General features: G+C 38.5%; 1 protein-coding gene across 1 annotated transcript; it reads right to left on the bottom strand.

Moving 5' to 3' along the window:
* Positions 1-22,256: 22,256 nt before the first annotated feature.
* Positions 22,257-63,835, bottom strand: MMP9 (matrix metallopeptidase 9). The gene is made up of 13 exons (XM_044090242.1): positions 63,581-63,835; positions 59,112-59,341; positions 56,162-56,310; positions 54,398-54,526; positions 47,188-47,361; positions 44,606-44,779; positions 43,735-43,908; positions 42,976-43,131; positions 41,296-41,497; positions 31,689-31,828; positions 28,290-28,440; positions 23,891-23,994; positions 22,257-23,485 (listed from the first exon to the last, which is right to left on the bottom strand). Exons 1-13 carry the CDS (start codon positions 63,713-63,715, stop codon positions 23,376-23,378), a joined length of 2,028 nt encoding a protein of 675 aa, XP_043946177.1. The 5' UTR covers positions 63,716-63,835; the 3' UTR covers positions 22,257-23,375.
* Positions 63,836-72,089: the final 8,254 nt, after the last annotated feature.

The raw sequence follows: 72,089 nt of genomic DNA, 5'->3' as shown, positions 1-72,089 counted from the left end.
ATAAAAATACACATTACACATTTACTAGTACATTCTCCTGTTTCATAATTCTGCATTATCTGTCTTACCAAATGGAGGCTTTCTTTCAAGTATCAGGCCTGTATTTTAACAGTCAAAAATATATATAACACTTCTTGCGGGGATTGATCCTTGACAACAGTCGATTTTTCTTGGAGTAGTATCTGGTATAGAAATGTTAGAAATTTTCTTTCAGCTGCAGCAAACGTTATATTTTTTCTGGGATATGTCTGCCTCACACAGCCTGAATGCTGAAAGATTCAACATTCCTTTCTGTTGTCTTCCTCTCTTCCCCTAGTTTATGATAATTGATGAAATCAAGGTTGGAGCAAAAGGTTGTTATAATGATTCGCCTCTGGAATTTAAAAATGGATGTTCTTCATACTGATCACTGTTGCAATAGCCTTAGCTATATTGGGTTACATCTGCCAAGGATATAACAGTCAGCCAGCTTCCAATGCTTCAGGGCACCTTCCACGCACCAAAACTGTCAAGTAGCTTGAGATGAGCTAACTAAAAAGACAAGTTTGGGTGTGAAGTCCTTTAACGCTTTACTGCCACCAAAGACTGTGCTCCTCTGAGGCTTTTGAGGATCAAGGGTCGGCATGTGCTTCCCTTTTGGGAAAAAAACCTTCCATTTTCTTTTATTTACTGATTTTTTTTCACTTTCCTCTTCGGGAAAGTTATTTTAATGGTAGGTGTATTGTGTTTTAACAGACTGTCTTGAGACTGTAATGTACTTTTAAATGGAGCATTTGTTTTTTTTTTATCCTGTCAGTTTAAAAGTAGTGTATACTAACTGTTAACATGTTTTCTGTGGAGAATTTTTATTTAATTTTCCACTGTGGGGTTGCCATAGTGCTTGAAAGCTTTTTACTGTTTTTTTTCCTGTCGAAAAAGTAACTTTTGTCTACTGTAGTTTTACTGGCATTTGCTGCTTGTTTTCTCCCAGGAAAGAGACACCATTTTCAGCTTGACAATGGCACAAATTGTCAGTCCCACAGTCGGTCTTTCTTTCAGTCACAAAAAGAAAAAAATAGCAAACAGCCTTTGCCACCACAGCAGGCTAGCAATTTGCCTCAGCAACAGGTGGGTGACTCTGCTTCTGCTGTGGCCATTTGTTGCACCTCAGACCACCCATCTTATACCCCAAATCCCTCTGGTGTAGCACATACAGCCACTGTGGACCAGAGTTTAGCTACATCTTCCATGGCTATTGGAGTCCTTCATTGAGCAAAGGAGAACCACACTTGTGGGTTCCAGAAAAGGGAACAGGGAAGGTTTCCCTGTTGTGTCAGAATGCTGTGTCCATCCCTGGGAAAAAAAAATGTCTGCCATTAGCAGCATGGTAGGCCCCATATTTCTTGACAAAAAAGGAAACAGAAATCTAAAAAGTAGTTTACTGGGACTGGCTGAGGGATTAATTCAGGCTATTGATCATTCTTGTAGAGTAGTTTCTGTTAAAAGTAAAAGGGATACCTCTATACTGAAGAAATTCAAGACTCTGAAAGTTAACAGGAAGATGCAAGGAAGGATTCAGGATTTTGTCCACAGATTTCTGATTCAGACTCAAAGGAGTGCTCAGTTTCTGATTCTTCCTGTGGAGGGATCTCTTTCTCTGAAATTATTGGTAGAATGTCCCATTGTTTTCAGTGAGAGAACACTTAGGTTTCTCAGCCCCCGCAGAAAATACTATGAATTGTTACAGAATGATTTTCCAGAATGTACATCCATTCCTCCTATCCTGTCTGCTTTAGAGGATGTGTGCCTTACTGCCTGCAGTTTTCCTGATAGTCACCCAGCTGTCCCTAAAATGGCAGTTAGGATGTATAAAGTTCCTCAGGCTTTTAAATTTATATACACTATTCCCAAACCTGACCCTGCAGATATAGCCTTAGTTGGCTCCACTGCTGCTAAGCACTTAGTTAATTCCTATTATATTATTTCTAATAAGGACAGGAAAATTATTGATAAGTATGGGAAAAGTGTATACTTCTGCAACTTTGATTTTCAGAATTTTAAATATTCAGGCTCATATGTTAAAGTTTGTTCTAACATATTGTGAAAGCATGAGGCATGTTTTATCTACAGTTTCTTCTTTTGAAAAAAAAAACTGCTTTATTATACAGATCACTATGCTAGCAGTATGTATATGACTCTGTCAATACTTCCTCCAGGGCTATGGCCACTGGTGCTGTTGTAAGGAGGTTTGGTTGGCTGCATTCTCAGAACCTCTCAGATTATATAAAAATGAGATTTTAAATTCTCCCTTGAATATGGTTTAGTGTTTGGCCTCTCTGCTATAGAGGTGATCAAAAAGTGTGATGAAAAGGGCAATATGATCCAGGGATTTTCTAAGGGTTTTCAGCCCTCCTTCCCCAAATTGCCCAAGGGATTTTTTTCTCCTCATCCAATTCAACAGAATTCAGGTAAATAGACATTTAAGAAGATGTGTCAATGTGATTCCAGAAAGAAGTCTCAAACCTCTCAAAACCAAGGACATTGAACAAGTCTGAATGATTGTTCAAGAGACCTTGTGACCCTCAATCCACCCTGGACCTTTCTCTCTTCCAGAAAGCTTGAATCTCTACTTTTCTCATTGGCAACAGATTGTTTCAGACACCCGGGTTCTGAAAATCATTCATTAGGGTTACAGATGACAGTGGGTAGAAATTCTTCCTTTCAGGGGAAGGGAAGGGGGCATCATTCCTCATCTTGCAGATCAGACTATTTTGGTTCCACCTGTTCTTCATCACATTTTGTCTCATGGAGTGATAAATCCAGTTCTTCCTTCCCTAGTGAAGAAGGGGTTTTATTCAAGGATTTTCCTAGTGACAAAGTAAGAAAATGCTTGCAGACAAGTTCTGGGTCTTTCTTTCCTCCAAACTGTTTGTGGAAGTGCCAAATTCAAAATGGTGTCAGTTCACAACCTATTACATATTCTGCCTCTTTCAAGTTTCCTGGTAACACTAGACTCAAAAGAAGCTTATTACCACATCCCTATTCATCCAGACTTCAAGCATTTTTTAAGGTTTTGTGTGTCTGGATCACACTATCAGTTATCTGCCTTATGCTTTGGACTATCCACAGAACCAAGAGTGTTCACAAAATGTCTAGCTCCAGTTATAGCTCATTGCAGGCTGCAGGGTATCCACATTTTTCCATTTTATACAATTTACTTATCTTTGTAGTGTCTTTTTTCAAAATGTCAAGAATCTCTCTCTCTGTTGGGTGAGAGATCTCTTGAACAAGCTGGGATTCCAAGAGAACATTCAAAAGTCTTTCTTGACTTTATCATATAGGCTTGAGTTCCTGGGATGTCAACTAGACACTTCAGTTGAAAGAACTTTTCTTCCAAGAAAAAAATATAGATCTTTATTAGATTTATTTCTAAGGTTTTCCAGTCAAACATTGGTCACTGTGAGGGAATACCTCAGGATTTTGGCTCTCACTGTATCTATGCCTCTTATTATACCCCTGACAAAACCCCACATGTGAAAGATATAGTGGTATCTGAAATATCTTTGGTGTCAGCATCAACACCCTTTATCTTTTCAGATCCTTGTACTAGGGTTTGTCAGAAATTATTTTTTTTGATTGAGACAACAGATATCCTAAAATACAAGATCCTTCATCCTCCCTCCCTGCTCCAAGGCAGTCATTCACCACAGACACTTTGGACTTTGCTTGGGGAGCAGGTTCAGGAGAGACAAAAGTTCAGGGGGTGTGGGACACAAACGACACATGCAAACATAAATATCAAGGAGATGCTTGTCCTGATCAAGGCTCTCAACTCTCTGAACCATCTTTGGTCCTCGGGATTTCTTAAAGTGGTTGCAGGCAACACCACAATCATGTGGTATATCAACAAGCAAGGGGGAAACAGGCTGTACCCCCCCCCTTTACAGGCTAGCCATGTTAGCTTGGGATATAGCTTCACAACACAATCTCACTATGCAGGCAACCTACATTCTGTCAGAGCAAAACTGTGGCAGACAAGCTGACCAGGATCAAGACAGACCCTCACAAATGGAAACTAGATTGAGGAGGGTCTTCCAAGATTTGATCCATCTGTAGAGAGGCCTTCAAGTAGACCTGTTTGCCTCCTCTCTGAATAATCAACTGGAAAACTTCTGCTCTAGGACATCATGCAAGAAGTTCTTGAAGACATATGGCTTTTCTTTTATTTTATTTTAGTTACTTTGGGCAGGAATGTTCCTGCATGCCTTTCCACCCATTCTACTAATATCCAGGGTACTTCTAAAGATTCAGAAGGAATTTGCCGAGGATCATTGAGGTGACTCCCTTCTGGCCCAGGCAACCATGGTTCTCTCTTCTTTTGGAAATGGCCAAGGGTAATTACCATAAGCTTTCTCACAGAATGGATCTACTCAAATGAAAACAGCAGTGTTTTATACAGCCCATCAATCATCTTCAATTGACTGCCTGGATAATAGATTCTTAATTCCTTTCAGGCACCTGTTTTCTGAGGGCATCCAGTAGGAACTAATGGAGACAAAAAAGTCTGCTACTAGAAAATCATATATTAGCAAATGAAAAACATTTTCTAATTGGTGCCATCAGCATAACCAGCACCCATTCATGGATAGTTTTTTTTTCCTGGTTTTACAATATTTGTGTGAGTTACTGTCCTACGGCTTTTCTTATTCCTGTATACAGGATAATTTATCATCCATCTCATTGTGTCAGCCCATTGATCCTCCTCTTTCAAGGCAGTCTCATGTCAACATTTTTTGAATGGACTTTTTTCATAAGAAACCTCCAAATAAACTGCCCTTCCTTGGGATCTTAATTATCTGTTAGAGAAGCTAAAAGTTGTACTGTCTGAAGTAGCTGATCTGGATTACTCCAGGTTCTTAACATGGAAAACAGTTTTACTGATTGGTCTGACCTCTGCAAGAAGTGTATCTGAGTTGCAAGTTTTTATGGTGAGTCAGCCTTACCTCATTTTCAATAGGATCAGGGTTTCTTTATGAACTAACCCTTCTTTTATGCCTAAAGTGATATCCAAGTTTACTTTAAGCCAAACTATCCATCTCCCCATTTCCTTTCCTGAACCTAAAAATGAGGGAGAAAGGATACTCTCTACCTTGGATGTCCACAGTATCTTGACAGAACAAAATCTTTCATGTTTTCAGATCAATTCTTCATTTTTTGTGAAGGAAAGAAGAAGGGACAACCTGTATCAAAGCAGACTATTTCCAAATGGTTGTCTAAGGCTATTACCTTTTATTATACTCACCATGATAAATTTATTCCAAGCAGGGTCAATGCCACTCTACCAGGGCCTTGGCTTCAAGTATGACTTTTTGGAAAGGGTTAGATTCTAGAAGTATTCTTGGAACTACAGCTTGGTCTTCTTTACATATGTTTATAAAGCACTATAAGTGTGATTCTTGCCTAGATCTAGATCATGATTAGCTAGGACCATTCTCCAGGGGATCCTGGACCCTTCTGTTTACTCATCCCAAATATAGTACCTGTGGTAATCTACCTATATAGTTAAGGGTACTGCAGCAGTGATCAGTATAAAGAACATATACAGTTGTATAGGTTGAACTGGCCATAACAGTAGCTGTTTGAATGATCACTGCTGCAGTAGCCATTCCCTCGCTCCATCCCCCTTGTTTTTTTGTTGAGTATTTTTATACCAGGGTGTGGACGTTAATTTTTTTGTTTATTCCTAGCATTGTCCTTTCAGAACTTAGCATCCTTTCACTGCTGGGAGGAAAGGTCTGAAGGGCATAATGCCCAAACTTGTCTTTTAGTCAGCTCATCTTGCGCTGCTTGACATATTGTTTAGATGTGTGGAAGGTGCCCTGAAGCTTTGAAAGCTTGCTACCTTTTATATCCTTGGCAGAATATAACCCAAATAGTTAAAGCTTCTGCCACAGTGATCATTTGACCACCTGCTGTTATGATAAGTTCAACTTACACAGTTATACTTTCTTCATATTGAACTTGATGCTATCCTGACATAATTTATTTTTTTTATGTGACTGTGAGTGAACATCTGGAAAACAGGCAATTATCAAAAGTCATAAACTGAAAAAGCTGGTCTGGGATCATAAAGATTTAAAAGACAGCCAGGTAGAAGCTACTAATAACTATAATAACTTTAATAACATTACAAAGCCTGGTGTAAGATTTAAACAGAAAATTGTACATAGACTAAGGAATAACAAAGTTGAAACAATATAAGTGTATGCTATTTACAATTAGAAATGCAAGTGATATTATTTGCAGTATGTACAGTTAAGGTAGTCATTCAAATAGTGGTCATTTGTTAAATGTATGTCTTGAGAAAAAGATGTGACTTCAGCTCCAAAGACTAACTGTTGTCATGGAAGCATCCTTAAAGAGTTATTCTTTTTCTTTGTTTCTAAATAATTGAAGTGTTTCTTGCTTCCTCACTTTCACAGGTTTGTGATTTCAAACAGCCGGACCTAGCCTATAAATTAAGAACAAGACTTTTAAAGGACTCATGTCTACCTAAAATCAGAATTTAAATTGCCATGAGCTGATTGATATTGAATTTAGTGGAATAACCACAGGCTTTCTTTTAATTTCCAGTAGGTGTGCAGGCATGAGTTGAGAATGTTTCTCATTTAAGCTGCTTGTTAATAATGTGAATTTAAAAAGTCTTTTTGCTAATAATAATTTAAGAGATATATGTACTGCCATTCACAAGTGTATTAATTTTATTCCCAACCTTTTGTTTCACTCTTCATGCTTTTTAAAAAATATGTGTACATGAAACATGAGCCTCCGTTTCAGGTGCTTTTCAGTTTCATAACCTGGGCAGTGATAAGCATAAAACTTCATTTTCCTTGGTTAATGAAAACATGTTTAGGATTACATTTGCTAGCTAAGGGGTCTTACTTGTGATTTTGGTCACACAAAGTTATAGTATGTTGGAGCCATTATCAGATTTTGACAGGTACAAGAAAGCTGACGTTGCATATAGTAACAGAGCTTAAAAACAGATTAATATTTTGCACAAAGAATTAGTTAATCAATTACTATCCCATTTATTCCTTTGTACCAGGGGAGTGTTTGATTTTGTAACTATGAAACAGTGTAACAACTTCACTATGATGTGGTCGGGATTCGTAAGGTTCATGAAAACTTTAAGAATCTGCCATTTAACCCTATTTTGAAAGCCAGTCTTGACAAAATGAAAAGCCTGACAGCATTTGCTGAACATTCCTAAAACCCAAATGTGAAGCACATCTGTCATCTCTTAAAGGATACTATTAACTTTGTTGCTAATATCAGAATAACTGCTATTGAAAGAGATACAATTCTGATAGCATTAATAATGGTTTCTTATATACTATGATACTGTAAGACTTGGGAGTTGAAATATATAAGATTTACTTCACACATTTCTGTGTTTCACATGACTAAGATGGAGATTCATTAAATACCTTATTAGAAGATGTACTTGTAGGGTTACCACCTGTCCCACTTTGTGAGGGACAGTTCCTCTTTGGGCAGTTCTGTCCTATCCAAAAATATTAAAAATGGCAAATGTCCTGCGATTGTAGGACATAATTATGTCCCATGTTTTATGTAATAGTTGCATAAAATAGTTATTTCTATATCTAAAATACCTAAATGTTACAAGAAACAGAATAAGCAACTAAACTGCTACAAGAATAAGCTTTTATTTAGGCAAAAAAGTAAAGTTCTATCCTTTGTATTGACCGTGGGTATGTGTTGGCCTGTAAAATCTGATGTGTGTCCTGAAAATATCCCACTTTGAAAAGGTGGCAACCCTATGTACTTAATGTTTTTTTATGTTTAGTAAAGATATAGGTCCATAGGTCCATAGATTAGTACTAGGCTAGCTGTCCTTGTGAGTCATTTTAAGCCTAGCTAATTATCCCCCGTGAGACTCAAACCCTGCACGTTGTGTTTGTAAGGCAAACACCTTAACCATTAGGCCACCCCTTCCAACCTTATTTTTCAATAAGTCAGAGTGATGGAGATGGATGCTGCAATGGAAACATGCTTGCTATTATACTGATGCCTTTATGTGAGGAATCATATGTTTTAAAGTCTGTTTTTGCGCTCAACCTTTGTTTTATGGTAATTTTATGGTAAGTTTATAAAAACTTAAAGTGTAACATCTATTAACACAACAAAGTTAGTGGCAATAAATTTTTATTATATGGTAATATGCACCCTTTTCATGTGGAACAGAATGGAGTATAACAGTATGCTAGAGTTTCTTACCTTACAACTGGCCAGATGTTTTGTATAGAAATGGGCAGAACTCACCACACTACTTCAAAAAGATGTTACCTAGTATTATAAAAGAACAGATAAGAGATAAACAGGTAAATTAGTATATTAACAGAACATATAAGATATAATATTTATTCATTTATTTTGATAATCACGATACTCTGACTGGATAAACAAGCCCTTTTTCAGCAGAGGCTTGGGAAGAAAATCTCCACAATAGTAGAAGTTAGTAAATACGTTGTAAATTCATAAACTACAAGAAATATGCATTTACATTAAATAAAATTTTGAATATACATTTAAAGGATAACAGTACATGCAATGTGGGATAGACATTGTAAAAACTAACACATTATAAAAAGAAACTCATTGAAGTCAACAGTAAGTTAATGCCTTACAATGCTGCATCTCTTGTCTGTTACATCAAAATATTAAGTACTCTTTTTATTGATAAAAATATTATCTATTATTTTAGTAGAACAGAGACATGATAAAGAGGTTACCTAGTATTTTAATGGAACAGATAAATGATAAGAGGTTATTTATTGTTTTTATAGAAGAGACAAAGAGGCTACCTGTATTTTATTAGAACACTTAATCGATAAAGAGTGAACCCTATATTCTAAATAGGACAGATAAGAGATGCAGATGTTAATTCATATTATAAAAATGGAGATAAGAAATAAAGATGTTACTTAGTATTTTAATAGAACAGATAGGAGTTAAAGATATTCTAGTATTATAATAGAGCATATAAGAGATAAAGAGGTTAATTAGTATTTTAACAGAATATATAAGAGATAAAATGTTACCTAGTATTTAATAGAACAGATAAGAGATAAAGAGGTAACTTACCATTTTAATAGAATTTATAAAATATAAAGAACTTACCTAGTATTTAATATAATGGATAAAAGATAAACCAGTTACCTAGTATTTTAACAGAATGAATAAAAGATGAAAAGGTAACTGGTATTTCAATAGAACGAATGAGAAATAAAGCAGTTACCTACTATTTCAATTAACCAAATAAGAGATAAAGAGGTTATCTAGTATGTTAATAGAATGGATAAGAGATAAAGAGGTTACTTAATATTTTATTATAACATATAAGAGATAAAGAGGTCCTCTAGTAGTTTAACAGAATGGATAAGAGATACAGAGGTTATTTAGTATTATAACAGAGCAGATAAGAGCTAAAGATATTACTTAGCATTTTAATCAAATGCATAAAATATAAAGAAGTTGCATAGTATTTTAATAGAACTGATAAGCGATAAAGAGGTTACCTTGTATTTTAATAGAATGGATAAGAGTTAAAGAGGTTACTTAGTATTTTAATGGAACATATAAAAATAAAGTTACCTAGTATTTAATCTAATAGATAAGAGATAAAGATGTTACCTAATATTTTAATGGAACTGATAAGAGATAAATAAGTTGCCTAGTAGTTTAATAGAACAGAAAAGAGGAGGTTGTTTTAAAGAGCGATAGTAGGGTTTCTTCCAATTTCAGAAAATGGTAAGGCTGGTGAAGTTAAAGTTTCTGTTATCAGAGCAGTGCATTTCAAGTTGCTAAGGGAATAATCTTTACTTTATATTCAAAGATGAGTAAAATCATTATCATAAAAAAATTGGAATACATTGAGAAGCAATATATCTGTTAGTAAAACAATTAGATCCACCCAACTGTTTTGACAAGAGAGCAAGGGAACATTAAAGAATATATTCAACATATCAAAGCTAAAACAGTATACGATTCTTCTAAGCAGAAAGGTGCATTTAGTTCTGATATTTGTAAACAGTGCTAGCTTGTCACTAATAGTCCTTACAGTGTAAATCTAGTTTCTGGCACAGTCTTAGGATGAACAGGATGCATTTTTTTGTTCTACCACTAATGTGGTTCAGTGTGCTCCGTATACTGCCTGCCAGTGTTTTAATACTGGCAAAATACCAACCGCACTTTGATTGATCCACTAGCACAAACAATCCCAGAGAACAAAAGGTGATACAGAGTTCTTTCAGACAGCAAATTGTGCTGTGGTTTTAGAAAATGAGAATTGCATATTCTGGAAAGTGTGCAGTTAGATGAGATGGGAGGGGAGTCTCATACTATACTAAACACACTGGAATTATCTGGTTACTCAGGTTTAAAGCTTTTAAATGTACATGTCTGAATGACTCTTTAAATTTGAAATGTGTGATAAAATGTGATCCTTTACGATATAAAGTTGCTTATGGGAATAAGTAGATTACATGTTTTATTTCTAGTTATCCCCCTGTATTTGTGGTTTTGTTAGATAGTAGTTCTATCCAGCGAGGACTTGCTTTTGTGGTAACATGTTTGATGTATTCATTAGTTGAATCACCTGTTATTTTTCATCATTGTCTGATAAAAGCACTGAGTAGTCTGAATGAGCTAAACATTGTTGGTCCTTTTTTGTCTCTGGTATTGAATTTTTTTAATGTGTATTTTTCAAAAGTAATAATTTATACATTTTTTTCTAGCTTTGTAAACTGTATCTTTAATTTGTTTAGTATTAATACCTTTTTTAGTTAGAGTTTGAGAGTTATAGTTTCATTGTTAAGACGTTATTACTTTTAATAATGAACATTATGTGCAGTAATTTTGCATATATGTGTATATGTGTGCGTGTGTGTATATGTATGTGTGTGTGCATGTGTGTGTGTGTGTGTGTGTGTGTGTGTGTGTGTGTGTGTGTGTGTGTGTGTGTGTGTGTGTGTGTGTGTACAACCTGGCCCATGGGCAAAGTATGCAGTATTAGAGCAAGTACAATGATCCCCTACTTAGGCTAAAACATTTATCATCTCATCCATGCAAGTGATTAAAATTACTAAAATGCCACATATTTTTCATGTGGTTAGAAACCTACCAATAAAGTTGGACCATCCTAGTATATGAAGAATACAACAAATGACTAAAGACACAGTCTTGGGAAAAGTGGGGAGAAGGGTGGCAACATGGAAGGTTAAGGCCTGGGATGTTATAATGGATGGGGGCTACCAGATATTCCCATATATGCAAAGCGCTAAGTCCTGGATGCTTAATTAGGAAAGAGAGGTTATCAGACTAGGAGACAGTGAATTGGGATTGGAACCAATACAAGTAATGTAGAACAACCCAGAAGTAAATCAAGTTATACTTCCCTCAATTCAGTGGAGGTGGTGGATGGTGGGAGTAATTAGATGGGGCCTCCTTAGAGAGAGAGAGAGAGAGAAGTCTGGAGGGAATTGCTTGCAGTCATGTGACATTCCTCAATTTAATGTTAACAAATTAAAGCAGTATGGGGACAGGTTCAGGTGTCATGGAGAAAGAAAAAGCACAAGATACCTTGGGAAAGGTATAGACCAGTATTCAAAGGTAGAGCCAGCACCATCTATAAAGAACTATGGGAAAGTAAAAAAAGAAAGCAATTAAAGAAAGACCTGAACTCGCACTGGTAGAAAGTGGAGAGGCTAGTAATGGAAGCCATGGAATGGGAAAAGGTAAAGAAGGCCATGAATGACATCAGTAGTTGGTAAAGGTATAATTATCAGTAGTTATGATGGATTTTCAATTTGTATTTTACACCCAGCAAATTATTTGATAAAAATAAAAATGATAGATAAGAACTGCTGGAGATGTGAAGAACAAAATGTGGGTATTGTACATACGTTCTCAAAATGTAAATGCGCAAGGAGGTACTGGGAGTAAAAGGCATTAATCAGAAAAATTAAGGGAACAGAACACCAGACCCTTTGGGACTATTGGCTACTAGTTAATAAATCAGAATGATGAGAACAGGGAAGGAGGACACAAACCCATCAAGAATAGGTGTTTGCAAGCATGATAAACCTGCTAGTGCAGAAGAACCCCTGTAATACAAATATGTTAAGTTGAAACAGTATTTATCCAGGCATGTCAATACAACTTACTTATGTTTTAAACATATTAAAAATAGACATTGCTTGCCACTTTATTGTATAGAAATTTTTTTTCAAAAATTTGGACTACTTTAAAGGCTATCTCGGATTGAATGATAGATAATTAGAATTTCTAGATGTTGAATTTCCTTCTCCTTAGCATAGAATTCATTGGAAAAACTGTACAGTATGCTCAAACTTGTATATTGTGCTCACAATTTGCTGTTTGTTTTGGTTATGATGTAAGCAGTTTTGTGTGTTTGTAAAATTAAAATAAAATTCAATTAAAAACAAAATGCGTGCATTGTGGTATCAGATCCTGTCAGACATAAATGTAATACCAAGTTCAGGAATACACCCTGATGGTGGAACCCTAATATAAATAAAATATACAATAATAAGAAGAATCTCATGAACTTAGAAAGATCAACAAAGAAATCAGAAGCAAAATCAAATGCTCCAAAAGTAAATATGAATTGAAAATTACCACCTATGCTGTGTTCAACTCCAAAGCCTTCTTCAGCTATGTTGGAAACCTTGAGAGCAATGCCCAGCAATGCACTGAGCTAACACTTAGCATCAATGTATATTTATCCCCTGAGGAAATAGCTAACACTTTTGTGGACAAAATCAGTAGTTCCCTGTCTGTCCCTAACTTTCCGTCATATATTAACAATTCCTAAGGACTCTCTCTAAGGACAAAACAGGGGTTCAAATAATGTACCAGTCTGTCTTCTTGTCAGCATGAAACACTGTCTTGTAGACTTGCTACTAAATCTATTCAATCTCAAGCTATCCACATGATTCATACAGTAGGTCTGGACAACTACTGTAATTATACCACTCCACAAGGGTTATACACTACTAAATCTGGAAACCAAAGACCTAAAAGCCTTACTGGTTTTATCTGTAATGCATTGGAGCTCATCATTATGAAGTTTATTAACAAGGACATTGGCAATCTAAAGTCCCTTGACTCAAGTCAGTTTAGGTTTGTTAGAGTTAAATATGGACTTCTTTTGAACAAGTCACTAACACATCGGATGCAGCTAAATTGGTTCACAATGCCTATTTGAACCTGGACCAAGTCTTTGATAAAATTTTAAATTCTGGTATTATCAACAAGCTAATCAAACCAAACAAATATAAATATAGCAAACTAGCTTACTGACAGAACCTAATCTATTAGTGATAAGATCATGATCTCATCAAAATGATCTGATAAATTGTGGTGTCCCCCAAGGTTTGATCTTATGGCTGCTTCTCTTCAATATTTACTTCTGTGATGCTGAAGCTGACATTAAGGGCCTGTGGTTGACTTGGTTTGTTTATGACTGCAAACTTGTAGTTCTCATAAACTCCCCATATGAGATCCAGATTCTCCATCAGGGCCTAACACATATAACAAATGGTGCCTGAACCATGACTTTAAACTAAATCCTAGAAATGCAGTGTTGTATCCACTGGCAAACATGAGCACCCATGCAACTACTACAAAGAGGTGACACCCCCTTGAAAACTTACACAGTTATTAATGACTTAGACACCTTCACTGACAATGAATTATCATTTGATCAGAATGTATCCACTATCATTAGAAAAGCCTTTCATTTAGCCAAACTGATACACACCAGTATATTTTCCAGGTCTAAGGAAGTTATCTTCCTTCTCCACTCCTCCCTTGTCAGGCTCTTTCAGTATGTACTTATTTAAACATATGTCTCAGTTTGACAGATCAGCATTTCCTGACTAAGAAAATCAGGGGCATATCTTCCTTGTTCTATGCAAACTGTCTTAAAGATTTGTCTCGTCTCTTTTTCCAGTCTACTTTTGAATGGGACCTCTGTCTGGCCTTGTGAACCTCAAAGGATACAATCCTATGTGACCTCCTGCACAACCAGAAAACAAACAATGCTCTAAACACCTGCTCAAGGGAGCTAAACTTCCACCTTAGCATAAATAGGACTTGTTGACAAGACAGATATTTCTCTCAGAGAATTCTTGTTTTTAGGAAATAGGCTTTCCTTAGATGTACGGCAAAGCAGCTTCTGTAATGGTATTGCCAGCTATGTCAGGAGACATGAGGCAATGGATGTGTAACATATGCCAGCACAGCTAGCTGGAATTTTGTAAAGAATTATATGTCATTTGTATATCAAACTGATGTATACAGATGCTTGTGTTGAAAAAAATGTATTTGTAAAGTTACTTATGTTAAACATGTATCAACAGTGTGTCCTGCTGAACAGAAAAAACATATATACATTTATATCACACCATACTGTTGTAACTGAGGAAATGTTTATATGTTAACAAAGAATACTGGAGGAGAAGAGGTTAATCTTCATCCAGTTATCTTTGAAAATAGTGTGAAATTAAATTACTTAATTTAGGCCATAAAGATTGTATCTTGCAGTTATGACTGTAGCCAAAGACAAAATGTCTGGGAAAACAAGCACTAGGAAGTATTTTGTATTGTCCTTAGCAGTGAACTAATTGCTACTCTGGAAAGGTAGAAGTTTAAAATTGTTTTATGGCTTCCAAATTCTGAAACAGATCTTAGCAAAGCTCTATATGTATGTATTATTGACACACATGTGCGAGATTTTGGGTCAGTTGCTAGGAAAGGAGGTAGTATGGGTACCAGAAGTCAGATGACCAGATGTATGTGATGTCATTCTGTAATCCAGGGCAAAAATTATGTTTTAATACTAGACAAGACTGAAGTCTCAGGGCACTCTGTTTTTGAAACCTGACAGAGAAGGCTCCCTCACCTACTTCATCTTGCCTTGCTCTAGTAAGTGACCAGGGAATAGTAATTCTTTAAATCACTCAGGAAAATATAGTGAGATTAGTTAAGTACCATTTTTCTGTATCTATGTGAATATATTCATCTGTGTTATTTTAATATCTCCTGTGATTAAAATTTTGGTTCTTATTGTAAATAGATATTTAGTATTTTCATGTTATTTTATTATTTATTATTAAGTTTATTTAAACTTTTCATTGTGGCTGGTCCTTTAGAGAATATTTTAACCTTTGAGAGTACTTATATCTATTTGGTGACTCTGTGGCCACTCCTGAAAGCCTTACTGCATTGGTCAAACACTATCATTTGTATTAATATTAGTTTCAGTCGGTATAATTGGGTACTCTTGTAACAGCCTTAGAGTAGCTGGATTTGGAGTGTCTGGTGGCAATAACTACCTTATAGGCTGGGCAAAAGGGGCCATAGCTAGTAAATCTGTGCCAGCATTTGCCAGGTGTGTGTGTGTGTGTGTGTGTGTGTGTGTGTGTGTGTGTGTGTGTGTGTGTGTGTGTGCGCGTGTGTGTGTGCATATAAATCAAATCTCAAAGATTGTGTGCATCAGCTGTTTGGAGCAGGGACACAAAGCACTGGTTTCACAGAGAGGGTGCTGGAGGACTTGGCTTGGACACAGCTGAGGAATTAACTCTATAGCTGTGCCACTGGGGAGTCTTAGTGAGGACCTGGAGGGAGACAGAGAGAGAAATCCAGACCATGGACTGAGTGTGTTCCCTGTATGCTCTTAAGGGAAATTGTGCTTGATGCAGAGAGCTGCATCTGGAAATACTGTGTGTATCTATTTTTGTTCCAAGTGAACATCCCTCTCCAGTGTCAGTCGTGAGGATTCAGGCTCCTTGATTACTGGCCCGGAGAGGGGATGTCACAGCTTCAGCTTTAGACCATTTGACAAAGAAGATTCAAAGAACTGAAACTCAGCATCCATAAGCAGCTTTCTACTATGTATCTTGATACATGTTAGGAGGAGGCCCTTTATTAAACTCTTTAAATGTATGCAAGGAAACAAAGTTATTCATTCGCATGGATTTCTGGAAAAAGATGCATTTTCAATAAGTACCCACTAAATAGTATTTTCTGGAGGAGGAAAAACTCCTACACTTCATGAAGAGGTTGTACTCCAATCCCATTAACACAATAAATACTGAGATCATCATATGTCGTGTGAAGAAAAACTCAACATAGTTGCAAAGCTCTTGGGAATTAAATAAGTTTCTTTATATCTGCCTTTGACAATGAAGACTTTTCTGTGGTTTTAAAAAGCTCTGCCTGACAATTCTATACCTGAATTCATTAATATGCAAAATTGTATACTCTCCATTAAACATTAACAGAATGATAATAAAGAATGCACAAAGAGACCAGATAGCTTAGTGGTTAAGGTCTTCGCCTCCAATGCACAAGGTACAAGGTTTGATCCTGACCTCCGACTAATGCCTGTTGGAGTTTGCATGTTCTCTTTGTGTCTCCGTGGGGTTTCTCCCATGTTTGAAAAACATGCTGAGTGTTTCCATCTCAAACTCACCAATGAATGGAGATGTCTACATGGTGCCCAATGGGGGGAAGAGTTGTAAAAAGACCAACCGCTTTGGGCATCTATTGTGGTGCGCAGTATCCTCAAGATAGGAGAACATGGATCACAAACTGCACACTGTGGCAGGGCTAGCCACTCGACGGTGTAAAATATGGCTCTAGGTGATTCGGTCATGTTGACTGTCGCCAAAAAATGGGCATGGGTAGTTACCGGTGATAAGTGGGTTGAGGACCCGGCCTACTCTCTGACCCACGCCAGGGACCCATGCTAATGGTGGGAGGGGCATATGTGCCCCTATTGGCCAGTGTGTGCCCACCATAAAAGCCCAGCAGCCCTGGGTCAATAGGCTACTGGCTGGCCAGTGTCTAGTTGCCCAGCCTGGGTTACCTGGGATAGCTGTGTTGAGTGAAAGCTGGACATAAAACCAACCAACCTGCCAAACATGAACTAAGAATTGCTACGCTTAATGTAGGTTCACTGACAGGATGCAGCTTAGAAGTGGATGACATGATGATACAGAGGAGGCTGGACATCCTATGTATCCAAGAGACAAGATGGAAGGGCAGTGCAACAAGGCCACTTGGCTTGGGATCCAGACTTTACTACTCAGATGGTGGACAGGCTAGAAATGGTGTAGGAATTGTGGTGAGACAGAGGCTTCAGAAGTCAGTGAGGGATATCATCAGAATTAATGACAGACTCATGGCAATCAGACTCCAGTGTAATGATAGGACAGTATTCATAATCTCAGCCTATGCCCCACAGCAGGGTTGCGATAGTGAGGAAAAGAGTGCATTCAGACTGCAGTTGCAGGACCTACTAGATAAAGCAGGACAACATGAATTGGTGTTGATAATGAGTGACTTAAATGCACATATTGGGACAGACAGAACAGGATATGAGGACTGCCTGGGTCCACATGGGTGGAGCAATAGGAATAAAGAAGGAGAAGCCATTCTAGACTTCTGTCTGGCAAATGGCTTGATAGTAGCCAACACATGGTTCAGAAAGAGAGACAGTCACAAGATCACATACAAGAGTAGCCAACATGCAACTCAGGTAGACTTTGTCCTAGTAAGGAAAAGGCACTGGGGTAGAATCCATGATTGCAAAGTCATCCCCAGTGAAACAGTTGGTTCACAGCATAAACCAGTAGTTGCCACAATCAGCTGCAAGCAGTGGTCAGAGAAGGCTCTAAGGTCAACAGAGACCAGGCTGAAGACCTGGAAGTTGACTGGAGAGAAAGTACAGCAGTTCAAGGAATTACTCAGGGCTCTAGCACCCCAAGAAGAGGAGGAAATAGGTGGAGTTGAAGAAGAGTGGCAGCGCCTAAAAACAGCATGTGTTAGGACTACAGAAAAGATATGTGGCAAGCCAGGTATGGAAATAAGGTACATAAGGAAAGCTGGTGGTGGAATGCAGAAGTGCAGGAAGTAATCAAAAGAAAGAAGGAGTGCAGGAAGAAGTGGGAGATTGAAGACTGACCAAGCTAGGAAGGACTACTGGTTGGCTAACAAAGAAACTAAGAAAGAAGTTGCAATAGCAAAGAATAGGGCATCAGAGGCACTCTATCAGCTTCTGGAAAGTGACTCAGTAAGGGGCACAAAGAAACTATACCAGGTTGCAAGGCAAAGACAGAAAGATAAAGAAGATAGTCAGACACCCTTCATAAGGGATTCCAGCAACAACCTGCTTACCAGCCCACAGAACATCAAAGGCAGATGGAAGGAGTATTTCCAGCAGCTTCTGAATGAAGAAAACCCCACAGAAGCTGTACTGCCCCAGAAATAGCCTACAATGAGAGTAGAAGAGGAGCCCAGCTTAGAAGAAGTAAGAGCAGCACTAAGGAAAATGAAGTCAGGAAAGCAGCAGGCTCAGATGAGGTCACAGCAGATATGATAAAGATGCTGGGTGAGCTAGGGGAGAAATGGCTCCTGAGGGTACTAATTGCAGTGTGGACAGAAAGGCATATTCCAGATGACTGGAGAATAAGCATACTCATGCCAGTGTACAAGAACAAAGGGGACATCCACAACTGTGGACAGTACAGAGGCATCAAACTCCTACCACATTGCATGAAAGTTCTGGAGAGGGTGATTGATAAATGGATACGCAGAATAATAGAATGTAAGATGGGAGATGAACAGTTTGGATTCAGATCAGGATGCAGCACAATTGACCCGATGTTTGCATTGAGACAGATACTTGAGATGAAACTAGAGAAGAGGAGAGAGTTAAACTGGACTTTCCTAGACTTGGAGAAAGCATATGATAAGGTCCCAAGAAAGCTGATCTTGGCAGTACTGCTGTGGTTTGAAGTCCCAGAAACATTGGTAGAATTAGTACAGGCTATGTACAAGGACCCAGTGACTCAAGTACGAACAGTGTTTGGCCTCACTGAGGGGTTCCCAGTAGGAGTGGGTGTACACCAGGGTTCAGCTCTGAGCCCACTGCTGTTCATACTGGTAATGGACTACATCAGCAAACAGGTTGGAGGGGTCAGAGCAAAAGCTGCTGTATGCAGACGATGTGGCAGTACAGGCAGACTCTGATCTAGAACTTCAGCAAAGGATAGGAGAATGGAATGCAAATCTGAAGGCACATGGGATGAAACTAAGCACAGATAAGACAGTAGTAATGGCAGCAGATTGGGGAAATCAGAAGAAGCTGAGAATAGAGATAGATGGGAAGATAGTGGAACAGGTAAACAGTTTCAAGTATCTGGGAGGGGTGGTTGAGGAGAAGGGTAGTCTGAATGAAGAGGTCAAAGCTAGAATCAGAGGGGCTGCAGCCAACTGGCATAGAGTATCAGGTGTAGTATATGACAGAAGAATGCCAAAGAAGCTGAAAAGTAAGGTGTACAAGACAGTGGTGCGACCAGTACTACTGTATGGTACAGAAACCTGGGCAGTAAAGGCAGAAGAGTTGAAGAAGCTAGAGGTGATGGAAATGAAATGCCTGAGAAAGGTGGTAGGATGCACACTGTGGGACAGGCGAAGAAATGAGGACATAAGAGCAGAAGCCAAAGTAGCTCTAATTGCAGAAAAGATCAAAGAAAACAGATTACGATGGTATGGGCACATGTGTAGAAAAGCAGAAGACAATCTGGTGAGGGAGATTTGGGACAGACAGGAAGAAGGTAAGAGGAAGCGAGGGCGTCCAGCAAAGAGGTGGATGGATTGTGTGAAAGAAGATATGAGACAGTTAGGCATGAGTGTTGAAGAAGGCAGGAGAGTGGCACTGAATCGAGAGAGTTGGCGACAGTTAATACGATACCCCGACCCCATGTAAATGGGAAAAAGGGGATGATGATGATGATGATGATGAATGATGAATAAAGAATGCACTGTTTTCTACAGTCACATATCAGAATTAGTACAGATGCTATTTGTATAACAGGGAGACAATATTCTTACATAAATACTCCTTAAGTAAACTCATTCAGAAGTTCAGTAACAAAATGAAGCCATGCTTTAACAAAAAAGCTTGCAGTAAAGAAACTGTAATGCATGCTGTTTTACAAGTGTGTACAAACTGGCACAATGTTCAAATCTAAAAAAATAGCAAGATCTGGCCATTTTACCACCTCAGAAAAATTCATCACCCAGTGCTTTTCCCTTCTCTGGAATAACTTCCCCTTTATGTTTAACAATGTGATTCAGTATCTTCCTTCAAATTAAATATACATGGCTGGTTGCTCTCAAACTTATGACAGGAATTACTGGACTCTCCCTCCTTGTGAAAGGAAGTAAAGGCTGGGGATGCATATTGACAATGTGTATATGACCTTTACACTAAATAGGCTTGAAATTGCTATGAATCCCATGAAAAATTCTTTCACCACCTTAAGGCATTTTTCTGTTAACTACCAAAGCATGTTTGCACTGTTCTTCCAAGCATCTGCTGCTTACAATGCAACCTCACAATGGTTTGATTTAACTATCCAGCAGGGAATAAGCAATGGGCCCTATTATCCTGTGTGTGCATGCACTTCCATCATAATGCCCATTAGAATCAGGATGTTGGGAAGTGAGAGACTGGTTCTACTGCTCCCTTATCTCATCTCCTATTCTGCTGCCCCACCCCAGTAACTTGATATGTACTGGTGCATTGTGACTTTCTGGGTCTCTCACATCTGACATGAGCATTTGTCATAATATATAAAGCATCTAATCAAGTTTTTTTATAGCAAGGGTAGCAGAGTCACATTCCAACTTAAAGCTTAGCTAACCACCCCAAAAAGTGTTGGGAGTTCTCGTTTTTTTCTATCCCCATCTCCTGTCTGACCTTCTTCAGTCCAGGTCACTGGCAACTAGTATCTGTGGATTATATTTTTTCTATGACTGTGCTTAAAGAACAAGTCACATTTCACACATTTTCGCAGAAATAATTTTATTACAAACTTGTACATTACAAAACATTTCAACTGCAAAATACATGGTTGTATAGAAACATATTTCTGGTACAAAAGCATTGCAAACAAAAATAACAAGATAAAGAAGAATGGCAACATTTTAAATAGAATAAACATTATTTAATCTTGACTTTAAAAAATAATTATTTTTTAAAAATAATACAGTGATATGCTTAAAATTTTGATTATAACTTATGTTTGCACCCGGCAAACATACTGCAAGTCAGAAGATACACTTCCAATTTGCAGATAAATGTAATAATAAACATTCAAGCAGTGCAATAGTAATAAATTAAAACATTTTTTTCTTTTTTTTACATACGAGGTATAAGACACTACAAGCAACACAGCACCTGCTGAGTGCTTAAAGTTGATTTTTTTGTCCTGTCCTCTCCACAGACAGCGTTCTGCCCTACACCTACAATGGTGATATAACATTTCTTTACACTAGTACTGTTAACACTACAGACAGCTCTCTGAACACAGACTGCAGTGTAAGGCTTTTTTTACTAACCCTCTTAAACTGCATGTAGAATCTTACACAGTATTTGTAGGCTGCTATATAACTTTTGTCACTATAGATTGTAGCATTAAAACTGCATATAAGCCATTCTGGTTTTGTGGCGTAGTGGGATAAAGCTCTGAGTGTGCACCCAAATGACCCGTGTTTGAGTAGTGGTACTGGAAGCTGAAAGAACAAGGGGTAGTGTAGTATCAAGTGGATGACAGTAGCTGGCCCATCCCGGGGGAGGGGGAATTAGTCCAACCCACTGGAATGCTGACCCCCACCAGGAGCAGACAGTCAATTGGATGACATCAGTATGGTATTTTTGACAGTGGTATATAGCAGCACACGTTTGTACTCCCCAGGAAGCAGTGATTATGGACATCAAGCCACTGCAGGGACAGGAAGGTTGGGGATACCCTGCACAAGGACTAAACATCTTACTCTCAATCAACCATCACTTCCAAGGGGAATGCATAGAGCCAGCTGTACTCCAGTAATTGCTAGAAATGGGCTAATCCTGCACTGGTAGAGAAGCACAAGGGAATTAAGCAAGAGATTCAAAAACACTTCAGGAATGTTTTATCTTCCTAATAGTGGCCATCATGTGGGATCAGCAGAAATATATGGAGGATTAGAGCCTCTTCATACCAAGTATATTTAGAGGCCTTTATTTTAAAAATAGTTTATGCTGAAGATTCTTTATTCTTGATGAGATCACACTGGCATCTGTTAAAAGGTGTTACTGCTCAGCATTGACATTAAACAAAGTCATCCTGTGCATAAACAATGACACAGTAGAGGTGTCATTATCAGATCCATCAGATCTGGTATTTGTTAATGAGATCTAGGGAATATACTATGGGATCCAGTGGTCAGTGCTTTGGATTCTGGTTATGCACATGGAGATACTGCACACCCACTGAGTTCTATATCATGTTACATCCATTATTATGATTCTGTTCCATCTATGTCCTTCCAGTATGTAATTAAACTGGTACAGCCCAATGTACCTGACCTGGTCCTGTATTATGAATATAAGTTAAAGAGCATACATAACATTAGAAATTGTACTTTCACCAGGTATATTTTCATACAGGCTGATTAATTTGGCCCAAAAGATCCAAGTAGCTATAATATGGGTTACTACAATATTTGTGTCTCTGTCATTTTCTGCTGAAGAGTACCAATAATCTACAGCAGATAGATTAGAAACCAGCCAGAAGAACTCTTCTCCCAGATGTGTGCATTGCATTATGAACCAGCAGAATCCCCAGAGGAATAGAAGGGGATTATAGTGTGTATTAGCTAGTCTAAATCAGCTCTTTTTACTTCAATAGCTAGAATATAGCTAAGGAATCTCTAATGAAGATTAAATGAGCTGTCCAATTATAATGTGCAGTTCAAATAAAACAGTTACTGTCCACGCTGGTGACAGAGTTTCATTGTTTCAGTCCATGGAAGACTGATACAGGTCATAATTTTATGCAAGGCAGTCTATATGGTTTGAGACATCTACCACTGTCCAAAGATAAAGTCTGCAGACTAACAGAGAAGAGAGCCCTATTATGCTAAGGGTTTAGAAAGGCTATTAAATGTTTTACCACTGTAGTTCTACATGGCCATGGTATGGTTACGCATGAAGTGCTAAACAGGTATATTTCCTGTTTTATCATCAAGCAAAAACAATTCCATGAATCAAACAAAAAACTGAACTGAGATACCACAATAATGGGATGTCAGACTCCACAACAGTCAAGCAGGCAGTGACATTTACAGTATAAAGACACATGCTTCTTTCTCGAAATATGCAGGTGAAAAAGTAGAGCAGGAAGGTGCGACGTAACACCTCTTAAAGATGAGTCCTACAGTTGATAAGTACTGTGCTAATAGTCGACACACCCCAGGATATCATACTTGACGTACCCGACCCTGTCAACCTGGCCAGCAGGGCTTATTCTCCAGTAGTAAAACTCATGGCAGAAATAAATATATCCTGCAAAGAAAGAAAAATATGACATTTCTTTACCATACTTGAATAACACTCTACAGTATGTTTATTTCACATTTTGCAGTAAACAAACTGTAAGGTAGGCCTCAGAACATAGCTAGTATTACTCCTTTTTTTGTGTTTTTTTTTTTTTTTACTTTAGTTTTGTCTGCTTTTTGTATCCCACTGCTCGCGCATTTAGAGTAATGTTTTTAATAACTATTCCATCTGACAAGGTGGGTGCCTCACTCTCCTCACAAACAACCCACTGGTCACTCCTCAATTGGTCACTGAAATAAACACCAAGCATCCAATTAACTCTTACATACAGTAAAACACATATGTCTTATGAATTATTCTTCTTTGAATGTAAAATGTACTACTTTTCAACATTATTCCATTTCTACTTACCTTTTGAGGCAAAAACATCATGGGCATTGTATGGAACACCACTAAAGCCATCATCAGTACGTCGTGGGTATCCCTTATCCACTGTCTGTGCCTTCAGGTCCAGTCTGGGAAATAAAGAAACATGAGAATAAAGACATTAGTGCAGAATCAAACATCTTGGAGCAATAGTTTAGGTTTGCATGTTTTAATTTAGAAGTTTACATGACAGAGCCATAACCTAGCCATAAATCTAACCCAAGTCTGTGTAACAGAATACAACATCAATAGCAAAGAAAACCCAATACTAAACTTAAATATCTGAAAAAAATTCTACTATGCTTTGTTATTCTTTACAATGTATATTTTAATTTATTTATTTTATTCTGAATTTGTAAACTGGGGTACAGCACTGATCCCACTGGACGAGTTTCAGTCTCAGCCCAGGAGTAAACACAATAGATACATGTCATTATATAGAAAGTGAAAGACAAAATGCAATATATATATGTATTATATACCAATGGAATATTAGAGCTAGCTTGAGGGGGTAAAGACGATAGATTCATGACATTATATAGAAAGTGAAGGACAAAATGCAATATATACATGTATTATATACAAATGGAATATTACAGTTAGCTTGAGGGTGTAAACACAATAGATAAATGACATTATATAGAAAGTGAAAGACAAAATGCAATATATACATGTATTATACACAAATGGAATATTAGAGTTAGCTTGAGGGTGTAAACACAATAGATACATGATATTATATAGAAAGTGAAAGACAAAATGCAATATATACATGTATTATACACAAATGGAATATTACAGTTAGCTTGAGGGGGTAAAGACGATAGATTCATGACATTATAGACAAAATGACTGACAAAATACTATATATATATATATATATATATATATATACACACACACACACACACACACACACACACACACACACACACACACACACACACACACACACACACACACACACACACACACACACACACACACACTGGAAATTAGAGTTGTTATGCTGAAGGAATCACAATACGCTATGTAGAAAGTAGGGTAGTTAGTTGTTAAGTTATATGACCAGAGAGAGAGAGAGAGCAGACAGTGGGCAGTTACATTTTCATAAAGTCGTCTAATGTGTTTTTACTTCTCAACAGAAAATCAGGTAACAAGAATGATCTTTAAAAATAGAAGGGAGAGATTCCCAAAATTTGAACCAAGGTTTGGGGTTTGTCATAATGGTTAAGGTATTTACCTCACAAAGGAAAGGTACAGGATTTAATTTTTCACCAAGGGAAACTGGCTAGCTCAAAATGTCCCACAACTGAAGCTAGTCTAGTACATGCTTATGAACCTATAAGGACTGAGAAAGCATAATCTGTGCTCTGAAGCCTAATCTGTGAGGTTTGGAGAAGGGAACCTGAGTGGTTAATATTTCTAGGGTTGTATGTTGGTGCATGTTTGGATAGTCTACAGGCTAATGGGTGGACGGCCTCTTTCTTGATAAATTTAAACACTTGAGAGGCTAGTAGAAAGTCAGCATGTTGTTTCACAAGCAGCCTGTTAGCCTTTTCATTGGTTTTGCAGTGGTGTCCATTTCTTGAGGAGAGAGGGATGAATCAGATAGTGTTTAAGATGGATTGGATGGTGAATGCATTTTTTTAGAGGCTGCAGAAATCAAAAGGAAACCATATTCTAGATAAACCAGTAAGATAGCTTTACTCATGGCATTCCTATGGGGTTGGAAAGAAAAGGGGAGATCCTCTTAGGGCAGAATAGGAGAGTTTTTTTTTATTATTTTTTTTATTACTGTTTCAGTACTCCAGGTGAAGATGGAAATTTAGGAAGAGGTCCAACCAAATTTGAATTTGAAAGAAGTGACATTTTCAGTAGTGTTATTCAGATGATTGAGGATTTGTAGGGGTCTGAAGATTGGGTTTCTTACAGACTGTTTTTACAATGGCATTTTAATTTTAATTGTTTCACCACAATAATCAAGAAACAGAATAAATGATGTAATATGCAAGTATCACACTAACATACTATAGCAAAACATGTCCCTTACAAAATTTTGTAATCAGTGCTACTATGGTTTGCAGTAAAAAGATAATAGAGAAATGTCAGACATGAAGACTGTTTGTTTGAGACTTAGGCAGCTTTTTGTGAACAGCTTTTTCACTAATGTCATGTTTAGTTTTAAGATGTCATTGTTAAACTAAAGGAATGTGATAAATACCACAAAGAAACACATCAAAGTAGCAGAACTTGCATATGAATTAGCAAACCTATGGTATTTTATGTTTTTTTACAAAAAAAAAATGAATAAACCGTACAAAAGGTTTCTGGTGTCTCTTCTGTAACACCCACTGGAAGGGGACAGAGTGAAGAACATTATTTTGTGTATTAGATCGATTACTTCAAGACAGAGATAGGGTGGAAAGTGCTGTAAAATGGAATAACAAAAATAAGCCTGCGTATGTCTGGCATTTTTCACAGCTGCTCTATTATTCAGCAATTAAATGGTAGGAATCTGGCTACAGAAAGTAGTGGGAGTTATTGGAACATTAAACAACTGTCTTTAAAGAAGCTAACTAAAAAGAAGAGGGATAGTGACTAACAAGGTGCAAAACACATAATTATGTGTTAATTTACAAATGATGAGTCGGTAGAAAAGAAGCTTTGTCAGCATTTTAAGAGATAAATGCATTTGCTTGTTTGTAGTCTGCATAGTACATATTTTTTAATCTCTTTTCATAAAACTTCAACCCACCTCTATTTACCTTTGTGGAACTGACATGGCTTATAGATCAGTGCATAATTCTAAACTCTGAACTACTAGACACGCACACAAGCATTTTAATAGAGCACAGTCATGTTAAATGTAAATTAGCAACCATATTTCCCATTATATCCCTACAGTCTTCTCACTCCATCTAGACACTAAAACTGATCCAGTGTGGATATACACTGGAAAATGATCACCTACTAGTTATATAGCTCTAAATAACTAGCTACACCCAAAGGGGAAAGGATGCATGGATCACCAAATCATAAACCTGGAAAATCTAATGCAGAATGCACCTTCTGGACATACAGGACCTCAGGTGTGTCATAATGCCAGCTGCAGTTCTGGGAATATATAACAGCTCTGCCTCTTAACCTTCAAACAGTGACATACAGTAATATGGGCAGCTCATGGTTATTGTTTAGTCAGCAAGTTGGGGGGTACCTGCTTTCTCCAGTATGGCTTACTCGTGGCTAACTATGAAATACAGTAATATAATTGCAATTCAATAAAAACAAATCCACTCAAGATTGACTTGTAGATACTTGATTTTCAAAAGAGATATTATCTGTTATGCTGGAGATAACGTTTTGCAACTGGGTTATTGTGGTCCTGAATTTAGTTTCCCTGACCTACAGCAATGTGCAGGTGAGAGCACCCCCGGCATGGGGAACCACTGCTCATACTGTCACACACAAACACACACACACACACACACACACACACACACACACACACACACACACACACACACACACACACACACACATACACAGTAAAGCATGCTTTGTTTCTTTGTACTCCTGTTGCATTTTACTGATTTTTTTATGTTATAATCTTGATGATAAAAAGATTAGTTAGGATCAATGGTTATTGTAACAATGAAATAGCAGTTTTTCAAACAAATAAGGATATATAATTTTGTTCTTTGTGACTATGAGCTGACCTGTTTCACTTTTCTGCTTCTCAAGCCATAAAACACACCCTACATTTATTTCCTTTCACTTTGTGGATGCTGCTGATATACCTCTCTCAAAGAACTAGTAGCAAATATATTACACTGATTATGTTATTTTTTTTAGAAAAAAGATAAATGATCATTGCCTTATTTGAAAGAAACCAAGGGACCAGAAACAAGAATAAAACTTTTACCTCTAGAGAAGGGAATGATTTATAAGTTTATAGGTAAGTACTAGATTAGCTGAACTTGTGAGACATTTTAAGCCTAAGCAACTTCTCCTTTTGTGCTAAAATTTGCCTATCCCATTTGGTTAGATAATGGCCTTATAAAAGGATCTGTCCTATCATGGATTGTGTGTGCTTCCAAAGCAAGTCCTAAATTAAGTGATTTGCTAAATAAGTTATGGGTAAATGTATTTTGCCCCACGATCTTATGTGAATATTGCTCACAAGTGATGGTTTCTGTGCATTGCCCTGTGTAAACCTTAAAGAAAGAGACACTCAGCTATGACTATTATTAGTTACACAAAATACCCAGAACACTACTGTTTGGGAGAAGAATACGAGGTAAAAAACAGATAAGCAGGATTTTAAAACATTAAACATAACTGTGTGACAAAATAAGGTCAGTTCTAAAGTTTGTAATCTTACCTCCAAAATTGGGGTCCATTGAACAGTAGAACCTTGGCTTTGCCTTTTGGCACAGAACCCACAATCTTCTCTACTTTCTTGTCAATTCCAAGCTTGTCAATCCCTCTAGGTCCAATAACATTTCCTGCTGAGTACACCCAGAAATTTCGCCCTGAAGACAAGAAGAAAAGGTGACATTAAATCATGATCATTAATGAAAACACCACCAGGAAACGTAGTGAGGAAAAACAATAAGAGGTGTTTAAAACTGGGTTTACGGTCACTTTTTATACTGACTTGTTACTTTCTCACACTGAATTCCACAGCATTTGCCAACTACACATTTACAGGTGCAAAAATGTAATTTCACAGAATTGAATATATGCTGCAGCCATCGGTCTGTTTGCCTTTAGATTAAAATGACTCTTTATTATTATTTATTTATTTATTTCCAGTTTGATTACCGGGGAAGTCCACTGGGTCAGAGTGACCCGGTTTCAGTGGAGGCCAGGGGAGAAAAGCTCCAAGATACATAATACAGATAAGGTACAGAAATACATGGATGTCAATCTTACATAATATGGAAACAGTTACAAGTAAGTACCTTGAAAATATGCATAATAAGCAGAAAAGCATTGAGTGTGGACTTATTGTTTATACACTTTCTTTAGTGTGCACACTCAGATATTAGGTGAGAAGATGTTTTATATACATACTTTTAAGGAAAATGAGGATACGCTATACATGCACAATTTCAGAAATTAGTAATGGGAAGCTGTATACAATATCTACAATGTTGAACCATAAGAAATAAGCAGCTAATAGAGAAAGGAGAGCAAAGAAAATGCTCGTGGGAGCATAGCTGAAGGAGAGTTATTGAGGTCTTAGGAACCTGAGGGGGAAAACCCCCAGGAGCATAGCTTAAGGAGAGTTATTGAGGTTATCGATAGCTATTGTTATTGTATTGACAGTTATTGATAGCTAATGGAGAAGGGAGAGCTTAGAAAATGCTCATGGGAGCATAGCAGAAGGAGAGTAATTGAGGTTATCGATAGCTATTGTTATTGTATTGATAGTTATTGATAGCTAATGGAGAAGGAGAGCTTAGAAAATGCTCATGGGAGCATAGCAGAAGGAGAGTTATTAAGGTCTTAGGAACCTGGGGGGGGGAAACCCCCAGGAGCATAGCTGAAGGAGAGTTGTTGAGGGCTTAGGAACCAGAGTGGACTAAGGAAGATTAGGTTGGATGGTGCTCTTTACTATTTAATTTCTCACATAGTTCACTGCTTAAAGATGTGCAGTTCAATTTTATCAATGTAGTTATTAGTTATTTGTACTGATTTTTTTTGTTTTGCCATACTGGTGACTTAACAACCTAAACGTACCTCATGTAAGGAAGTGACTAAGTGTCTAACATAAGCAAGGAAATCAGATGTCAACTTTTTCCCAAAGGGCACATGATAGTAAGGACCAGTCATATACTCATCTAGAGCCCATTGCCAGCCTCTGTGATCCTTGGCAGATAACTTTTACTGTATAATTTAATAGATGTATACAGTTAATTTCACACTAAAGCTCTTGGAGGGGATATGCCATCTACTGCAGTGCAAAAAAGAGTGTTTAGAAGTAACTCGTGACAGTCAATGTGGCAACACTTGTTAGATGAGTAAGCAGATTAACACCTGCCATGCTCATATGTAAGCTGAAAAGGGAGCCCATACTGTTATTTTCTTATAGAGAAAAGGTTACAGACATTTAAAAGCCACTGAAAGGTTCATTTATCTTCTGTCATAGGTGGCATCATTGCAGTAAACTTCTATCCATCTATGCATCCACAACCCCTTTTCCCATTTTTGCACATGGAACTGAGGTGTCACTTCAACAGTGACAATCACCTAGAGCCGAGATTCACATTGCTGGGTGGCTAGTACTGCCATGTTTTTTCTTCCATACCACACACACACACACACACACACACACACACACACACACACACACATGCACACTCACACCTATGGTCAATTTAGAGTATCCAGTACATATACTGCATGTCTTTAGAATGTGGGAGGAAACCAGAACATCTGGAGAAAACCTACACAACCACAGGGAGAATGTATAGACTCCACACAGAAGGCACACCAGCCAAGAATTGAACTGGATAACCTCTTGCTATGAGACGACAACTCTATCTGCTGTGCCTCTGTCCCACCCTACTTCTTATAATGCATTTGTCAGTTAATACAAGTCGGGGACCAATGCAAATCAGATAACCCAAAACAGATATAGAATGAAGATCAGATGCTTTCTGTTACACAGTACTGATGCTGTCTGCAATGAAATCGCAAGTGGGATGCAGCAGCATAAATGGCAGTGATAGTCACACATGCTTAGTACCACAAAAAGGGCATAAATCCCTGGAATCTCCATTAAAATATGAGGCTTGTCCTGAGATTCACATAACAGTTGCACAAAGAAAGAGAAGTTTAGGAAATGATTGAGGAGAGTGAGAGATTAGAAGTGAACAGAATGGAAACAGCAGGCATGTAACTACAGCAAGAAATACATGTATAACCTTTGACTGATGCATGTTTGCAGCATACCTACAGATACTGCCAAACAGTGATTCATTGTCCACTACAGCTCCAGAACAGGATAAGCTTATTTATAGTCAAGGTTTTCATCTCGGTAAATGCCAGCCTATTGAAATGTATTAATCCCCAAAAACTGCTGTCATTTTATCATGGGATCATTCCTAATTATGTTCAAAATGACTAATGGAAAATAATTGTGGGTAGGTGGTCAGTTGTGTGTCCTAAAGTTGTTATACAACAGCAAACATATCCAAGCGAATGACCTAAGACTAGATGAGAATGTGATAATGCCTGTCAAATGGTGTGAAAGGTGTGAACTTTTGTGGTAATTTCTAATCAACCAGTCACTAAATGGCAATCTAGATGTTATACTAGGCCTCGTATATCACTTAGTGCTTGAAATAGGTTATTATGAATAGTAATTCAGAATCTGGGAATGTCTGCTGCTACTTTTTCATCACTTAACCAAAAGCTTGTTACAGTATCTTCTTTAGTTATTTTTGTCAGGTTAGGTCAGCTGTAACTTCTTAAAGGAGCATGATCTCCCCTCCCCCCAAAAACACACACATAAAAGTGAAGTGAAATACGTAGGCACAAAATTTCACAAAATACTGTGGATTAGCTTAACTGTCATATAATCAAAACTTCAACCTAAAAATTATTTACACTTTTACTGTTCATCTCTTGAGTCCAAAACAAATACATTTAATTGGAATATATATTCTGAATAGCATCATTTTCAAAGAGTAATGTCAGCCCCTGCCCCACCCACCAGAGAATTACTTCATTTAAAACTGAGGGTAGAATAATAAAAGAGCATATGTCTTACCAGAGAAGAAATATATTCTCTTTGTTTGCTTGTCTTCAAACGCTGTGTCAATCGTAGCTGGGAGAGCTGGCCAGGTAGAAGAGATTGCAAATGGTCCTTCCTTAACAGCTTGTTTTTTCACAGAGGACCTCCAGTATTGCCTGTCAGTAAAATATATATTACTTAGGCTGCAGCACATTAGAATGTAAAGTTGACAAATGCAGTACCACAGTTATAGTGTTGTGTACGTTTCATTTCTGGAAGTGTCTGTGACAGAAATGTATTTATTTATTTATTTTATTTATTTGCAGTTGGTTTACCAGGATAGTCCATTGGGCCAAAATGAACCTGTTTTCAATGGAGTCCTGGGGAGAAAAGCTCCAGACAATATAGATTACAGTAGGTATTAGACATACTTAAACATTATTAAAATCTCAGTAGACAAATACAAATGCAATGCACAACAATTACAATTAATGTAAGTGTTAAAAACTGATGGCAGATTAAAAGGGATTATACATAAATTCAAAATTCTACTAAAGTTATTTCATAAAGAGAGTTCAACATATGAGAGTGTAGAGTATTCTTACACATTCTATAGTAATAACAGGAATGTGAGAGTTACGGATAATGAGAGAGAGAAATCGAGGGTGTAAGCAGGAGTAAGTGGAAATGGGGATATTCAGTGTAGTTAAGTAGGGTGGGAGCAAGAGCATTCCCACTGGGAAAGTAGGGGGTGAATGAAGAGATTTTTTGAACATAAAATGGTTAGAGGTAGTACGGATAGATGGAGGTAGAGAGTTCCAGAGACGAGCTAACCCATGTGAGAGAAGATATTTGCCAGGGGGACGGGTTGGTTTGTACACTTCTAATAGATTTTGGTTGTTGGACCTTAATATTCTATCAGGTATGTGCATTTTAAACACAGAAGAGAGGGAGGGATAGAGGGAGGGGTTGAAAATAAGTTTATGTGCAAGGGATAGTTGTGTATAGGTGAGCTGATGGGGTAGTTCTAGCCATTTTATTTGTTGGATAGAGAAGCAACGGTAAGTGTAAGACTTTTGGTTGGTAGCAAACTTGCCGATTTTATTGTAACAGGAGGAAAGTTGTTTTTTCAGGGAGATTTGTAGATTAGTTAGTAGTGGAGCTCCGTATAGAAGGGAGGGAATAAGAAAGGAAGTAGAGAGAGTGATTTTAGTGGCAGTTGTAAGGTAGTGCTTTTGTCGATAGAGCATCCCTAGTTTTTGATGTTTTTTTTTTAATATTTAGTTGTAGATGGGAGTTGAATTTTAGTTGGTTATCAATTTGGACTTCAAGTAATTTGATCTCTGTCACTAGTTCCAGAGGAGTGTTATTCTCACTAGTAATAGAGAATGAGTTTGTATTGAGAGAGTTGAGTTTAGAAGGGGTGAATATCATTAATTTGGTTTTAGCGGGGTTGAGTGCTAGGTGATTTGTTTTCATCCATAGTTCAATGGTAGAAAAAGCATCCTGAGTTAGCTTTATGAGAGTAGGGATAGTTGAGGCAGTGCAGATAATGGTCAAATCATCTGCATATTGGATGATATTGGAGAGAGGGATAGCTTTGTGGAAATCATTTATAAATATATTGAAAAGGAGGGGACCTAATATGGAGCCTTGGGGGACACCAGTTGGGGTGTTAAGAAATGAGGAGGTTGCCTTTTTCCATTTGACTGCTTGATGTCTATTAGATAGGTAGCTAGAGAACCAGTTCAAAGTAGAGGAAGACAGGTTAAGTTTGGAGAGAAAAATGGATATTTTATATATATATATATATATATATATATATATATATATGTATATATATATCTGTATATATATATATATATATATATATATGTATGTGTGTATATATATATATATATATATATATATATATATATATATATACTTGACCTTTGCCCCCAAGGGAACAAATGAGCCATAGTAGTTGTTCCCAGGTAGTATATGAAGGTCAGTACATTGTCCAGGGGCTGAAGAGGAGTCCACATGGTCAGAGGAAGACTGGAGTAATGGATATTAACACAGACAGCTGACTAGTGTGCAAGTCTGAAGGCAGAGCACATCAGAATCCTGAAATGATTCCTGATTTTGTTAGCACAGGTCCAGATGGCACAATAGTACCAGCTTACCATATATGCTGTTGGATGCCTTCATTGATCAAAAATATCAAAGGATAAAACTGACATTAGTTCTGCTGCCATGCAGTAAACTGATTTTCTTACTGCTCCACTATCTTGGTACTGAAACTCCTATGAGCTGGGTGTGTTTAAGATGGGCAGTACCAGCAAAAAGTGACTATCAAAGTTGCTGCCATTTTGACCCATTTTACAGTATATATAATTTTACAGTATATATAATGCTTAACTATCTTTGGTTTGCAATGTAATGAAAAGTTATGTACCTACCATAACGTTCCATGTTAGTTGTCTTCTTCTCACCTTCTTTCTTGCTGGATGGGTTCGGAGCCGATCCTCGGCTCCAACTCGGCCTTCTACTAAAGCTCGAGAGCTATTTACCGGCTCGAGGCCTCCACATATCCCACAATGTTAGGCGTCAGATACCCAGATCTCATTTGGCAGAGCTAACACCATCGAAAAACAATTTTTTTGGAGACACCTGTCCAAATTACAAGGATTACCTACAGTGCTAAAGGCAGAGGAGGATGTAACCTAGAAAAAGGTCAACTAGAGGAAGAAGGTCTCAAAAGGGATTCTTCTCGGTCTGTCCAGGCTAGGGGGATGGAGGGTGGGACACAAGAAAGAAGGCGAGAAGAAGACAACTAACATGGAACGTTATGGTAGGTACATAACTTCTTAATGTTAAGTTGTCTATCTCGCCTTCATTCTTGCTGGATGGGACAGCGTCCCTAGCACCTTAGTCCTGGGTGGCTCATCAGAACAGACTCTTGAGCACAGTGGAACCAAAATCAGCTCAGCTCCTGGAGGCCATATCCAACTTATAATGTGAAATGAAGGTATGAGGAGTGGCCCATGTGGCTGCAGCACAAATAGATTCCATTGGTAGTCTTGCTTGAAAAGCTACCGACGTAGCTAATGCTCTGGTGGAATGAGCTTTTGGTTTTGTGGGGAGTTCCTTATGTCTGAGTTGATAAATCAAAGTAATAACAGAGGCCAACCACCTGGATAAGATTACTTTAGAAACTGGCAGGCCCTGCTTGCCCTCAGCATAGGATAGGAAGAGTTGGTCCGATTTTCTTGTTTGTTTAGTCCTATCCAAATAAAAATGTAATTGCCTGTGAATGTCCAATTGGTGCAACTTTTGTTCAGCTCTGTTTGAATAGTTAGGGTAAAAGACAGGACGATCAATAGCCTGATTCAGGTTTGTCTCAGAAGGTATTTTGGGTAGAAAGGAAGGATTAGTCCTGAGTGAAACTCTATCCTTGTGGAAAACAAGATAAGGAGGACGAATACAGAGGGCTTGAAGCTCCAACACTCTTCTAGCTGAGGTGATGGCTACTAAGAAGGGAGTCTTCCAGGAGAGTAATTTTAAGGAACAGGAGGCGACAGGTTCAAAAGGAGGTAGAATCAAGGAAGTTAATATCAGGTTTAAATTCCACGGAGGCGGGGGATCTTTAACCGGGGGCCTAAGTAAAATAGTCCCTTTAAGAAAGGCTTTACAAAGTTTGTGGGACATGATGCTGGTTTTTGACAGGCCAGCGTGGAAATTTGCATTAGCAGCCAACTGGACCCTAATGGTGGCAGATGAGGAATCTGCCTGAAAAAGTACTGCCAAAAAATCTAGAACGTGATGGACAGGAGCTGTAAAGGGATCTATATTTCTAGCCTCCGCCCAGAAAGAGAAACATTTCCACTTACTAGCATAGGTTTTTCTGGTAGTAGATTTATGTGAAGAAAGGATGATTTCACATACTGGCTGAGAAATATGTGGAAGCCTGGCTAAGGTTGGAAGTGGAGCAACCAAGCTGTGAGGTTGAGAGACTGAAGGGACTGGTGCAGCCCGCCCGACTGATGGACCAACAGGTCTGGCACTGGGTCCAGATTCCAAGGCTGCTCCAGCAAATGACGATGCAGGAATGGGAACCAAATTTGTCGAGGCCAGTAAGGGGAAATGAGGATCATCCTGGATCCCAATGCAGTCGCTTTCTGAATCAGTTTGGGAATTAAGGGAAAAGGTGGGAATGCATACAGAAGACCCCAGGGAAAATCGTGAACTAGAGCATCTCTGGGGGAGTCACCGGGGAGGGGGAAGAAAGTGAAGAAGTCGTCGCACTTGCTTTTGGGAGGGGTTGCGAACAGGTCGCAGCAAGGTTGAACCCATCTGCGGAAAATTTTGTCCGCTACTGACTGATTGAGAGACCACTCGTGAGGCATGAGAATAGCTCTGCTTAGCCTGTCGGCTATGACATTGGACTTCCCGGGGATGTGTGTTGCTATCAGAAACCATTGAGAGGAGATTGCCCACTGCCAGAGTCTGAGTGTTTCTCGACATAAGGGATAGGACCTGGTTCCGCCCTGCTTGTTGATGTACCACACTACAGACATATTGTCTGTCTGAATTACAATAGTCCCGGTGGGTAAAGAGTCCTGAAGAGCTTGCAACGCTAAAAGTACCGCTCTCATCTCCAAGACGTTTATGTGCAGGTGGTACTCTAGAGGTTGCTAAGTGCCCTGGACAGTCCTGCCCTGAAAATGCCCCCCCACCCGATCAGGGAGGCATCCATTTTCACCGTGGCAACAGGAGGAGGAAGAAAAAACGGTCTGCCTTGAAGTACTTGAGAGGAGACCATCTACCAAGAAAGGTGGTCTTTGCACGATTGGGTGATTACTATGTTGTGAGATATCGGAAGCTGCTGAAACGACCATTGGGTAAAAAGCATCCATTGAAGGATCTACATGTGAAACCGAGCCAGGGGAAGTAATGTGATTTGCTGCTGCCATGAGACCCAAGGTTTTCAGTACAAATCTGGCCTGAATTCTCTTGCACTATAGTAAGGTCTGGACATGTCGGCGAATGTCTGATACTCTTTCTAAGGGAAGTTTTGCCGACAGCTCTTTTGGATTTAATCTTGCACCTATAAAGGTTATAGATTGACAAGGCGACAATGCAGACTTTTCAAAGTTTATACAGATACCTAGCTCGGAGCAAGTTTGGATGGTATAATCCCTGGCTCACAGTAGCTGATGCCTGGTGGACGCAGTTAGGAGCCAGTCATCTAGATATGGAAACACCTGGAACCCTCACGATCTCAGGTGAGCCGTAACCACTGCCATGCATTTGGTGAACACCCTGGGGGCTGTGGTGAAACCAAAGGGTAAGGCTCTGAATTGATAGTGACTGGCTTCCAGCCAGAAGCGGAGAAACCTTCTGGAGCGCCTGTCCATTTTTATATGGTAGTACGCATCCTGAAGGTCTATGGAGCACATCCAATTGTCCTGACCCAAAAAGGGTAGAATGGTATCAAAAAGAACTTGGAGTAAATCCTGGATCCTTGCTGGTCTGCTGGGACTGGCTGGATGGCCCTTTTTTTAGCAGTTTTGAAATTTCTAGTACTGCTTGTTCCCTTAGACCAGATGGAACATCTGGAAGGGACCTGCTTGTTTGTGTAGGGGTGTGGACAAATGGGATTTTGTAACCCTTGAATATAATAGACCATACCCATTTGTCTTGTGTGAGGATTCGCCAGGCTTCTGGGTACAGTGACAATCTTCCCCCGACTGCCTCCGAAGGTGGACAGTCGGGCAGCCCCGCAGGGGTGCTGAAAGGGTTTGTCAGAGAAGGATTCACTGCTACCCTGATTTTGCGGACCCCCTCTGCCCCTTGGGCAGCATCTATTACTGTTTCCTCCTCTGCCCCTGGAGGGAAACTCACCACGTGTGTCAGGCACGACTCCCTGGGGTTTCCAAAACCACATTTTTCCACTCTTCTGACCTTTAGGGTATGGTCTAGAGGGAGTAGAAAAATGGACTCCCACGGCAGAGAGAGTCTTGCCTTCCTGCTCACACCTGGTAAGGATATGCTTCACCTGTGGTCCAAACAAAGCCGAACCATCGAAGGGGGTATTGGTGAAGGACACCTTAAAGGGGTCAGCAAAGTTACATAACCACATCCAGGCATGTCTCCTCAAAGCCATGCCTGTACTTGCGGCCCTACTCGCCCCATTGGCTGCATAAGAAATGAGCCACATGGAGGAGTTGACTATAGAGTTAAGGGTCGCCAGCTGGGAGTTAATCTTATCCTGAGACCCCGCAGCTGATGGATCCTGAAGGGTATCACCCAGTTCTTTGAGAAGATCCCTTTGAAGGCGGGTGAAATGGCACAGATAATTCAGTGACCGCATGGAAAAGGTCGCTGAAGAAAATATCCGCTTCCCATACCTGTCCATTGTTCTAGATTCTTTATTAGGTGGGTGGACAGGTACCGAAGGGTCAGCCAACTCCTTCTTAGTGGCTGCTGCCACCACCATGGCATCAACAGGGACCCCTTTTGTCAGAAATTGTTTGTCAGATGGGGCCGTGATGAACATAGTGGGCCTGCGGGGGGTTGGTTCCACTGTGTCTGGGGCTGTCCACGCCTTCTGAGCCACCACTTCCATGAGCAGGTCAAAAGGTGGAGACACCCAGGAGGTGGAAGGGTGAGAACCAAATGCGTTCAGGTACACTGACTCGTCCTCGGAAGGGTTAAGGGCAGTCCAGTTCCCCCTCTGCCTAAGGATCTCAAGGATGTCTGAAAAGGAGACATCCTCAGAGGGGGACCTTGGGGACCCTTCTGAATCCTCCAAGTTGGTATCAGATGTGACTGACTCGGGGGAGTCAACATGTTTCCTCTTACATTTTCTCTTCCGAGGGGGCTCCTCTGAATGATCAGGGGAGCCTCGAAAGAGGAAGATACACCCAATGGGGCAATCTGGAGTGCCTGTTCTCCACGCTTGGGGTTAGGAGGGTGGACAGAGATCGATGCAGGCACCATTGGGGGAGGAGCCAAAGGGGCTGATCGTGGAGCTGACACAGGAATCAGCACACTCCTCATGACCTCGAAGGCGCCCCTATCAGGCAGAGAAGAGGGTCCCCGCTCTGAAGAGACGTGAACCCCTCCCGGCACCAAGAGGGACGGCTCCAAGGCTGATGTCGGGGCCGAGCTCACCTGCACTGAGGCCCCGAGAGGGAGAACGGGTTCAGACAAGGGTCCGATGCCACTCGCCCCCTCAGAGCTGACGAGGGAGTCTCGGCGCCCAGATCCCTCCAAGGACGGAACCAACAAAGAGATCGGAGCCAACGAGGGAGCCAAAAGGTGTGGTATCGGCTCCGATGTACCTACGATTCGAGCCCCAACAAGCTCCGGCTCTGAACACAGTGGAAGAGTCAGAGGACGAACTGCAGAAGACACAGGGGTAGCCACAGTCTGTTGAGAAGTGCTGGTCAAAATTTTTTCCAGGACCTGCGACTTTAGGAGCCTATTGACCACCCTCTCCAAGTCATGATCGGATAGCCTGGAAGACCGAGAGGAGTGGTATCTATGGCTTCGCTCCGACTGTAGCAATGGAGACCTCGGAGCTGAACGGACAGACTCTATAGATGGGGACCTTGAGCATTTTCGGCTCAGAGAAGGTTCCGACACTAAGGTCGGAGCCGACTGAGGTCTCGAGACGTCGGTTCCAGCTGAAACAGATGAGGAGGCAGGAGCTCCGCTCGGCGATGTCTCTGAACAGGGAGCCGATGGTCTGGTGGGCTTTAAGGATTTTCCTAACGGAGGCTTAGCCGGGGATCCTTCTGGCTTAAGTAAGCCTCTCAAAATGAGCTTGTTCCTATGCTCCTGCAGGACTCTTGGGCTGAAGGCATGGCAGACTGAGCAAGAGTCCTGCAGGTGTAGGGGACCCAAGCAATAAACACAAGAAGTGTGACCATCTGTCAGAGACATCTTCTGACAGCACGAGTCACACTTCTTGAAACCTGAAACTTTGGTATCTTTAGACATATTAAAAGAAATGGGATACCAAAGGGAAAAAAGTAACTAGTGCTTAAACACAACACACACACACACGCACTAGATAACTAATTATAAGACTATAGCCACACAACTACCTTACTACTAACAATATATATATATATATATATATATATATATATATATATATATATATATATATATATATGGGTTCATGTCAAACCAACGACATCTTAAAATAACGAAAGTCACTACAGCGAAATGAAACCATCGACAGTTGAAAACATCGACAGTACATGTATCGAGTACAAGCTAACATGGGTCCTGCAAGGGGGAAGTAAAGGATATGATATGATACTGTACCCATACTACTTCCCCCTTGCAGGATCCATGTTAGCGCTGTACTTTTGTATACATGTACTGTCGATGTTTTCAACTGTCGATGGTTTCGTTTCACTGTAGTGACTTTCGTTATTTTAAGATATAGTTGGTTTGACATGAACCCATATATATATATATATATATATATATATATATATATATAAAACAATACAAGAAAAAAATACTAATTGTCTAACAAGGCCTAACACTACCCTAAAGGGTGGGGGGGTGGGGGGGAAGAAACTCTCTAACAACAAAAAAAAGAGTTTCTGAGTGGGATCAAACGGGGACACAATCTAATTAAAACTAGGAGGGAAGAATTTCTAAATACAAGACAGTATATGAAAAAAATTAAAGGTAATAACACAAGAAAAGCTTTATATGACCTGGAGCCGGTAAAATCGCAACCTCGTAGCTGAAGCGGCAAACGAGATCTGGGTATCTGATGCCTAGCATTGTGGGATATGGGGAGGCCTCAAGCCGGTAAATAGCTCTCGAGCTTTAGTAGAAGGCTGAGTCGGAGCCGAGGATCGGCTCCGAACCCATCCAGCAAGAGTGAAGGCGAGATAGACAACTTAACATCAGCCGTTATCTTTACCAAGCAGCATACATGCATACTGTTCCTGTAGTGTACCTCTTTTCACTGTTATCTTATGCATTTGGGTACGAAGAAGTGATTTGGAAAGGGTCTGTTGTTTTGAAGTCCCCTAGCTATATATTAAGTCACATGACTAGTCTAGAGTTTGTTGCTTACTTTACACATACTGAACAATCCATCTCATCAGTGCTTCATCCTATGGATGTACGAACAACTTTAAAAAGCAGACTGGAGTATGTTTTTTTTTTAAGTTGTTCATGTTGAAAAGCAGTATCACTTCATGCATGCTACAGACATGGGACAGAGTCTACCTGGAAAGGAGAAATAGAACAGAACTCATAGCAGTACAGAGAAATAGTTCTGACAAGTGGGAAACAGACATCATTATTTTCTAATACGGTTTTGCTGCGATAAAGGACTAGCAAGGATTTCTAACTCCCAGAAGGGATTAAAATGTTGTAAGTTCCTTGTCTTGCTTTAGCCATCTTGACATCAGAGGTGCTGAAGGGAATAAGAAGCCCTTATCAGACAAAGAATTAAATCCTGTGGTATGCAGTGACAGAGAAGAAGCAGAGAATCTAACCACAGTTTCAACATTGGGCAACACTACATCAAACAGCATAATGCCAGTCTGTGATCTGACCCAAAAGTGCTGCGCCATGTTTGATCACCATCACAGACTTTTTGCTAAAGCCACCTTACCCATTCTTGAAGAAATGCAGATATCCTTTAATTTCAGCAATGGCATCAAAATAGTCCACTTCACAGGCACTGGCAGTGGGGTTTATAGGTGTCTCAGTAGTGGTGGTGGTGGTTGAAGTAGTGGTTGGGACTTCTGGAGGTTCTTCTGTGGGAACAGGAACTGTTGGTTTAGGAGGAGTGGGTTTGGGTCCAGTTCCTTTTCCTGGAAATGCAAAACAAAATAGTATAAATACTTCATGCAATCTATAGGGTAATCATTTAAAAATCTCAGTACACTCATTGCCGAGTACCAAAAAAACAGATGGCCAAAAATCCAGACTCAGACATATCAAGTCCAAGCTTGCCATTTATTGGAATCATCCCTTTTTTTTCCAAGGTATGGTAATCTCATGGTTGACATATAAAAGTTCAGGCAATGTAGGGGACAAGGGGTGTAGTAAGCTTGCTCCCCTGAAAAATGCAGGTTTAAAGGAGAGGAATGATGCTTGATTATCACTCCTTTCCTGTATTGTCAGTCTTTTTATTTCAGTCTCTCTAGGCTAATCAATCCAAGTCTTGAGATTTCAATAGGGATCCAATCTATAGTCTCGAATGTGGTAAAACAAAATTGGTATTTTTCACAGAATCTATGCATGATAACAAATATCATGTTTACATCTGGTACAGGTCAGAAATCAATAATTCATAATGCTCTGCAAACTGCAAAAATTCTGAAAAACGTTTCTTCATAAACTGTTCACATACCTTGTGGAGAAATAAACCAATAAAAAAGGAGTACCAAAATTATAATTGTAACTACAATCAAATCGTACCAATGTTTCTGAGACACAGCCAGATATCTCACAGTGAATTTCTGTATCTACTGCACTGTAGATGATGATCTTAGAACAAATTGTATAAGCATGATAAAGCACAAACAGAGAAGCATTTTATTCATCTACAGATGGGCAGCAATGTAGTCCAAAGAATTTGTCCATGGTTTATAGCAAATTCTGGAATTTGTATTTGAAAGCACTTAAATCATTAAGTGTGGTTAAGTCATGAGTGTGACTTTGCAATGTAGAATTGAAGATGCCACCCTTGCAAATTTAATGAGGAAAACAGAATTGTATTGAAAGAAACATTTTCTTAACCTGAAAGGTCACACAAAGGAATTGCATGTTTGGATAATAGTTGTTCCCTGTCCCAAATAATTTATTTAATCTTATTCAGGATCATAGATGAGCAGGAGAAAGCAAACCAAAGAACTTAGCCTGGATAGGATGCTAGTCCATTACAGGACACACACACACACGCACGCCCACATCATTTTGAATTGTGCTAGTTCATCACTAGCATGTCTTTAGGATGTTGAAAGAAACAATAGCACATGACAGAAAACCTATGTTGACACAGGAAAGACATGTGGACTCTGCACAGAAGAACAGGATCCCATAACCATTTCAATACAGCCCTGTCCCTCTACTCATTGTCTTCTAATAAAGCAATTAAAACATCAATATTTGTGGATTTGTTTGATATAAATATACAAACAGAAGATATATCAAAGTACATTTTCAAAATGTTTGATTTCCTCTAGGATCTTGTTAGAGATGTTGTTATAAAATAATAAGACATCTTGAGCAAAGTAATTTAATCTGTAAATCCAAAGTCATGTTTAGGATAAAACTATATACTTACCATAGAGGTACTGAATCCCAGCAATGTCGTCTTGGTGAAGCTTGAAGTTTTCTATGTAAGAGTACATAGGGTACATGAGTGCATCACGGACCTTAGAGTGATCGAGACCCAGGGCATGTCCAAACTCATGGGCAGCCACAAGAAACAGGCTGTAACCTGAAATCACAAAACTCAAAAATCAAACGTGCTATTATTCGTTCCAATATGAAAATATGACTGCAAATTTGAGTCCAAAATAAGATACACTCAGGACAAACTGACACGATGAGTCATATTCATTCAAACATTGCTGGCACTTTTGACGTATCAGCTTGCCCCAGACACATCTCATTTTAGAATCATGTTGTGTACAATAGTTAAAAAAAATGTCTCCATTCATTGTTGCTCTTTTGAGCAAATGAGTGTTAGTGTTTTTCTGCATGCATTGCTATGCATGCATGCCTATATGTGCAAACATGTTCTTATATGTCTGTACATGTTTGTGTACATATTTGTTTGTTTATATGTGCAGAGTGAAATATCCAAAGTGATTTTAATATGCTATAACTAAACTCTACCTGGATATTTTGAGTAATTGGCAGTAAAACTCTAGTAATCTATGACAACATGTGTGTACATCTTAGAAAAATATGCAGTTTTGCCAGGAATAGAATGGTAAAGAATTACAGATTGTGAGGTTTAAGACAGGGAAAATGATTTTATTTTTTTTTCTTTACAATTGAATTTAAAGAAAAGAGGGGTACTAAACAGAATTCCTACCTTTATCAGGACAGAATCCCCACTTCTGATCAGCATCATAGCTGCTGGTGGTGGCACACCAAAGGCGCCCATCATCTCGTCCTTCTGATGTGCAGGCATCGTATGTTTTACCCAAGAATATAAATGGGAAATGACAGGGCTCACCCTGAGCATTACCACCAATCACAGCTGTGTCTGCAAAATAAATCAGCACACATCGTTTTAGGAATCCAGACAGCGACTACAAGAGCTTTACTTTTTAAAATCATACCTGTAAGTTTCTCTTTATAATTATACCCCAGGTATGATATAAATATATTCAAGAGTCATTTGTTTCATTTAACTACAGCTGATTTACACCTCATCATCCCTTCTAAAGCATGTTATGTTTTCTATTTTTTTATTGGTGCCTTTAGGTAAGAAAGTAAGGTGACTACAAGTTAAACAGTAAATTGCTGCAATCTACAGCACATGGATTAGTAACAATATGAAATGCCAGCATTTTAACTGCTTTGACATATTCCTTCCCATTTCTAAAAGGGAGTTAGTTTGTCTATTTTTATTTATTTGTTGACTGAGAAATTTCAATTAGGTAGAGACCATTTTTAGTGAAAGCCCACTGAAGACAGTTCTAACAACAGTGACACATTAAAACAAAAGGTGCAGCAACAACATAAAAACAGTCACTAGTTGCATTTAGGTAATTTATAATATATTGAGAGAGTAGTAGTTTACCGTAATTTGGGTCAAAGAAATAGAGTTACATTATTCTGCAATCATTCCCAGTTTGAAAAGACATTCTTTTCTCTCATTTTGATATTAATTTTGGTTATGTATTTCCTCCCCCAATATCTCTGTTTCCTCATCCCATCAGGCAGCTTAATATCCTCACCTCTGTTAGGGCAGAAGCCATACTTCTTATCTTTGTCAAAGTTGGAGGTGGTAGCACACCACCGATAGCCATCAGAGCGTCCGTCGGTTGTGCATTTGTCATAGGACTTTCCATCAAAGATGAAGGGAAAGATGCATTTGTTTCCTTCAGCATTGCCTCCATAGGTGCTGAGCACTAGAAGGAAAACAGTTAAACAAAGTCATTACATACTCAAGTGCTAGTAACAAAATGGTTAAACAGAGTCGTTACATACCCAAGTACTAGTGACAAAATGGTTAATGAGATTCATTACATACCCAAGTACTAGTAAGAAAATGACTAAACAGTCATTACATACCCAAGTACTGTGAGAAAATGGTTAAACAGAGTCATTACATACCCAAGTACTGTGAGAAAATGGTTAAACAGTCATTACATACCCAAGTACTAGTGAGAAAACGGTTAATGAGATTCATTGCATACCCAAGTACTAGTAAGAAAATGGTTAAACAGTCATTACATACCTAAGTACTGTGAGAAAATGGTTAAACAGAGTCATTACATACCCAAGTACTAGTAAGGCAATGGTTAAAGAGAGTCATTGCATACCCAAACATCTCTTTCACTGTTTATTCTTTATACACTTCTCTTCCTTCATTACAGCATATGCAAGCTGTGTTACAAATGTCAAGGTCAGTTGACATACTACACTGACCAATGATTCTACTCTATCTTATGTCTTTTCAAATAATGGAAGGTGTATCATTACACATCCATTTGTTTTCTCTGTGTTATGTGCGTATGGTCTGGTAATCTATTAGGAGGTCAACGCTAATAACCAGTTTTCTAGTTAAATGAAGGGAATGGATACAAATATTTTTCCTTGGTGATAACTTCCAGTTAGCAAGGTGATAGTAATGGTAGCCTGCTAGACCCAGAGTAATGAACTATATTCAATCTCTGCAGTATCTCCTGCGCCTCCTTCACATGAAATTAGATAACGGACTTGGACATAACGGATGGATCATAGAATTTAACGGACTTGGACATAAAGGATGGAGCATAGAATTTTCCATTAAGCAACCCACAGACTAGGAAAGTTCACACAGAAAGGACAAAAATAATATCCAATACTCATCCTGTGATAATGGACCCATAATGCTTCTGAATATTCTGTTTTACTGGATCCTTTTACACCATAGCTCAAAGTAAGGTACTGAGAGTATACAGGTGTTATTTCTATGGTAAGAGTAGTGAATGTTAGCCATGCAAGAAACCAGCACCTTATAATGAGCATTATGGCTCTGTGGTGGCAGATAAATTATCCCAGTACAAAGAGAAAATAACATGGGTGGAGGACATACAGGCATATACTGCAGTGACATCCCCTAAATAACATGGGTGGAGGACATACAGGCATATACTGCAGTGACATCCCCTAAATGACATCGGTGGAGGACATATAGGCATATACTGCAGTGACATCCCCTAAATGACATGGGTGAAGGACATACAGGCATATACTGCCGTGACATCCCCTAAATAACATGGGTGGAGGACATACAGGCATATACTGCAGTGACATCCCCTAAATTACATGGGTGGAGGACATATAGGCATATACTGCAGTGACATCCCCTAAATGACATGGGTGGAGAACATACAGGCATATACTGCAGTGACATCCCCTAAATGACATGGGTGAAGGACATACAGGCATATACTGCCATGACATGCCCTAAATAACATGGGTGGAGGACATACAGGCATATACTGCAGTGACATCCCCTAAATTACATGGGTGGAGGACATATAGGCATATACTGCAGTGACATCCCCTAAATGACATGAGTGGAGGACATATAGGCATATACTGCCGTGACATCCCCTAAATGACATGGGTGGAGGACATATAGGCATATACTGCAGTGACATCCCCTAAATGACATGGGTGGAGGACATACAGGCATACACTGCAGTGACATCCCCTAAATGACATGAGTGGAGGACATATAGGCATATACTGCCGTGACATCCCCTAAATGACATGGGTGGAGGACATATAGGCATATACTGCAGTGACATCCCCTAAATGACATGGGTGGAGGACATACAGGCATACACTGCAGTGACATCCCCTAAATGACATGGGTGAAGAACATACAGGCATATACTGCAGTGACATCCCTAAATGACATGGGTGGAGGACATACAGGCATATACTGCCATGACATGCCCTAAATAACATGGGTGGAGGACATACAGGCATATACTGCAGTGACATCCCCTAAATTACATGGGTGGAGGACATATAGGCATATACTGCAGTGACATCCCCTAAATGACATGAGTGGAGGACATATAGGCATATACTGCCGTGACATCCCCTAGATGACATGGGTGGAGGACATATAGGCATATACTGCAGCGACATCCCCTAAATGAAGATTGCAGTTTAAGCTACTGTTTCAACAAGTGACAACTTCCATTCCTTTCACCATACAAAGCCAACATGTGAGTTTATTGTGTTCCATAAAAAGGATTGCATTATTTTACATGCACTCTACCTACTGATAAAAAAAGAGAGAGATGGGGGTACTCACGCTCATTGGGGCAGAAACCGTATTTTTTGTCCTTGTCATAATTTTTAGTAGTAGCACACCATGTCAGTCCATCTGTCCTCCCCTCAGTGGTGCAAGATGAGTACAATTTTCCTTCAAACAGGAATGGGAAACGACAGTTGGCACCATTACCATTGCCGAACTTGGTCTTCACAACTAGAATGAGAAAATAACAAAGCAGGCTTAGCCAACATAGGTTACTCACACATCCCTTAATTCGTCCAATGGTTATACTTAATTTAAAGAAGAACCTCAAAATACTGTAATTGACAGATGTTTTTAAAGGAAAATATAAACATTTTTCAACATATTTGCTGTATTTTTTATATTGTTATGTTGTTACTCCCAGCTTGTATTTTCCATCTATAGTAAAACAGTGCTATCTGCAATCTAAAGAAGTAGCCAAAAATGCATTTTTTTCTGAACTCAACAAACCAAAATATTTATGAAATACATTTAAGGTTGGTGTGAATTATACCAATCTGTCCTCCTTACTTAATTTGTAAAGGAGTGCCAGATTTATTTACACCCAACAACAAAGGCTTACAAAGAAAACTGATATATATCAACTGTAATCACATTTACAGCTTAGTGTACAACTCTATCAGAGGAGGAATGTGACACTTTTGCAAACTACATAATTAGCATAAGCATTGACAGCTGGATAATAACATAGATCCTGAAATAGTTGTTATTATTTCTGAACACATTTTATAGTTAATCGCTCAAAGACCACCTCTGTCACTCTGCACCTCGTCACACCTAGCTCATATATCCTTGAGTTCTTCCGTATCTGGCATGTGACATCATCAGGGATATCGCACATAGCTGTACTCAATTACAAGAATGGATTCAGCCACAGAAATGAATGCTGCACAAGTCATGCAACTGTACTGATAAATAAAGTGTCACATCAAAGACGACTGAAAATATGCAGAAGCAGAGGAATCATACTGTAACTCACCAAGAAATCACCAATGATATGTACAATGAATAAGTAAAGCGTTACAAAAGGATGTATCAGCAAGGCACTTTTGATTCATGTCTATTTGTGATAATAGGCATGAGGCCTGTGAATGGATGACCCTTACCCCCATCTTGCACAGAAAATGCTAACTACACACTCAGAGATTACCTAAAGCACTTATGAAAGAGACCAACACAGCTTAAAAAGCTTAAAAATATACATTTTTAAAAGGCTGTGCATGCTCCATTTCAAATAAAATATTATGTAAGAAGACAATAGCCTTATTCTATTATGACATAATTAGAGAGTTGTTTCTTTGGCTGAAGCACAAGAGCTTTAATCACACAAATTCAAACAATGAGTTTAAAAAAACAGTGCTTTTGTCTGAGTTCATTGAAGAAAGAAGGAAAGTCAAATGCTCCATTTTTTTGAACAAATGTTTAATTCTCTCCTAATAAGAGTGAAATTGGAGGTGATTATATTAAGTACTGGAGGTGTGGGAAATCTACTCCTCACATGGGGGATGCGAAGGGCTAGTCCCCCCCCCCGCAACCAGTATAAACACTAAGACTACTCAAATGCTTGTTTGTCATCTTTTGATTACAGTGTTGTGCATAAGAGTCAGAATGCTTGATGTTATGATGAAAAAATACATCATTATCCCTGTGTCCTATCTTAACCATTCATGTTGCCCATCTAATTCATGTTTGTTCTACAGTCTACTTTTAAAAAAATGAATCACTAGTATGCCATTTCTTTATTGTTTGTTGCTATGGCAGTAGAAAGGTATAATGCTGCGCGGAAGAAACATTTGTCTAAACAGATCCTTGATTTTAAGCTGGTCACAGTTGAAACAATTAGATAAAAAGGCCATAATTCTGTTGCTGTCCACTTCATCTGTACATATTTTCTTTATTTTCTGTCCCTGTCACAATGAAAAGGTATTCCTGATGTCAAACTAGCCACAAACTTGAACAGCTAGATACAAAATGCTACAGTTTTGTCACTGCATTGTTCATGTATACAGTTTAATTTCAGTTGCTGGCACAATGAAAAGATATTGTGTACACTTGGAAAGACTGTTTAAGCAGATTCCTGGTTGCTGTCCTATAGGTCATCATTTGTATTTTGCAGTATGTGATTCTTGAAAAAAACAGTGGAATTTGTTATAGTAAACTATACGTGGAAACAAAAATGGTCCTGTAAGCCTTCCCCCACCAGTGCAGTATGTAGATGACATAAACAGAAACTATCCAGTAATGGGGCCCATTGTGGTAAGAACAACAGGAGTTCTTATTGTATGTTCTACGACTGTAACTACCACCCATAGAACTGCGAGAATTAGTGTGATTATGGGGAAATATAAACTGCTGTATCTTGGAATATTTCTTCTTCTTTAAAGTTCTACAATCTTGGAGTCGGCATATATAAGTATTACAGATTTGGGAGTTGCAGCATCTCATGTTTTGGGGTCATGGGGCTTGCCTCTCCTTGCAAACATTTTTTTAAATGTGTTATAGTGGCTTTCAAAGTTTATTGTTACTATTGCTTATGTTAAATCTTGCTTACATTTTCATAGTTTTAGGACTCACATTATCAAGTGTCAAACTTCTGATAGAGAGCCAAGCAGCAGAAATAGAAAATAAAAATATTCAAAGGGCTCCTGCAACCCTGCCATTTCTTCTGTTATGAAAATATGTAATTTGGTATCAACAGACTTCAGTGACTGTCCTTTCCGTCAGTAGGTTTGCCAAGCCTGGTTTGCTATGGATGCTGTGGTACTGAACAAAGTTTCACTGCCCCAAGGTGAAGCAACACTGGAGTTGGTGAGTGCCAAGGCCACCCGCATTGGAATATATGAAAAAGGGGGATGTACCCCCTCATAAAATCTTTTTTTCCTATTTTTTTCCGTGAGTATTATTTATTTTATTTTACATTTGTTAACCGGGGGTGTCTGACTGAGCTGAAAAGGCCCTTTTTCAGCAGAGGCCCTGGAAGAAAAGCTCCACATAGAAAAATTACAGATACATTTAGTTATTTAGACATGATCAGTATATATACAAATTACAAAAGACATGTTTTTACAGTGGTATGCAGCACATCAACAGTTACAGTGGAGAGAACAAACAATAAAATCTTCTTCTTCTTCTTCTTTCGGCTTTTCACGGTTAGGGGTTGCCACAGCGGATCACCTGTTCACTCATGATTGGCAGTGGAGTTTACGGTGTTGAGTTGCCAGCCCGGCGCCCAACCTTCCACAGAAGGTACACACATGCACACACTCATACCTTGGGCCAATTTAGAGAGTCCAATCTACCTACAGCATGTCTTTGGGATGTGGGTGGAAACCCACGCGACCACAGGGAGGACATACAGATTCCACACAGAAGGCACCCCAGCCGAGAACAAACAACAAAATATTAATTTAAAAATAAATATAATTAATAGTTTTGTGGTGTACAGCTGAAATTTGGAACATAGGTAGAATACATACATAGTACACAGGTACAGTACATACATTGTAGATTAGCCAGTGTCTGTGAGTAAGACTGAAAACTATTATCAAGTACTCTAGGTTTAGTATGTGTACCTGGGTATGATTTCATGCAGTCTCTTCCTAAATAAACAGTGCTCACTTTCACTTTCTTGAAAATGTCAGCAACATCAGTTGCTGCATTTCTTGTACATATCACAAAATAAGCTCTGTGAGTCTTTTTTTTTAAGCTTAATCTTTTGACCTAGAGAATTTGACTTGCAACCATTGTTGACCTGAAAACAAATATAATTGCTAATTGCATGTTTTATAAATTCAGTGTCACTCTTACTAAAATAAAGCATGTGCCTTCATATCTGGTCATTCTCTTATCAACTTCTCTATGGACATAGATTTTGAAGAAGTATTGCAAACAAAAAGTTGTGATGCCAAACTAAATACATGGAAGTAATTTTAGACCTGAGCTCTAAAGCTTATCTTCTGTAATTAGAATGGAGGCCCATGTTTTTCTGTCCTGCTTTCTTCTTTACATGTTTAGCACATCTGGAGCTTAAAATCACCCTACACACTATTTTTAATAAATTATTCTAATAATTAATTTAATAATCATTTTTAGACAAGCTTTGTTTAATCACAATCTGTGTCTACTTTTCTTCAGTGATAGAATGTATAGGAAGGATACAAATCCACACAGAGCAGTGATATTTCTTTCAGGAGAACTCTTGCTTCAAATAGCACAATCAACATCCTGTAATTTAATTTATTTCCATTCTGGCAACTAAATGACATACTTTGCTGCGGTTCTTTTCTGCCATGGAAGCATTTAGCAGGTATGAAACTACACATGGCGTTTATTTAATTTCACAGCAGTAATAAAAATATTATCATGTTTCATATGTTTTCTTTCTGTTTTGATTAACCATTTGTTTATACGTTAATCTATGATCTGCTAGTTAATTGACGGTCTGGTACACTTCAGTGCTGAAAAGAGTTAACTGTGTTGACTATTAAAAGTGTGACATTTGATGCGCCCTGGTGGACTTATGATGACAGCAGCACTGTATGAGCTGTCTTTTTACATAATTTGAGGTAAACTACGTCCCCTCCAAAAAAAATTCTTAGGTTGAGTTATTCCCACTGCAAGGCACTGCATACTTCCAAAACCTCTAAACTTTTCTGAATTACTCATTCAATCACTAGTATTAGGTTATGTTCTTTTGTAACAAAAGATTAGTTAATAAATGCAAAAGAGTTGATACTGTCTTACCTGTTATAATGTATATGCACACAAAATAGAATTTTAGTTTCATTTATCAGAAACGTTAATTGTTCATCACATTAATCACCACACCGCTGCAGTAGCCTAAGCTATACTTTTCATTTTTTGCAGGCTTGTGCTGATTAGTGTCCACAGCTAAGAAGCACCATTTTTGCCTTGACCATGGGACAAACTACTGGTCCAATTGTCAGTCTAAGAGATGCTGTCATGTTTGTTCCATAGTCAAGCCGAAAATGGTGCTTCTTTCTTCGGGAAACTAAGTAACACAAAAGGTATAGTTTGGTCTACTGTAGCAGTGCTCATTGGGATATCTATTGTTATGATAACTTTACGTATACAACTGTACTTTTGTTAAGCTGAAATGCAGTAAAATGAATAACATTTTTGAAGCTTGTCTCAGTGAGTTAAGTTACATAATCTTAAAAAGCCCTGTATTGTAGTTCTGGGTTTCATTTTCCCCTTCTCTACTTCCAAACAGTGTGACTGTGAGCAAATCAATTAACTAAATAGTTATCGTGGATCACCCCTGAAAAGAAACATTTGTGGCTAGTGATCTTATGTAATAAAATAATTTAAAATAAACAGAGTAGTATATGTGAAGCAAAATCCAACTTTTCATTTAGATGTCTCACATAAAAAAAATGTTATGATAGACGATACCAAATCTCAGAATAAGAACTCAAGGCCCATTTTTAATATAACTAAACATCAATTCAGGCTGAAGAACAGAAATGCAGTGACAAAGCTGAGCATAACTCTCAAATGAGTATCTGTTCTTGAATTTATCAGTTCAGTGGTGGCACTTAGGAATGCAGGCAAACTATGTATGAGTAAGGAATTTCAACATCAGAACATGACTCCAGACAGGTAAAATAAGTACCTGACAATGATTTCTGTTCTTGGGGACAGCAAAAGAATATACTGACCCCTGATGGAGGCTGCCATTATTTTATACCTTCTCTGTACATGTCTCCAACCAAGTGCTGGAGATTAAGGAGAAACATCAGGATAAAGAGGATGTTATGTATTCCCCCATACAAGAGGATGTTATGTACTCCTCCATACAAGTTCCATTGGTGTGTTGCAATGGTTTCTACTACCAGCATAACATACATTTACAACTAGAACAACTTGCAACTCGTATCTGAAACAGAGCAGGAGTGAAAAAGGAAATAAACCAAAATGAGAGCCCAAGAAGACAGATAACAGTTTAGGACTTGAGAAAAGCAAAGTCCCATTAACTTTTCATGCCATACAAAAGTAATAAAGCAGAAATATTCCCATTATGGTTTTATTCATTTTTTTTTTTTACTGATGGCTTGAAAGTTCCAAGTGCACACATTCATGCATTTTAATGAATCCTCCAGGGCCATTTGGTCACATTGTAAATGTCAGGGTCCTGCTCTTGTATAAAGAGAGACATCTGATGCCAGATTATGAAAAATGAATGGTATTAATTGACACCAGGTTGCTATGTGCTGCTGCCAAACTGTACAAGCTAAATGAAACATAGACTAGTAACTGAATATAGTAGGCAACAATTAAAAGCATAGTGGTGCTGTGGTAGTGTTGTCGCCTCACAGTAAGATGCTGTCCGGTTCGATTCTCAGCTAGTGGGTCTTCTGCGTGAAGACATGCGTGAATGGGCATACCTTTGTTAAAGGTTGTGCATCAGGGCTGGTAACTCGGCACGTAAAAATCAACTACCAATCATTAGCAGACTGGAGTTCCACTGTGACGACCCCTAACCGGGAAAAGCCGAAAGACTCAACAACTTTCACTAAAAAATGCACCAATTTGCATGAATTTTTTCCATGAACTATCCTCCTCTTCCTTCTTCAGTGCCACTGACTTACCCCTGTCCATCCAGGTTGAATATCTACTGGCTATTAACGGCTGCCAAGTGAAACGCAGCACTGTATGAATGGTACAACATAACTTACATTCTGTTTGGAAGTGGGTGGGTTTTGCATAATGGTTAAGATATTTCCCTCATAAACACAAAGTACAAAGTTTGGTTCTGACCATGGGACATTGGCTAGGCTTAAAATGGCCTTTCAGGATAATTAGCCTAGCATTATCCTTTGAACAGAACACCATATGTTTTTGACTCCCCAAGCCCCACCTTATTATCATTATATAGTGCCATTTCATTAATTATCATCTGGAAAACCTTTTGAAACCCCTAAGCAAAATAAAGTTCTACCATTCAGTTTTACATCCTCCACTGATGCTGAAAACAGGCTAAATTTTTTTCAGGAGCAGGTGAAAGAAAGTTATAACCCTTCAAAGGGCTGACTCATTAAAAGATGGAATTTTCAATGATGCATGTCATTGTAAAAATCCCCCTGAATTTTAGACATCAAACACTAGGTCCAGATGCTGTGCTATCAAGTAGTTTAAGGATTTTTTTTAATTTTTGCTGCTAAGCATAAAATAATATAATACTTACCAACTCCTTTACCCAAGGTCCAGAACTCATCATCATCAAAATGGGCATCCCCATAAACTCCTTCACCAGGAGGAAAGGCATGGGCCAGGAGGCCGTCTTTTCCATCAAATGGGTATCCGTCACCATGTTCTGTTAGAGGAAAACAAAGAACCACAAAGATCAGAAGCAGCTTCTTATCACTGGCTCTTCTGTCCTCACAAGTAACAAACTCCACCCCTGTTTTTCTAAGCCAATGATGTTACACTCTAATTATAGAAGGCAAAGAAGATCTTATCAGCTGTTTCTCACTGACATTGATAACGGGGTCAGTGTAGAGTACATCATGGAAGGAACTATGAACTGGCAAATATTTGGTGATCAACTCAACTGCCTTCTCAAGTTGTGATATACTAATGACTGGAATTCTCTTCCTAAAAGACAAAAATTCAGGTGTAGTATTTGTAAATTAATGTCAGTGAAATAAATGTGATACCCAGGGACTAACAGCACACTTACCTAGCTTGTTTGGATGCCAGTCAGATAGCACATGTAAAGAGTCAGATGCTCTGTTTTGAAATAAGAGCCAGAACAACATGCATTTGTGTGTTTCTTGCCAGCTGACTTTTACAGTATTGATATGCATTTTGATGATACCATATAATCATAGTTCTCAGAGTGTCAAATCTAGTGTAATATGCCTGATATTCTTGATTGTTTACAACAAGGGTTCCTGGTTTAATGGATGCTTTGCAATACAACTATTTAGTACTTGGCATTACTAAAGTTGTCCTCTTTCCAGCACTAGACTATTTTAATTTAGTGTGTGTGTGCGTGTGTGTGTGTGTGTGTGTGTGTGTGTGTGTGTGTGTGTGTGTGTGTGTGTGTGTGTGTGTGTGTGTGTGTGTGCTCATGTGTCTTTGTGTGCCTTTGTGTGCCTGAAACTCAGTGGTTCTGTGGTATATATATATATATATATATATATATATATATATATATATATATATGAAAGTATTATTTTTTAATAGAATTTCAATAAGTAGTATAAACTGTGCTTACATTTCATTAAAGTATAATTTAAAAACATCTGTATATAGCCTATTCATGTACTTAACTTAAATCAGAGTACAGATGGAACTTTCACTGCATCTATGTAGTGTTCTGAGTTTACATATATAACAGTCTCTGTGAGTTCTAATAAGATCTGAAAAGTCATACTAACCATACCAGAGTTGTGTATATGTACAAATTCTCCTTTTTAAACTCATCATTCTAAGTTTTGTTTACATAAGGCAGAAACCTATAATAGTAACCCTCTTTTTTCTGTGCTTCCCAATTGTAACCAAAAATTAACTGAAATTCTTGGCCTACTTGGTGCAAAATAAATAAGGATAGTGATTTTCTAAATCACTTCTCTGCTATCTTCTAATCCTTTCCCCGAAACACATATAAGATTCACAATGTAGGTGGACATTAATAATAAATAATAATACTATGGTGGAGGAACAGTCAGTGCTTTCTTATGGACTCAGATAATCCATCTCTGATGGTTAGGAGCTGTAAATAGAAGTTGTCACAGATACAGTTCAGACTGAAGAGGGGAAGACTGGAATAGAAAATAAGTGATACCAAACATGATCAAAAACTAGTTGAAAAAATATGGTCCTTTACAGAAAGAAAAAAATCTTGTCTCAAAAATGTAGAAGTATGCAAAAATTTAAAAGATAAATAGTTTGCTATTTCAAACATATTTAAGTCTATCACTCATAGGTTTAAGTTACAACTCACCCTGAGTGCCGAACATAATATTGATATCTGCCTCTCCACTGAAGACTCTGGTGAAGGTTAATGGTGTGACATCATGCCACACTTTAAAAGCACGAGCAAATGCATCATCAGCAACTTCCGGGTCCAGGTCTGGAGTGTAGCTCAGAATGCTAATAAAAAATGTGCGAAGTTAAATGGTGGCTTCACTGGAAAATGGCTTTTTAAGAAAATGTACTAAACATTAGCTCACACATTTTATATGAAATTGTTTTCTGAATCTTGTGAGAAGCATAAAAAGCACTTGTATGGAAAAATGATGATACCTACACCCATGGTCAATAAGGTATATATTAGTTTGGAAGACACAAGCCTGCAACAGAAACCCTCTTTTCTATACCTTTTCAGTTATGGCTAAAAATGAACTACAAAGCTTGGTCTGTTTACCCTTTTACTAACCAAGTAAGAATACTGCTTTTGTAATGAGCTTTACCACTGCCTTCCAATTACTATATGCTTCATTAAGCTGTTATTCTGAGAATTCTGTTTAATCACAGCAACATCATGAAAAACAGGATTTACTAGAAGTAACATCAATGTAGCAGTGTTTTCTGCATGGGCTGGATCCTTTCTAACCCTCATGCAGGGTGCACCCTACAACTTAAATAGCAAACACCAAAATCACAGCACCTCAGAAAAGAAATTACTATCTTGGTGATTTTAGAGGTCTGACTCTGTGATACAAAATTGAAATGCACTATGCAAAGTCTACTGTGGATGGTTGTACTGCTCCTTTGTAGACTGTTGTGGCATATTAAATCAAATTAAAGCTTACTATAAATATTTTTTGTACCTGTTTCTCCTAATGTGGGGACTCTGCCCCCAGTCCTCCTTTCTTCTAAGTTGGTGCAACATCACAGGTAATACACACACACACACACACACACACATATATATATATATATATATATATATATATATATATATATATATATACACACACACACACACACACACACACACATAGATAGATAGATCTACTGAAGTTAATCTAATTGACACTACAAACATCAATTGCAAAAGGTAACAATAACAAAAAATCAACACACAAACATACATGCTCCAACATACAACACAAAAGAAATCAACAGATTTTGAAGGAGGGCAATCCTTCTGAATCGCTATGTGTGTGTGTGGGGGGGGGACTTTGCAATCTTCAGGAAGTGGCACCTGTCAACTATCTGTTTTGTCGACTGAAGTGTGGTAACAAAACAGACACTGGTGGCGTTCAAATGACATGCGTGAATGGGCATCGGGCTGGCACCTCTGCACCATAAAAATCTACTGCCATTCATTAGCGGACCGGAGTTTTGCTATGGCGACCCCTAACCAGGAAAAGCCGAAAGAAGAACAACTTATTAAAAGTGCTTATTTATATACAGATAGATATACACACATACATGCTTGTACGTGTGCACACACATGCACACACAAGCACACTGAGGTTGTGAGGGAAGAGATTCTACATCGGGTGGTATTGGAGCACAGTCCTCATACAAATATACTTTAAAATACTGTTATGTTTTAATGTGATCTGACTGGCAGTGTAATGGTCATGTCAACAGGACAGGTGTCAGTAAATAGAACAAATGTTTACAGTCTTTTTAGGTAAAGTTCCTTTTTGCAAATCTGCTATGATGATCCAGAATTCAGGGAGTCAACACATTGGAGTCTAAGACTCCACTACACTCCAGAACTGACTTTTGATCTATCTTCTGGTGAGGATATGCGTAATACAATTCTGAAACTGCAGCTCTGCGAATGCAAATTCTTACTGGCTTATGCTCACTTACATACTTCTCCTACTGTGCAAGCAGATTTGTTACTCTGTGTCAATATATTTTTAGTAAAAAAAACTTTCCTCTAAACTTCAAGTACTATCAGCCTGCTTACACCACCAAGGAAGTTAACAATGCATCACGGATGTTAGATTGAGATCCTTGAAAAAATAATGAGTTCCTACCCTCCTACATGCAACTTCGACATTTAGCTGTAGAATTTCTGTGTATGTTCCTGGACTCAAACACGTGTGTCCAAGCTATCATAAATTATGAGGTACTTGCTTCATCCTAGATATTTACTAACTCTCAGTTCTATAAGAAGTCAGTTTTGTTTTACATTGTCTAATTAAGTTTTAAGTACAAATTCCTAATAATTTATGATGCTCTGTTGTACCGGCAAACAAGAGCCTAACCATAAACTTGTATTTTATGTTGTTTATGCACACAGCACCTAATGTTTAAAACTGTGGCATTATCAGTGATTGGTTCCTAGACCCCAGAAAAGAGGGTTAGTTTTAAAAGAATTATCCAATCTGTAAGCATCTGGTATACAGATCTACATTGCTGGGCCTAGTTTAGACAGTACTAGACATTTTGCGACTTTTGAAAGCCACTGTGTTTAAGAGTGATGTTCAGAAAAATATAAAGACTCAACTGAGTGCATTGAATACCTCCTTGATTTCAGATGTTTTTCACTTTCTTTCTCAAGTATAATCATGGGTCACAGATTTTGCTCACGTCACACACTGTGTAGCACATTTGGTGAAGAAATATGTATGTTATATGTCAGAGTAAATGTGCAAGAAATTCATAATGGTGGAACTTTAGAGCAAGACAGCAAAATCGGCAACAATCAACTATCGTTCAAAAGGATAGATTATCTCCTGTTATCATAATTTGCTTTAGCTCAGTCTGATAATATATTCCTCCAGCCTAGGTGATTTTTCCCTGATGCAACAACTTAATTCTAGTTTGTGACCTGTTTTCCCCTTAAAAAGATAGATGTGGTGGAACACTAAATGTCTTGTGAAAAGCATGCAAGACATATTAAGCTTCATAGACGCAAAACCATAATCCGCAACGTCTTAAGCAAAGAACCCAAATAAGTAATGCAAAAAACTATCCACTCTCACCGGTATGTAAGGTCATTGTGTTGCCACTTAAGGTCACCCTCGAAGGTCACGTAGTTCCTTACATCAGGCACTCCACATCGTGGCTTCTTAATGGCTTCAACTGTTACGTCATCTAGCTCACCCGTCACTGGTAGGCCCAGCTGTGTCTGAAGACTTTTCAAAGCTTTGGACTTTGAAAACTGTCTACTACGCTGTGTCTTGTCAATGTAGCCAAATCTGTGCAGGTAGTTCTAGAGAAAAAAATGAAGGAAAAAATCGTGAGTGCACCAGAATCATAAAGACAGATGCAGTGTGGCAACCAACCTTGTAGCATTTAGCCCTACTGCATGTTTACTGCCGACAACCTATTTATGCAGTTCTACATGCCGTGGGAGATAAATGAATAACATCATGGTAAGATGTAGCCCTAATGCTACAACATGTTAGAGACTACTGGGAGAGCACACTCACATGCCCACACACGTATGTGCATACATATACTCACATACGTATATGCACAGAAACACAGATATGTATTTTAGAGAGAAATCGATAGTTTGCTTATCTTTATCTTACGGTTTGAATTCTAAGTAGTTAACAATGCCTAATATTGCATGAACTTCACTTTTGGAGAAAAAAATAAATAAAAAAACGGAAGTCAGAATGGTGATTGCAATGTGTAAACAACACAAAAATCTACATCCCACACAGTTTAGACTCATCCAGTTGTACAAAGCTCTAAATGCAAACTTCCATTTATGATCTCCAAACACCAGAACTAACAATATATTTCTTTTGTTTGTTTTTTATTACATGTATTATTTTTCCATTAACTCCAATTTCCTTAACACTTCTACAGGCATATTTGTTCTTTTCATTCTTTCTGGCTTCTTGCCCTCAGGCTTACCCTTTGTTGAGTGGGTTCTCCTTCTGTGTGGAGAATATATTTTACAGTATCTAAACGTCAAGCACCACACAGGAGTAGGGGTGATGAATTTTCTGCAGGTACAGTCATCACATTCCTAATACATGGATTTTTTCATGTCCTAAACATCTCTGAAACTGTATGGTGTAGTCTGGATTTAAGTACATAGTGTCTTGTATGTGCTCCTATATAGTCACACAGTCTTTTTCCCCACTTAGAATGTCTTCAGGGTTAGCTCTTCCAAGCCTGCAATAGGAAGTATTCTTTTGATAGAATGCCCCTTCCCTCTGATGGAGACAGTAGATGTTTTTCCTATGGATACTCTTCCAAAATGGCTATTGCATTGACCTACTCTACTACAGGTATGTTACCCTCTATATCTCATGTCCCAACAAGTCAGTAGTTCAGTCTGCCATCTTTAAGTAATTTTATGTGATTCAACTTGGCATTCCTTCAGAAGTATATCACATATGTGGATGTATCTAACTAGTATAGTATAGACAATCTGCAAGTCAAAGCTGTCTTTATTGAAAAAGAAACACAAAATACAATGCATGCTGATTTCTGATATATAGAAACATCTGTAAATAAAATATCACTGGGTCTTATGCTGAAGTCATGTAACACTGTCACTTTATAACTGCCACAAAATAGAAAAAAATTAATTATCAACATGAACATCATGAGCTGGAATTCTGGGAATTATACAACAATTTATTATTCAAAACATGCCTACTAACTGATCAGCCCAACCAGCGTGCCCATTGTAAATTGAGCAATACAGCAATAGAAAAATGTCCAATCACCAAAGTACCATTGACTTTGCCAGACTTTCTTCTATTAGTATATGGTAAAGAGGCATATATGTCAACTGTCCAGGTTTTTGCATCATATTTTTGATCTGCTTCTCATAAAACGTGTGGTTTTCTGACAAATCACTGAGGAGTGACATCACTAAATAATGGCATGCATTTCAGTTTCAGACTTCATAGCCTTCAGACAATACACAATAACATATATATATATATATATATATATATATATATATATATATATATATATATTGTTATTCTCGCACTTTCTAAGTTTATAGCAGCAACATTTGCAATCTGTCTCTATTTTGGAGCCTTTGTACCCCCCCTTTACTTAAGGCTTTGTCTACTTTCTTGAGCATGGGTGTAGGTATATAAGGATTTACCCACAGTTGGCTTTGTTTATTCACTTGGGCTTCAAACCTCGTGATCAAACCATGCCATCTGTGCATAAATCCTCAATATATCCACACCCACTCATCAATTATTACTTAATTATAGCACTGATTGATAGTTATTATGGAAAATTAAATTCCATTTTCATAAGCTGAAATTTCATTGACAGACTAAATACTGACATTCACAAATTCACTCAAAGTTTTTGAAACGTGTGTACTCTTATTATGTACCATCTGTTACCCGCATGGAACAGTACAACTCTTACAATAAATAAAATGTTTACCTCACATCTGTACCATAACTGCTTGTTGTTATGCTAAAGAACTCTTAGAACATTTCTTCCCTGACCTTCCCTGGGAATACACATTGCCTAGAGGATATTCCCAGTCAGCAAACAGAAATAAAGTATATAAATTAACTACAGCAGTTGAAAATAATAATATGAAGTCAAAATCTAAACAACCATGCACATGTTTAAGTGATTATTCAGTCCCTTGACCTTGTCTCAGTGGCAAGATTATAATATGTTGCAAAATCTGACTTGAAACATTACTGTACAACATACAATTTTATATTACATTTTATAAATGTAGCAGTCTCTCTGTCTCTGTCTCTCTCTCTCTCTGGTAAATAATAGCAGATTTAATACAATGTAGCATTTCTTACAGACAAAATTCAGAGCATGGAATAGAGACTCTGAAGTTCAGCTACTATCACTGAGCAGAAGAGAGTGCATTGATGGGACTGAACTGTAGTTATAATACCTAGCCAGGAGTTATTCTATGATGTTCCAGAGGAACTATGGAAAGGCTCAAACATGTTGTCCTCTAATGCATTTTAATGTCATCTGAGAAGACTCTATACAATTATGAAAAAAGAAAGTAGTCTATTACACCAGAAAATAGATATGATCTGTACATTGTTATTATACAGTGCATGTTTTTAATTTGAGTCCTAAAAAAAGAAAAAAGTAAAAACATGCATTATTATGAAATACTCTTAGAGACAGAGAATGGATTTTGAAAATATTTTAATGTAGTTTGGAGATGTTGTATTTTAAAATATAAAATTGTAGGGAGTTATTGTTTGTGTGGAAGTGTGTGAATGCATGCATGAGTGATATGTGTGTGTGTGTGTGCGTGTGTGTGTATGTCTGTGTGTGTATGTGTCATTCCAATAAAAACTGTGTAGAAGCTTTCATGTTAATGATTTACTGCCTGATTTTTTCAAAACATGGACATCTGCCTTAGCATATTAAGAAGAGAAATCTTTAACATTCGAAGAAAGACAAACAAACCTAAGGCATACATTAATAATCACATATTTGGCATATCTGGCATGTCTACTCACAGTTGCTATAAGCTTGCAAGTGTGTTATTTTGCCCACAACACAGAAAAACAGCCTTTCTGCACCATGATCACTGCAATACATCATTTCTATAGGGTCGCCATAAAAATAGAATTCTTTCTTTTCTGCAAAAATAAAGCCTATGTGGGGAGTACAGACCCTCAATGGGGGGAGTGTGGACTTGGCCCTTTAGAAACGCGGTCTACTCCTTTCTACTGAAAATAAAACATTCCACACAGAAAATAGTTTTGGGGGTAAAATGTCTATACAGGCAACCAATTATCATTCCAGAAACCATCGAAGAGATAATCATTTGTTTAGAAGGACTGTGCACCCCAGTACTGCACTACCCCTTTTCCTACTGAATACATTGGAATGATATGAGGTTTATTCTTCATATCAGATTAGACTCACTGACCTTCTGTTATAAATTACGGGCTATTAGAAAATAGCTTAACACTGTCTATATACACTGGACTGACAGGCAGTTTCCCCATATTATCATATGAAAAGGTTTAAGGCAAACAGTATGGATTGCTACAGAAACAACAGAGCACTGCAACATATATAATTACTGCAGTCATTGGGTAAAACATCTGTTGGATAATAAACCCGATTACCCGCGTTGGTGGTGTTGCGATTGCGTTGTCGCCTCACAGTAAGACGCTGCCCGGTTTGATTCCCAGCTAGATAGCGTCTTCTGCGTGGAGACATGGGTGAATGTGCATAACTTCGTTGAAGGTTGTGCGTCAGGGCTGGTAACTCGGAACGTAAAAATCAATTACCAATCATTAGCAGACCGGAGTTCCGCTGTGGTGACCCCTAACCGGGAAAAGCCGAAAGACGCAAACAAACAATAACAGTATAGTTACTCATAAAGGGTGTAAAAGTAAAAGAAGTTATCTTAAACTTCTGTGCATATGTCTTGCTCAAAAAGAGGTATACAAAGATTATCAAACAGAAAGAAAGAAGGGAAGAACGTATAAGATGAGAATGTGTTACTTACATTTAGAAACTGCTCATCTGTCATGTTGGAAAGTGTGTCACCAGGGAAACTCACAAAGACTGAACTCAAGGGAGCAGCAATGCAGCCGAGGGCAAACAGCCCGGCTACTGCTGTGCACAGACATATCACCTTCATGCTAAAGCACAAAATACAGATCTGCACTCAGGATGGAAGCTTTTTCAGTATTGAAATCTTGCTGTGAGATGTTTGCTGTTCTTCAAGCTGTGGAACTCAAATCTCTGTGCTTCTTCTGAGTTGCTTTGCTGCCTCCTTTTAAACCCACTAGCTTGCCTGTGACTCACCTGATCTCCTCCTCCCTTACACACTTCAATGACACTGCACTGCAAGGGAAATCCCATAATCAGACTTCAGTTTCCTGCCGTTGCTGTTGCAACATAATTCTGTATGTTATCCTAAAAATACCACTACCTGTGGCTTTTTTTCCCCTTCCAGCACTCAAAATGAATTATATTTCAGTTGCCAGTAAGCTGGAAGATTTAACAAGAGAAGTGGTAATGCAAGCATAATGTGAACAACTGTGCCCAGCAAAAACAAATACATGAAAAAATCCTGTATCATGGAATGCAGAAGTATTTTCTAATGTTTCTGAAATGTTGCAGAAAACTATGATACCTTTCACTAAAACATGTCTTAAAATGCTGAAACAACAGAAGCAGCCAAAATACTGCAATATGCCATGAAGCCAGAATCAGTTAACTGAACTATCTCCTCACTAAGCCTCTCTGTCTACACAAATGCACAGGTTTTGAAGGAATGAAAAGTTTTGAAGGAATGAAAATTTACCTTTTCTGCATCTATGTACAGAACAAAACTTTAGCTTTATGTTTACTAGTAGTATTTTTCATTTCTCTACTATGCTCCCTTCTGCAAAGAGTACAAATGTCATCCATAGTCAAGTGACTCTACAAACAACATTTTTGAAGTTGCTAACTCATGACCAGCTATTATTCCCTCAGTCCCTGGAGTCTGGAGACCATTGCAGATGGGTAAAGTGTGACTTGTTCACTTAGAAGGTATATTATAAATTGTTGATGGATCCACAAGCAGAACAGCTTTCCTGGAGAACCATAACTGCAGAATGACGATAAATGCACAGGAAAAGTAGAATATTACATTAAATATGACCTTAAATGACAGCACTGCACTGGTAACAATAATAATAATTATAATTATGATAATAATAGTGTTTATACCCATGTACCCAAGACACCTTAGTGTACATGAAATCATTAAGAAAGCTGGGCACTTTATACTGCACATGCAAAATACGGGTTTACTAAAACCCTTCTGGCAGTTATCACAGAGGACCAAGGCTATAAACTGATAATGAGCTGCTTCCTGCAGTCAAGGGTTTGATTCTCTCAGCCTCTGCCAGGCAGTGCTTTGGGGAAATTGGGCTGAGCTCCTCAATGATCTTCTGCACTGCATGCCTTAACAATGAATGGACTGGGTGTGGGGGGTATAGCTGCAGAGTGATGAGAAGTATTACATAAGGTAAATAAGTAGACCCCCCCCCCTTCAAAACAATGTAAATTAATGTCAGATAAAGAATACAATTCAAATTGTTGTAAGAACTGGGCAATATACTGAGATATCATTCCTTCTTAAATTTGTTAATTACTATTCAGGATATAAACCTTAACTTAATGTATGCATACTACTGAAATTCTTTACCACGAGTGATATTTATGGCCAACCAAGTATCATGTTGATCTAAGCTACTATAGGACCTCAGAAGACCCAGCAGCACCCCTGCCAGTGAGACAGTGTGAGGACTTGAGTCTCTAAGGAGTGCGTGGTCAAAGCAGAAATGTTTGGACAGACTGAGAATCAATCACATTCAATACAGTGGTCACCAAAGCTCACTGACCCACTGACCAGCCTTAGATCTTGCAACAGCTGCCATTCATTGTTTTTTACCACATTAGATGCTTAGTCAGAATTGGTGAAACAGATACCATGCTGTGAAGGTCACTTGTGTCTTGACATTCTGGCCTATCTTCGTAACACATTGTAGTGTTACTTTGCTGTGTTCAGTTTTCTTGTGGCTTGCCTCTACATTCCTAGTTACTGCATTGCCATGCTACCTTCCCCGGCCTGCCAGTACTATGCTGCTAAAATCCACTGAAAGTTTCTTATGGGACTCAGACTCAGTCCATGATGGTGAGAGTTACAAATCCTAACCTCTAGACCACCAGGGTCCAGAAATGTATTACTTGAACAAGTTATTTTATTATATTCATTAACTTCAACTCAGAAATTTAATATTGGATGATTTGAAGAGCTAAATGACCTGATCCTGACATTCCATGATGAAATATGCAATCATTACACAGCTTTGCATTTCATAAATGAACCTTTGAGGGCCCTTGACAGCATTCATAAGCAGTTTTAACAAAGACTAGTTAAAGACAAAACATTTGAAATAACAACTATCCTGCTGGTACTACGGGAAGACATACAAGTCTCCTGACTACGGTAGTGGTAGTTCAACTGAAAATAAGAGTATTTGATCTTCGCCTCTTACAACTGTGTAGGATTGTAGTCTGACCTGTCCTTTGTGTTTAAAAGGCATGCTGATTGGCTTTACTCTAAATTAGGCAAGGCAGCTACAAGTCTGGTCAAAGATCAGGTTCATAGGTTCATAGGTTGGCACTAGGCTATCGGCCCTAAGGCCTATGCAAGCCAAGCCATAACAATTCCCTGGAAATTTTTTCCCGCAATATTTACTTCTCTGGGCCCCTGTCTAGCAGGGTGACTGACATGATCCCCGGGGTGAATATCCTATCTCCCATCCAATCATCAAGGTTCCTTTTGAAGAGGGCCAATGAGGCACTCTGCTTGACATGTATGGGCAGTCTATTCCAGAGTATGGGGAGTCTCTGGGTCAATAACCTATCCCTCCAGCATGTTTTGTTCATTGTGATGATAAGGTTTAGATCCCTGGAGCATGTGGCTCTGAAGGATTGGAATTTCTTTAAGTGGAGCATGTCCAACAGCTCAGGGTTTGACATGGCCTTGTATGTTAAGCAGAGATTGCCTCTGAGTAGACGATATGCCACACAGTATAGCTGGAGTTTTTTTAGACGGTCAGCATATGGCATCTGCTTTAGGCCTGTGATTCTTTTAGTGAGGTATTTCTGTGGCCTTTCCAGCTGTTGCAGATGTCTTGAGAGGTACATACCAAATGGGGCATTATACTCTATAATGGGTCTAATGAGGGATGGGTACAGTGGGACAATGACCTCCTTTTTCTGGATGAAAAGCCCTTAGTGATAAGGTGTGCCACGTAGAAGTATTTCCTGACTGTTGTGGCGATGTGGTTATCGAAAGTGTGACCACTGTCCACTTGTGTCCCTAAGTCTCTCATCACACTTTTGATGTTTAGTGTCCTGCCACCTATGTGGTAGTTCATGGGTACATGTTTTTTTTCCAAAGGGGATAACTATACATTTGTTGGCATTAAGCTTGAGCCCATGGCTCTGGCACCAGGCATCTGTTTCTGTAAGGCCCTTTTGTAGAATATCCACATCATTTGGGGATTCAATAATGGCTCCCAGTTTGCAGTCATCTGCAAACTTTGTTAGCCAGAGTCCCTTGGTGTTGGCCTGTATTTCAGAGATGTAGATGCCAAACAAGAGTGGTCCCAGGACTGAACCCTGAGGTACTCCACTTGTCACTTGTCTGGAGCTGGATTTGGGGTCAGCTACTTTTACAGTCTGGGTTCTGTCAGTAAGCCAGTTGGCAACCCATCGAGTGACATAGGGATTTATGCCCAGCTTAGTAAGTTTATCTATGATTCCAGAGTGGGTGATGGTGACGAAGGCCTTGGCGAGGTCCAGATAGGCTGCATGGACCGCCTTACCCTCATCCACAGCTCTGGAGACCGATTTGAAGAAGTCAATCAGATTCAGGAGACTAGATCAGCCCTTCACAAACCCAAATTGGGTGGGGTCCAGTGTCCGGAGGTTGCCATTGTCTTTGTTTATAAGTTCCATGGTAATGCGTTCCATGCCCTTGCAGATCAGGCTTGTCAGAATGATGGGACAGTAGTTCCCGGGATCCAAGGCGGATCCTCCCTTGTGGAGTGGGATAACTGTAGCACGAAGCCTGAGGTGAGACTATGATTAAACATGACACTTAGGTGGGGTGCCAGTTCATTTTGTAGTTCATGTAGTACACAGCCTGGGATGTCATCTGGTCCCATGGATACTGTATTCTTAGCTTTGGAAAGTGCTGTTTCTACCTGTGTGGCTGTGATTATCGGAATTTGGCAATCTTTTGGTATTGAGATGGGCCCTTTAGGGGGTGAGAGGGGAGTGAAGTTGGCACTAAATTGATCTGCCAGGATATTGGCAATATCCTTGGGATCAGTATATTTAATGCCATTCTGTTGTAGCTCAGAGCAGATCTGAGCATTGCCATTTAGATTCTTGACATAACTATAGAATGCCTTGTGGTTGTCTTTGGAATCTTTGGAAATTTTATTTTCATAACTAGCTTTTGAGGATTTTATGAGGGATCTCAGCTTCTTACTGAGGCTGGTGAAGGAGTTTTTTGCATCTTGGGATTTTCCTCTTTTCTGCAACAGTTTCTTCTTTCTGATGTATAGTTTGTTTATAGTAGGGGACCACCAGATTGGCTTCCTTTTTTTGGAGAAGAGCATCTTGGTTCTATTTGGGATGGCACGATTTATGCATGAGTGGATGTGCTCGTACAGTGCCTTAGTGTAGGATTCTGCAGTCGAACTTCCAGATCCCGTCTGCATGGGTGTTGTGAAGTTTGTCACTTCTGACTTCAGTAGCATGAAGTTGGCTTTGGAGAATTTTTTTAAGGTTTCCTTACCTTACACTGTTGTATAGCCTTTGAAGAGGGTAACAAATGGAATGTATTGCTTTCCACTATAATGAGTTGCTTTGTTTTTTTGTATTTTTCTAAGCCCATCATAACTAGTTTCCAAGCCTTACAAAGTATACTCTTTGTTGTGTGTTTCATCTTTCTTTGACAAATCTTTGCAGTCCAAGCCAAGAATGTTTAAGTAAACAGAGCATATAAACTTCTCCTTTTGGATTCCCACAGTGTGAAATTCCTTTTAGAAGGAAGTAAAATAATCATCCAACTCTAATGCTTTGTGGATACATTGAGAGTAACACGCAAGTGCTAGGAATGACGCTGCGTAAAACTGCTAAGGAATGATGCTGTGTAAAACTGCTAATGTAATATTGTTTATATGTCTGTAGCATAGTACAGGTTACTGTTAGTGTGTGGTCCATAATATTGTGTGCATGTACACTGCACACTGCTTCTTATGTGTTCCTGTTAGTCTTTATCCTATATAAGTAAAGTGTACAGTTCTACCCCATGGCAGACTAGAAAAGTCTAATGGATAAGCCTACCAAACTAGTTAACAAAGACAACTTAATAAATTACTTAAATGTTGTTAAAGAGTGGTGAGGTACTTCACTCTGTGCCATCACACTGCCAAAATCAGTTACCTAGTACATTCAATGGTACCATATTGTTCTGTGTGCCAATAAAATTCCTGTCATATGGTGTCATTATAGCATAAGGAAAAGTCATCAAAAGTTGCTGCTTGTCTAAGATTTCTGTTACGTTACCATTTTGTATTTTTTAAACATCATCTCATGATAACATGAGTTGAATAAAACAAAAGTATATGAACACTGTCAGTAGAAGAAGGCCATTTGTTTGTTGAGTCTATAAATGTGTATAGATGACAGTAGTAGCAATTATGCCAACCTTCCATTCACCTTTCATCACTTCACTCTGGCATCAGCACTGTTCAACTGTCAGTCCTCTCTCTGTATTCAGTTGTCCCCAAGCCCTTGTGTGTGCAAATATTTGAACCTAGGATCTTCTAAATTACTGATCTTTAATGTAGTTATGTAACCTATGAGCTTTCAAATAAAAAAATGAAGTTACATTTCCTAAAAATTCATCTTATTTACTTGTTGAGTCAAATGTGTTCTATAAGATGTACCCAAAGAAAAAAAAAGGAATATTACTTATTTGATCATTTATTCATTCATTCATTTATTCCATATGTTTAATCAGATGGTTGCACTGTATACAAAGTGCACTTTTTTCGGAAGACAAACTAAAAGTATTACACTTATTTACAGGTCAACCATACTATTGTGTTTAAAGGCAAACACAAACGTTATTTTACTCATAGCAACCTAGAACCAAGGTTATTTTCTTTCTTTTTTTCTTTCTTGTCCCGTGTCTAGCAGACAACAGCTTTTGTTGGATGTGATTACGTCTGGGCATTAAGTTCAAGGCTGCTTGATTTTCAGTATGAATTTGACAGACCCTAAAAGTATGTTATCTCCACCACACATCTGTATAGTAAATTCATAAATGATATACAGAAGCAAGGTTTTAATTTTTATGTTTTTTTCCCCAAAATGCCCTAATTTAAAAAAGGCATGTTTCTTTCAGCAGCATGAGAAGCTCATGGGTTTACATTATTCTATAACTTACTGAAAGGAACTTAGGTGTTTTTTATCCAGATCTTCAAAGTCAAGATAAGTGTGATTGCATTGAAACTAAATCCTGTTGTATGATTACAACTTGCCCTGGAGATGTTATAAGGCACTGGCTATACTTCTGGAAACAAAGTGCCATATCACAGCGAAATCTGCACTTTCAAAGCATAAACAGTGTGTCCATTAGATCTCCAAGAACTCATCATGTTATGATAGTGATATCCATGCTAACTTTTGTTTTAGATTATCAAACTTTAATCTGGGAATTAAGGCTCTTGAATTCTGCCACTGAAGAACTTTGTGAGATGTTAGGCTATCAAAGTTGACTGCATATTGAGGCCTGTAATATGTGACTGGCTAGCCCGACAGAAGTGCAACAATGTAAAAAATTAAGTTATAGGAGGAGTGTGGAGTAGATGCAAGTACAACAAAATGGCTGACATAATAGACTGTGCGCAAACATAGCCTAGATCTGGGTATGATTCCCACTATCTGTCTTTACACACAGCATGATTGTCTAGGTCACTCAACAAAATCAAAGCTGACAGGTTATCTCTAAAAATAAGTATCTGTGTTGTTAACCCTGTTTAAAAACAAAATAAAACTAAATAAATAAAAGCAATGTAATCATACTCCTCCCATCAGGTCTTTTCATTCTGATTTTCTATAGGAATCTCTTTGTCTACCTCAGTTTAATATTCTCCAATGTCAATGCCATTCGGTTATCTTCCCCAAAAGTTGTATAACCTGGGCATTTTATGCAAACAGGCTATTACTTTTGTCAAATTACCAAAAAGATGTATGCAAATAATTTTGATGTCACTTTAGGGGTGGGGTTCATTCTTAAGGATAGGGATAACTTACATAGTGCCTCTACCTAAACAAATACATATACATGACCAGTTAATAGTGAAGTATAGAGAACTCCTAAGATGTTTTGTTTCCCCACCACCCTAACAGTCAACCCTAAAGAGATGGGTTATCATATTACAATAAAAATTCTTAATACAGGAAGGTTAAGTTTATCAGTAGTGGGATCCTGTCATTTAAATGGGTGCTTTTATATTATTGTCATTTAAATGGGTGCTTTTATATTATTGTCATTTAAATGGGTGCTTTTATATTATTGCCATTATTACTTAAGATTTAATATCAAGTGCCCATCACAGCAGAATATATTGTGTTCATGATGATTTGCCATTTTTTGCGTGAAGTTGTTTTTATTTGACTTGGTAGAGCATGTGTTATTCTGCAGCTGATGCTGGACTTTTGAGCAGGAGCCTTTAATATCAATATAGTTCTTATCTGATGTCTCTGGTTGCTCAGTAACATTAAGCCACATAAAGTTTAGCTGCAAGCAGAGTTTAGGGTGAGCAGTGGCAAAATATTACACAAGATGCTGGATCACATTGCCCCATTCAGGTTTTTTGGCCTCTTTCCAAGACTGTACTGCTATTGAAGGTAGATTTACGTATGGGAGGTGTGAGGGCAAACCATGTTGGTTATGAAACACTGAAGTTAAGACATTTTTTTTTATTAATTTCATTCATTCATTATTTATTTATTTCTATCTTGCAAGCACCTGCAACCAGACTTCAGTGCTCTAATCACTCACTTTCCAACTTTGGAACAAAGCTATGGAAGGATCTTCAAAAAGGAAAAAAACGTCAGAACTACAGTAAGACACCGTCAACTGGAAAACGTACTAATCACAAACAGGCAGATTTATTTACAAATCGTTTACAGAACAAGCATGTTTTCACTTTAGCTTTGCTTGAGAGAAAACGCATTTGTTCTGTAAATATCTTGTAAATAAATTAACTTGTTTCTCTGCCATGGTGCTTGATCCAGATTTTGCTTTATTGAAAGATCTTCCCTCATATTTTAAAAACTTTGCTAACTACTCCTCCTTTGGGGTACAACATAAGGAACATCTCACAGCACAAGCTATTTGTAAATACTCTGCTTCAAGTAACATA

This window comes from Protopterus annectens, chromosome 12.part0 (genome assembly GCF_019279795.1).
Source record: "Protopterus annectens isolate FY-2018-M chromosome 12.part0, PAN1.0, whole genome shotgun sequence".
In the NCBI taxonomy this organism is placed as follows: domain Eukaryota; kingdom Metazoa; phylum Chordata; order Ceratodontiformes; family Protopteridae; genus Protopterus; species Protopterus annectens.
This window is presented reverse-complemented; position numbering and strand designations above follow the sequence as displayed.

Bases quoted from the DNA above. Each gene is read 5' to 3' on its own strand.
- MMP9 (XM_044090242.1), bottom strand. From the start codon at position 63,715: ATGAAGGTGATATGTCTGTGCACAGCAGTAGCCGGGCTGTTTGCCCTC. The intron at 44,780-47,187 runs GTGAGTACCCCC...TTTTCCTTCTAG, and splicing joins CGGTTTCTGCCCCAATGAGC to TGCTCAGCACCTATGGAGGC. The intron at 23,995-28,289 runs GTAAGATTACAA...TTTATTTCCCAG, and splicing joins AATGGACCCCAATTTTGGAG to ACTGGACCTGAAGGCACAGA.